This window comes from Hippopotamus amphibius, chromosome 2 (genome assembly GCF_030028045.1).
Source record: "Hippopotamus amphibius kiboko isolate mHipAmp2 chromosome 2, mHipAmp2.hap2, whole genome shotgun sequence".
NCBI lineage: Eukaryota > Metazoa > Chordata > Mammalia > Artiodactyla > Hippopotamidae > Hippopotamus > Hippopotamus amphibius.
In genome coordinates, this window is record NC_080187.1 from 137,612,742 (window position 1) to 137,683,449 (window position 70,708).

Below are 70,708 nucleotides of genomic sequence, written 5' to 3' on the forward strand. Positions count from 1 at the left end.
GGCGCCCAGCCCATAAAATACCTGTTGCTGTGGTAAGAAGCCCTCCAGAGGACATGCGCTCCGCTCGCTGACACAATGAGGAAGAGATAAAAGACTGGCCGAGTCACTGTGGGGATCCCCCTCCATCCCCGCCAGGTTTCTTGCTGAGTTGCAGCCACTTCTTTGCCATGGGGGCCCTTCAGGAAGATGGTTGGTCACCTGCTTCTCCAAACTGGAGTCGAAACAACTCTCCAAAGCCTATAGGGACTCCTCTCCAGGCCAGCCCTTTCTCCCACAGCCCAAGCAAGTGTGTCCTTCTCAAGTCCCTAAAGTGAGAAACTGCCGTGAGCCTCAGTTTACTCATCTGCAAAATAGGGTTGAAAGGTTAAGTGAGATTATGCATGTAAAGCTCACTGAATACTGGCCATTATTATCTGGAACTTCTTTACCCGCATTAAGTCTGTCTTGAAGAATTGCTTCCACTAAAGAGTGTTGGGTGTGTGGGATGGAGCAGGAACGGAGGGAGCCTACTCTCCAGCCCGCTTTTCCCATTTTCCCTTCACACGCTCTGAAGTCTGACCTCTGGTCACCTTTGTAAACCTTTCCCCCAAAATTATATTAGGAAGAAGGACACTGGGCTTCCCTGGTGGTGCAGTAGTTAGGAATCCACCTGCCCATGCAGGGGAGACGGGCTCGAGCCCTGGTCTGGGAAGATTCCCACATGCCTATGAGCAACTAAGCCCGTGCGCCACAACTATTGAGCCTGCGCTCTAGAGCCCGCAAGCCACAACTACTGAGCCGCAACTGAGAAGCCCGCGCACCGAAACAAAGCGTAGTCCTTGCTCTCTGCAACTACAGAAAGCCCACATGCAGCAACGAAGACCCAATGCAGCCAATATATAAGAGATAAAATAAATAAATAAATTTAGAAAAGGAAAAAAGAAAAACAACTAAAACGCAAAAAAAACCAAACAAACAAAAAACACCAAAATGAAAAAAAGGATATTCACTTCATTATCCATTTTAGGCAACAAAATAGTTCAGATTAAAATATATACTACAGGTTAAAAAATGATACAATTAGTACGTGTTTATTGTAGAGACTAGAAAATTCTGGTAAGGAGAAGAAGAAAATACAAATGCCCCATGACCAACTGCACACTTAGGGAGAGTTGCTGTTAATGTGTTGGTATATTTCCTTCCGATCTTCTTTCTGGAGTGTCTTTCCATTTTAAGTCTCTGTTAGTCCCAGAGAGCAGAGAATGTTGATCTTCTGAAGGGTTAGGTTACTTGCCTGAGACCCATTTACTCAGGGCTGACATCTGTGAAACCAGGAATAGGTGAGAGCTGCCCCATGGTTGTTCCTACCCAGAACTCAAAGGAATCTAGACAGTTAACTAGGTAGCTAGTTTTGTTCCTCAGCTGCTGCCCCTGGGGTGGTCCCAAGCAGGATATTGGAAACTCTCTCCCTTGGGTATTGGTGAGACTTGAAGGTTGGGAAAATAATTTATAGTTAAGTATTTTCAGTTATTTCAGTGTTCCTTCTTCATTGCTCTGATGTCTTAATAGTTAATGTTTGCTGAGCATGTACCATTTCTTTGATGTCGTGTTAAAGCATGTTACAGGTATTAACTCATTTAGTCCTGGAAATACTCTCATGTGATATGTTCCCTTATTATTTGTGTTTTATTGCTGAAATAAATATGGAGGAATAAGAGGTTTAAGCAAGGTCACACAGCTAGAAAATGGTGTACTGGGACTAAATTACTTCTCTTGTGTTTGCTGTATATATATAAGTACCTCTCATTTCTCCATGTATTTATCTATCCTCTCTCTCTCTCTCTCCTCTCTCTCTCTCCTAGTTTGATCTGAATTATTTCTGAAGAATTTTCATCTGAGTATGAAGTGGCCATTTGTCATTTTTAAAAATAAAGAAATTTATGTATGTATGTATGTATTTATTTATTTATTATTTTTGGCTGTGTTGGGTCTTATTTTAATTTAAATTAATTTTATTTTTTTTATTGGAATATAATTGCTTTACACTCTTGTATCAGTTTTTGAGGTACACCAAAGTCAATCAGCTGTATTTATACACATATCCCCATAGTCCCTCCCTCCCTTGACCCCCCCCCCCCCACCCTCCCTGTCCCGGCCCTCTAAATCATCATCCATCCTCAAGTTGAACTCCCTTTGTTATACAGCAACTTCCCGCTAGCTACCAATTTTACAGTTGGTAGTATATATATGTCTGTGCTACTCTGTCACTTCATCCCAGCTTCCCCTTCACCCCCCCGCCCCGTGTTGGGTCTTCATTGCTGCGCCTGGGCTTTTTCTAGTTGTGGTGAGCAGAGGCTACTCTTTGTTGCTGTTCGCAGGCTCTTCATTGCAGTGGCTTCTCTTCTGTGGAGCACGGGCTCTAGGCACGCAGGCTGAGTAGTTGTGGTGCATGGGCATAGTTGCTCTGTGGCATGTGGGATCTTCCCAGACCAGGGATCGAACCCGTGTCCCCCTGCATTGGCCAGAGGATTCTTATCCACTGCGCCACCAGGGAAGTCCCCATTTGTCATTTTTGGCTATCCTATCCTTCTTATTTTGGTGAATTACTCCCTCAATGGTGTGTGAGCCTTGGTGAAGGAGGACCCCACCTCTCATGTGGAGCAGAAGGGGGTGAGATATGCCCTCTTCCCCTTTTTGAACAACCGGGACAATGACATGTGACTTAGGGCAGCCAATCTGATGAACCAGCCCTGGACTTTGAATTTCAAGTGAGTGATGCAATTCAAGGGCAGCTTAGAAGTTCACTCTTCTAGCTGTGGTGAGGGTGGTGGCATCTATGTCCAGTCACAGAGGAGGCAGTGGTGATGGTGGGACCTGCAGAACGTCTGCTGGGCAGTGCCACTGGCTACTAGCTTCCCAACAAGCTCCTTCCTGGGTCTGATTTTGGCTTTGGTTCTAGAAATCCAGCCAGACTCAGTTCCCTGTCTCTTGCCCGTTGGAATGGGAGGGGTAGCCTGCGTAGCATCCGTATCTTCCCTTCCTCTTCTCTAACAGAAACTTCTCTCTCCTTTTATTTTCCTCAGGGTGCTATCCTACCCCTACTTCCAAGGCAGTCCCATCCAATCAGTTCATGACATTCCCCTGATGGGCTACAACTCAAGATGGACCAATCGGACTGAGAGGAGGGTTTCTAGTTCAAGATTAGAAGAAGGGTTTTACTTTCTCACTCGCTGTATATGAACAAGAAGGCTGGTTACCCCAGTTGCCACTGCAGTGACAACTGCAGCGATCACTGCAACCCTCCTCAGGTTGAAGCCAGTGCTGTGGGCAACAGAGCAGAGAGATGGAAAAACCCAGGGTCCCAGACATCATGTAGCTGCTGAATCAACCAGACTTGGAACCTCCCCACCTGGGTCTTCCTTTATATGAGAGAAGAGATTTCTTTTTTGTTTAAGCTCAAGTTGGGTTTGACTGTTTCTCATAATGGAAAATATCCTAATCGATTTGCTTCCTTTTTTGCCCCAAGCAAGATTCTCTAAGCTCAACATCTCTCAAACAATCTTTTGGTCTCAGGTCTCTTTTTGATTTCCAGTCGATGAAGGACCTCAAAGAGCTTTTGTTCTCTGGGTTATACCTATTGATATTTACTGCTAATACTGATTAGAAATTTAAAATAAAAACACCTTAAAATATTAATTTAATTAGAAACAGAATAATAAAGATATTAACATGTTAACATCTATACACTGTTATGAAAATAATTCTATTTTCTAAAAAAATAGAAGAGTGGCATTGTTTTAATCTTTTTTTGGGCAAACCTCTTTCATGTCTGACTTAATGGAAAATAGCTGAAAAAACTCATACAAATGAATCCGTATTCAAAACATAAACATACTCACAGATATAGAAAACAAGCTTATGTTTACCACAGGGGAAAGGGAACTTGCGGAAGGACAAGTTAGGAATATGGGATTAACAGATAAAAACTACTGTACATAAAATAGATCAGCAACAAGGATTTACTCTACAGCACAAGGAATTATACCCAATATCCCATAGTAAACTATAATGGAATATAATCTGCAAAAAAACTGAATCACTATGCTGTACACCTGAAACTAACACAATGTTGTAAATCAACTATAATTCAATAATAAACTTCTATATAAAAAAAAATAGCTGGATTCTCACTTCCAAACTTTTGCATTCCTTCTGCTGCGATTTGTTGTTAAGGTGGAAAAATATGAAGGAAACCCAGCCTCACCCAGATATGCACTGGAAAAGGGAGGAGAATTTTACTAGCCTTTCCAGATAGTATGGATATACTTCTTTAATTTCACACCAAAATTTGCGAGCAATAGTTTCTTAAAGATTAGTTGCACTGTGAAATCTGGAAACACATCAATGAACTTTTGTACTCTGTTTCATCAAAATCCATTGGTCTGTCTTGCACTTTGAAGGGATCTTTTACCCAAGCATGATTTTGTAACATTGTATATTGGCCATGCAGAAAAATTGGCTTGCTGATTTAAGCAGATCTTTCAAAATGTGACATATTTCGGTACATAATATCAAAATCGCCACACTTTTTAGTATCACCAGCAAGCTCATCAGAAAAATTGTTGAAGTATTGGCAAGCAGTCCAGTTCACAGCAGAAAGCCTCCTAATTGACAAGTTTTCTTAAATTCAGCTTTGAGCTTGAAGGTTTGAATTTTATCATTGGCTACAATACTGTCAGTTGCCACACTTAAAGTGACAGGCTCATTCTTGTTCATTTTTGAGAAAATGCCTGCCAAAGACCAGCTCTGAAGTTTGTCAGGCACTCTTTTGATTAACAATGGTGTTCCATGAAAAAAAGTAGCTAGTTCAGTTTGTGACTCTAAGAATCAACACGTGTTTTTTCTCCAGACAGTCATCAGGGCTCAGTGTGCAGCAGAAGTGATTTACACATACTTCTCATTTCACCACATCTAACAGTAAAATGTTCTGTTCTCAAGGGTCAAGATTTAATCATTTCATGGCTCTATCAAGGACACTATAAAATGAAACTTGCTCTTTTTTTTTTTTCTTTCCTGCATGGTCATGAAGAATACAGTTACTATGGGACTTCCCTGGTGGCGCAGTGGTTAAGAATCCACCTGCCAATGCAGGGGACATGGGTTCAAGCCCTGGTTCAGGAAGCTCCCACATGCCATGAAGCAACTAAGCCTTGTGTGCCACAACTACTAAGCCTGCGCTCTAGAGCCCGTGAGCCACAACTACTGAGCCTATGTGCCACAACTACTGAAGCCCATGCATCTAGAGCCCATGCTTTGCAGCAAAAGAAGCCACTACAATGAGAAGCCTGTGCACCTGAACGAAGAATGGTCCCTGTTCGCCGCAACTAGAGAAAGCCTGCATGCAGCAACAAAGACCTAACGCAGCCAATAAATAAATAAATAAATAAATAAATAAAAACAATACAATACAATACAATTACTATGAGCATAGCTTGTCTTGATTCATGCTAAGGCACCATCAGTTTTCATTACGATTACTTTTGCACCATCAGTGAAAAAGACAAATAACATCTTAATGTTATTATGAAATTAGTTTTGACTTTGCAGGTTCCCTGGAAGGGTCTCAGGGACCCCAGGAGTCCCCAGACCACACTTTTAAAACGTCTGCTTTAGTTTACAGTTGATTCTAGAAGCAACCCAGTATGTTTCTGATAAACTCCCTTTTCCTGAAATCAGCCCCAGTCGGTTTCTACTGCCTGTCACCAGTGTTCCATGTTAAAATGTCATTGTTTATGGTTGGTTGACTCAAGTGTTTAAGGAACTTTAATTTAGGACAATTTATAAGTAAGTCCTTTGTTGTGATGATTTGCACAGCAAATAATCAGGAAGAAGGAAAGATTCTAAAATTTCACTTTACTAAAATAATCTAACATTTATGTACATTCTTGACATTGAGTCAAGGTTAAACAATCAAGGACTTCCTAGGTGGCGCAGTGGGTAAGAATCCGCCTGCCAATGCAGGGGACACAGGTTCGATCCCTGCCCCAGGAAGATACCACATGCCGCGGAGCAACTAAGCCCGTGTGCCACAGCTGTTGAGCCTGTGCTCTAGAGCCCGTGAGCCACAACTATTGAGCCCATGTGCCGCAACTACTGAAGCCCACGCACCTGGAGCCTGTGCTCTGCAACAAGAGAGGCCACCACAATGAGAAGCCTGTGCACCACAATGAAGAGTAGCCCCCGCTCGCCGCAGCTAGAGAAAGCCCGTGTGCAGCAACGAAGACCCAACACAGCCAATAAAATAAACAAATAAATTAATTAAAAAAAAAATCAAGCAAGTCTACCCCAGTCTGTGAATTGCAGCAAAAGAAAGATAAGGGTACTAATGTTTTCTCCCTGCTTAGGCATGCTTCCAGTGACCTTCCTGAGCTAAGTATTATTATCCTCACTTTAGACATTAAAGGCTTGGATTCTGTGGTTAAGTCTTTGGCCAAGGCCACTCGGTGGTCAAACCTCTCATCCTGGCTAGAGGCTCCAAAGCCCAGGACTTCTTTACTCTACCAAGCAGGAATTTCTGATGAGGACAAAAATATAAGCCTGTGATGTCTGAGGTTTATGCTTTAGAGGGCAGTGCTGCAAAATCATGGGTGTCAGCAGTGGTTCTTTAAGAAATTTTTTTTCTAAATTCTATCATGATGATATGATAAAATACTGGGTTTCTACCAATGCAACATTTTTGACAAACCATGAAGTGGTATTTTCGAGTTGGAAGAGACCTAAAGCATGTGATCTGTCCAAATTTCTCACCACTGGGGCATGGTGGGCTATTCAACATGCATTTCCAATAGTACCTCCTGGGTGATGATTTCTGATAACGTGATTATTGGTCATCCCACCAAGTCAACACGTATCACCTTATAAGTGGCAGGCAGCTTCTTAGATGCCACAATAATCCCTGCTTCCTGATATTCACACCCTTATATACTCCCCTCCCCTTGTGATGAGATCTGTAACTTGCTTCTGACCAACAGAATATAGCAAAACTGTTGGGATGTCACTTCTGTGGTTAGGCTTCCTAAGACAGTGACATCTATCTTGCTAACAGAGTCTCTCTATTGCCTTCTAGACTTGCACATTTTGATGAGGCAAGCTGCCATGTTGGAAAGGCCCACATGATAAGGAATGGTAGGCAGCCTCTGGCCAACAGCCAGTGGGGAACTGAGGCTTTCAGTCCAATAACCCATGAAGAGCTGAATCTGGCCAACAACCACTGTTTGAGTTTGGAAGCAGATCCTTCCCCACTTGAAACTTCAGATGAGACCCCAGCCCCAGCTGACACCTTGACTGCACCTTTGTGAGAGACACTGAAGCAGAGGACCCTGCTAAGCTATGCTCAGATTCCTAAACCAGAGAAACTCTGATAGAAACTCTGATATATGTGTGTGTTTTAAGCTCTGAAGTTTGGGGATAATTTGTTAGGCAGCAATAGCTAACTAATACACTGTACTATCTTTTATTTATCTGTTGCTTTTTTTAGTAGGACCAGTAGTGAGCTAAGGTCACTGAGTACTTGTCCTTTGTGTGTACCTGTTTATCTGTCCCTGGAGAGCTTCCTGCCAGGATCCATCCTCATGTTAAAAGGTGGAAGCTGAGGCCTGCAGTATAGTTCCTAGTGATCCAGGAAAGCCCTCTGTGCCCTGCATCAATTCCCACCTTTGGGCCTCATGCTAGAACATCCCTAACTGTCTTTCTCCACTTAAGTATCACTTAAGAAACTGGAGGCAGCAAGCCAATTACTCCCTGGGATCTGAAACTTCCCCCTGGGAGGAAGACTATCCCACAGCAAAGGTATGAATGCAGAAAAGCACACCCTAATCCAGTTCATGGCAGAGGTGCCAAATGTCTGCAGAATCGAAGCATGAGATAAGAACCTCCTTTAGAAAAAAGAAGTTAATTGGGAAGATGCTGAACTACGCAGCACTGCAGAGGGCATCAGGCAGCCCACTTCGTTCATTCTGGAGGCTTCAGTTTCCGCATCTGTAGAATGCATGTTTACCCCCAGTGCCACGGTTTTTGATTCTTAGTCTGACACAATTCGGGCTGCTGTGAGCTGGCTCTCTGGCTCCTATATAAACTATTAAAGGAGGGTGACGGAAATACCTGTCTCCTAAGGGGGCTGTAGGATTAAATGAAAGAGAGAAAATGTGACAGTGCAGCACAGCGCCTGGCTACTGTTACTTCTCCGAGGGGGTCGCAGGGCCCGGGGGCACCGGGGCGGCCGCGAGCGCAGCGTCGCCCGCACCGGGCCTGGTGGCCTGCCCCGCCCACATGGGGCCGCGGCCCGTCGAATGACTCGGTGCAACGTGTTGGTGGCGGCAGCCGCGGCGGCGGGCGGCGCGGACTCTTCCGGGCGCCGCAGCTTCCTGCCAAGCACCGCGCAGCCGCCCGGCTCCGCCGCGCGAACGCCCGGGGCAGGCCTCGGCGTCGGTGCGGGACCCGGGACGCCGCCGCGCGCGCCCAGCCCGGCCCCGCGCCGCCCGCCCGCACCATGCGCGCCGCGCCGCCTCCCGCGCTGCTCCTGCAACCGCCACTGCTGCTCGCGCTCCTGGCCGCGCCCGCCGCCGGCGCCCGCACAGCCGAGCCCGCCGCCCCGCCGCCGCCCGGCCCGGGGCCCGGCAACGCCACCGGGATGCGCTCCGGGGAGGCGGCGGGCGGCGGCGGCGGCAGTTCCAACAGCAGCGGCGACGCCCTGGTGACCCGCATCTCCAGCCTGCTCCACGACCTGCCCACCCTGAAGGCGGCCGTGATCGTGGCGTGCGCCTTCACCGCCTTCCTCATCGCCTGCCTGCTGCTGCGCGTCTTCAGGTGGGTCCGCCGCCCCTTTGCAGCCCCCGCGGGCCACCCTGTACCGCCACCCTGCTGTCACCGCGCGCCCGCCGCACCCGCGCGCACGGCTGCTCCGGCCCGGCGCCTGGGTGCGCTGCTGCTAGCCTGGGACTCCTGGCCTTGCCCTGCGGGGGTGCGCTCGGCTGGTTTTCCTTGCTACATACTTTAGGAATAGTCTCCCCTTTGAATTCCTTTTAACTCTCCACTAATGCTTAACGTTGACAGGAGCACTCCGAATTCAGACCACCTTCCAGGGAATTTATTCTTATACCCATTTCACAGATGAGGAAAATTTTTCCGGAGAGGAAAGGTGGCTTATACAAGTAAACTCAGTGGTGGAAGTTAGATTTGAACCTCGATCCACCTGACTTGAACCTTACCCACCTTGCTACCCCTCCCTCTATTTCCTCTGAGGGCTCCTCCAGCACCACCTGCTTTTTTTCTTTTCATTTGTTCTGCTACCAAAAGAAGCAGTGTCTAGCGTTTGGGGGATGCCCCCTGGAGCTTTGCGCCAGGAATTGGAGCTGGGCCCTAGGATGTCTGGCGACCCTTGGTGGCCTCAGTGACTTTCTGCCTACCTCCCTGACTGAATGCACTGCCGCCATGAAGATTTCTAGGGGCACGAGGGATCTTGGAGAGGCTTTTGCAGGTTGCTCAAGTTCAGGGAGAAAATGGGAAATTAGGAAGGATGGCTGAGGTCTCTGGAGTAGGGAGATGGAGAGGGCTACAGGGGATGCAGGGAGGGATGCATTTCCCCCTAATGCCTGGGAAATTCTGGTTTTGCAGGAAACGAACCAAATGTGTCCTGTTACTCAGGCGGACCTCCGGGAAACCTGGGCATGTGTGTGTCAGTTATTCACAGCCGGATCCCTCCTCTTCCAAGTGTACACAGTGTGCTTGGGTGTTTGATCAGCTGTTGGAGGTTTGGGGCCAGGGGCTTGCGAGCATTTTCAGAGCAGGAGCAGAAGCCAGATCTGGAAAGGCAGGGTTGGGAGCTCTCCCTTGAGGTTTGCTGTTGGTTGCTGTGTGCCTTTGAGTCAAGGTGTTTCTTTGTGGCTCCACAGGATTCAATGGCAATGGTCCTGAGAAAATAGAGAAGGGGGAACAGTGGGCCCACATGCCCCCACCGTCCCCTGCCCTGGCTCCGGCTACATTGTTCTTCACAGTGCTGAGCAGCGGGCATCCAATTGCCCCCCTCTGTGCCCATCTTTCCCACTGCCCTTCATCCTTTGCTTACAAACCTCAGTGGCTCCCTGTAGCCACTACCTGGGTGTGGCATTCGGGACCCTTACAAACTAGCCCCAGTGCACCTGCGGCCATCAGTCAGCCCTTACGGACCTCCTGTCACTTCTCTCCTTACACTCCATGCTGCTGGCTTGTGCTCTTCCGCTCCTGGGCCAGTTCCCGCTGCACAGTTGCCCTGCCTGCACGCAGCCACCAGGGCCCAGCTCCCAGGCTCCTTCCCCTGGGTAGTTCTCCTGGACATCTGAGCTAGGCGGTCATTTCCTTTTCTGCCCTCCCCCAGCCCTAGCTTGTGCATCCTCCGTTCGGCCCTTCTTGCTCCGTGCCTGTGGCTCCCGCACTCAGCAGACAGTCCTGGAGGGTGGACGTGCCCAGTCTCCGTGCCCAAGGATGGCCTGGCCTTCAGTGGACTCACCGTAGTCCCTTCCTGCCTTCCCAGTTGTTCAGTTGTGTTGAACGTTGATGCCTGGAGCAGCTCAAAGCCTGGAGCTTTGAAATATTTCGCTCAAAATAGACCGCCCAGCTCACAAGGTGGTGTACTTTTTAAGAAGTTATGTGTGCTATTTTGCCAGTCTGCTCCTTATTACCCAGGAGTGGGGGAGAAACGCAAGCAGCGTGTGGCCAGATGTGAGGGCGCATGTTTGAGCAGGAGAGCCGGTACTCAGGGCTGGAAAGGATGGGTCCTTGTTGGCCTGTGAGCTGAGTGTTGGAGGAAGGTTCCGTCGTCACAGGAGAGGCCGGTTATGGACGCGACCTGCCTTCTCTTCCCAGGAAGGCCTTCTTGTTGGGCGACTTTCCAGGGGGACAGCTGGCACCCCAGTTCTGATGGGGACGGGAACTTACAGCATTTTACAGCCAGGAAGGGCCTTGATGGTACACAGTCCCCTCATGCTCCTTTGCAGAGGAGAAAGTTGCATCCCAGGGAGTGGAGTAAGTCATCCAGTAGATTCGAGAACACTGCAAGTCTGTGACCTGTGCTGTGACCTTTCCACGGGCCTCTGCAGGCTTGCTTTATCAGGCCTCCTGAAAGCCTGCTGCCCTGGCTGGGCGTCCTCCTTACCTGCTCCCGCTTGCAGCTGCTTAGCATGCAGTCACCACGTCCTGGCCATTCTGCCCCCCAAGCCTCCCCGAGACTGTCTCACCTGGGCCACAACCCACGGGAGCTTCCCTACCTGCCCGCGCTTCTGCCTGACTTGCCTCCCTCCCTTATCTCCGGAGTCACAGCAGTATCCTTCAAGCTGGTGTTCCTGCGGCCAGCCTTGTCCCCTCCCTCGTTCACCCTCCCTCTTCTGGTCTCATCCTTCTTCTGCCCACCCATCCCGCCATGTACAGGCTTCTTAGTGTGGGGGCAAGCTGGCTCTGTGTGTCCGGGGCCCCGCCTCCCTCTCAAGGCCCCCTCTCGGCTTTGCCTGCTGCTCCAGCCCTGCTGGACCTCCAGGCGTTCTCCAGAGGCATCTTGTAGCCTTAGCCCTGCATGTCCCTCTGACCCTCTGCTTGGAGTCTCCTCCACTACCAAGAAGACTGCATGGCCAGCTCATTGCTGTTTGCCTGCCTGTGTGTCATCTCCTCTGAGAAGCCTCCCAGCCAGGACCTCTCAGGGCTCCCGGAGCACACGCGAGTTTTGAATTTTCTACTTGGAGTCAGGCGTGTCACTGAACTTTACCAGGCAGAAGGGTCCCGAGAGCTGGACTGTCCCTTAATCGTTTGGGCCTCCCTGACGCCTGCTGTGGCTCCAGGCACAAGCTGGCATCTAATAAAGATATCGTTAGCAAATGAATGAACCCCTAAGTATTTTGCTCTGCTGATGCTCAAAATGTCCTCTGTGATGAGCTGCATGGCTAATGCTGGGCACCTGTGAGGTAGGGATTTATTTGGATGGTGGCCGCCATTTCTTTAACGATGGATATGGAGAAGGGAGGAAGGTAAGGGAGGAAGAATGTAGTATTTTTTTTTTTTTTTGGCACATGGGCTTAGTTGCTCCACGGCATGCGGGATCTTCCTGGAGCAGGGATCAAACCCATGTCCTCTGCATTGGCAGGCGGATTCTTAACCACTGCGCCACCTAGGAAGCCCAAGAATGTAGTATTATTGCTTATACATGACCCATGGATCTGTTTTCCCTGAAGGAGTGACGTTGCCAGACAACAGAAATAATGTGAATCTAAGGAAACTGTTCAAGTTAGAAGCAAAGAATGTGTATCATGGTGAGAAAGATATATACCTTTAACCAAGCAATTCCGTTTCTAAGGTACACACATTTTCTACTGTGACTTATTCTTTGCTTCTAACTTTACTACTTAGAAGAGGAAGCAAAGATGCATGGGCAATGAAGTCCAGAGCAATTCTGTTTAATAGTGAAAAGGTCTAAGTAACCCAGGTATCTGACAGTTGGGCCTCGGTTAAATAAATTATGGTTTGCAATGGAATACTGTGCAGGTGTGAAAATGATGATGTTGATATAATACTCATTATATATTGTTGAGTGGAACAGGTTATGAAACAGCATGTATAGTATGAGCTTATTAAATAAGCAAATTATATATATATATATGAATGTGCAAAGAAATTTGTGTGTGTGTGTACACATGTAACTGTGGGGAATTCTTTATTATTTATTACATACTTATTTATTATTTATGATATATGTCTATATTGTCTGAATTTCCCTTCAGTGGACATTTATTCATTTTCTTTCTCCCCGTCTGTGCATTCAGCTCCTTGCGGCATCCTTAGATGTGTCTTCCTAGGACCTGTATAAGAGAGTCTGGGGTGGCCCCCTAGGAGTGGGATTCCTGGGTCCCAGGGGTACTTTCACATGATTTCCTTGAGTAGATACCAGTTTACCCTCCCGCTTGCAGTATCTGGGGGTTCTCAGATCCTCCCATCATATCTGACACTTAGTGTTATCTGACTTTCTAATGTTTTCCCATCAGATGGGTATGATTGGGTATCTCATTGCTCACTTTTGCAGATCTCCACCCCTACTGAGGTTGAACGGCTGTCTCCTCCCATACTTACTAATCAATCTGATGTCCCATCAGCAGAATCATTTACAGCTTTTTTCATATATTGGAATCATTAAGGAAAATTCTTTTAAGACTGGAGACGACCTTGGAGGGAAGGAAAGGCAGTTTGGATGCGGAGCACCCTTGAGCCAGGATACCTTCGTGTGTGTGTGTGTGTGTGTGTGTGTGTGTGTGTGAGTGAGTGTGCGCGCGCGCGCGCCTGGCTCACTGTAGGGCCAGCACTCCCCCCACTCCCCCAGGGGGGTCTGGAAGGAAGTCAACAAAGAAGCTGTGTTTAGGAAATAGAAAACTCCTCCAATTTTTGGATGCTGGAAAGCATCTCATGAGGTTGCATGGATTCAGGGATAACACGCATAAGCTAGTTCAGTACCTTCCCCCCCTCCCCCGCCCGCCGTGCTCGCTGAGGTCTGACTTTACCCTTTGAGATCTGAGGAGGGGGGATCTGACTTTATCCTCTGGTGTCTTACGAACAAGGTGGAGACAGGTCAGAAAGTGCTGCCTGAAACCACGACTTTCCTTTCCTCCTGGGGATCCTCTCCATGTCGTGGCGAGTGTCCCAGCTCTACTGCCCAGGCCACATTTCTCCCAGATCTCTGTTGGCTGCGTGCCCAGCCACTGATTTCAAAAGCTCTGTAAAATTGTCTTATCTGAAAGGAGGTTTTGTTTTGGTGCTTCCTGGGGGACGAGGAGGAAGACAAATGCTAGGTGATCTGACATTGCCCAGCTGTCACACTTGGATCAGTGGCAGAGGTGCATGCTGTCGTGTCCTGAAGTCGCTGGGACCGAAGGAGCTTAGTTAATTACTAAGCCAGGTCTTCAAAAAGGAACAGAATGTTCCTGCTTCTCCTGGATTCCCCAGATCTCTTTAAGAGAAAATATAGAAGCTTAATATTTTCAGAATTTGGGGAAAGTGTCCTCAAATGTTTTTAGTTTTTGCTCATTAGTATATTGATATTATTTTAATAAATTGAAGCTTTGGGCAGAGCCCTGGTTAGAAAGTTAAGCCTCTTTTTATGACTTTGAGATTGTGGTGCTTGTATAGCACCAGGAGGTCATTTAAAAAAAAATTTGTTGAAGTATAGTTGATTTACAATGTAGTGTTTAATTTCTCTTGTACAGCAAAGTGATTCAGTTATACATATATATATATATTCTTCTTCATATGCTTTTCCCTTATGGTTTATCATGGGATATTGAATACAATTCCCTGTGCTGTACAGTAGGAACTTGTTGTTTATCAGGAGGTCTTTTTTTTTTTTTTTTGGTCATGTCGCATTAGTTCCCCAACCAGGGATCGAACCTGCGCTCCCTGCAGTGGAAGTGTGGAGTCTTAACCACTGGACCACCAGGGAAATCCTCAGGAGGTCATTTTTGATTGCTTGACCAAGATTTTGAATTGGGGGAGAAGCTATCGTTGTGAAACCTTTTTATCTTCATTCAATTTTTACATTTCAAGTGAATTTTCTTTTTTCTTTGTTTTCCAGTTTCATTGAGATAAAATTGACAGACAGCACTGTTTCGGTCTCAGTGGACAGCATAAGAACTTGATTTACGTATATTGTGAAATGATGAGCAAAGTAAATGTAGATAACATCCATCATCTCACATAGATACCAAAAAAAGGAAAAAAATCACTTTTTTCCTGGTAATGAGAACTTTTGGGGTCTATTCTCTTAGCAGCTTTCCCGTCTGTCACACAGCAGGTTAGCTGTAGTCACATGCCCACTCCACCCCCAGCAAGTTTGTACTTTCGTCCAATTCCCATGGATGCTTAATTTTCTACACCACAGTGAAGTAAGTGTTAAGTAAATCTAACCCAGCAAAAATCCAGGTTAAAAAAAAAAGAGGGTAGAGAGTATGCCCTTGATTTAGTTTTTCACCAAGTTAAAAAAGAAGTCACAGCATGTGGGAAGAATAGGGTCCCTCCAGTGGTTCTTGCCTGGGGCGGATTCTGCCTGTTTTCGGGTCATTTGGCAATTTCTGGGGATGTTTTTGATTGTCATGACTTGGGGAGGGGGATGCTACTGGCATCTTGTGGGTAGAGGCCGGAGATGCTGCTGGATATCCTACAGTACCCAGGACAGAGCTCCTCAACAAAGAATGATCCAGCCCAAAATATCAGTACTGCAGATGACGGCCTCTTGGTTGCCTATGTGAGCAGTTTACTGAACCTTTCTGGGCATCTGCTTCCCAGCTCTAATTAAAGTACCTGCTGCCCAGGGCTGTTGGGATGTTTGGAGTGAGATTGGGTCAGTCAAGTCCCTGGCTCCCCTTTAAGCAGCCAAGTGTCCTATTGTATTTAAAATAAACGGTTCTGGAAACAGATGTAATTTACACCCAACCTTTGGTCTTGCTTTTGCTTGTAAATGAGGATTCAGCCATATGGCCAAGATCGTCAGGCAGGTGCATGTGCTTCTGAGCCTTTCAAAAATGAAATTGGTGACTCGTTTTTATTGTGTGAGCCTCCCTGGACACCTAGGACCCCCTGTAGGATGCCTCCCACTACTTAACTCCCCTGGGGAAGGAGGTGCCTCATGACTGCCCTCATTACAGGCTTGTGAGGACCCAGGACCTGTCACTGATTCCTTCTGTCAAATTGGAAAGGGAGGAAGATCCCTCTTTAATTTAACCCTGAGCCTTCTGGCTTATCTGGCTTTGCCTGTAAACTCTCATGCCCATGTACTCATTGAGTTTGGGGGCTTTGCAAACACAGGCCCTTCTTGAGATATGGGGCACATCTAGGGGTGCGTGGGGGTCTCCAGTGTCAGTGTCTGTGTGATCCCGTAAGGAGAGTGTCATTGGAGACAAACCCCTTCCAGATTTAAGCAGACAAGGCTTCATGGGTTGTGTCTGGAATTTTAGTTTTATGGCTGATGTTTTGGTTCTAACTGTTTACAAAGGGAAGTTCTGGGACCATGAATTTAGAATCATGTTGTCATGGTTTCACTTTAAAAATCTGTATTTAATCTCAGGTGATCTGCCAAGAATCCAGACTTGAGATTTATTTTCCTGAGGGTGCAGGGAGAAGGCAACCGCCTCATTGGCAGGTGCGGACAGAGAGCCTGCGCAGGGCTCTTCAGGCCTGGGAGGGCTGCAGGGCCTTGTAACATCTTGGGTGTGGGGTTTCTTTGCACTCAGAGCTCCACTGATCTCCCTCCTTCTCCCCATTGTACAGATGAGGAAACTGAGGCCCGGACACGGGAAGGGTTTGTTGACGTCACCCAGTGAGTTTATAGGAAAAGTAGGACTCTAGCCCAGGTGTTCTGATGCTCAGCCTGGCCTTTTCTGGGCCTCCAAGATGTGGTGGGCTGGGTTTTAGCCTGGTCAGTTGGGTCTCCCCAACGCTCAGCCAGGGACCCAGGAGAAAGCATGGCTAAGTGGTTGCAGAGATCTTCCCAGCGTGTTTGATGAGACCCACTGGAAGCCTAGAAGGTGCTGAGGGAAAACAGCCGAGGTGAAGGAGTTTGCAGTTCAGTCTGGGAGGTAGGATGATGCCTTTGTATGATTCTACTTGGCAGGTGAGTCTGTAGGGGAGTCATGTGTCAAAAGCAACACTTGATAAGTTGCAAAAGGATTATCAAAGCCCCAGGGACTTTGGCAGGGGACATAGCGGTCAGGGAAGGCACTCAGGCAGGAGGAGGAGGATTAGGACCTGATGGGGTGGCAGAAGAAGAGGTTCTTTCAGGCCAGCCGGCCGAGCAGGTTTTGCAGTGGGCAGCGTTTGTGAAAATGACCACTTAGAAATCATGGTGACAATAATAATAATAGCAACTAATATTTATTAAGCCCTTACTGTATACCAGGCTCTGTGCTAAACATTTTATGTGTTTCCTCATTCCTATGAGGAGTGTACTGTCGGAATCCCATTTTACAGCTGAGTAAATCAAGGTGCAGAGTGATGAAGTGTGTAGCTTAAGGCCGTGTGGCTGGTGAAGGGCAGGAGTCTGATTTCTGATCCAACCCCCCACCCCGCCCCGCCTTTTACTGTCAGAGCTGGAGTTTGGAAGACAAGAATCCCAGCCCGAGGACTGAGGGATTTGTAGTGGGACAGAGGAGCAAATGGAGGATTTGAATACATGAGTGACATGATGAAAGGGCTGCTTTAGTAATGCTGACCCCTTTTAGGTGGTTGATAAGTATTTGCAGAGTGAATGGATGAATAGTGACTTGGCTGCCTTGGGGACTCAGGATAGCAGGAGAGACCAGTGGAAGGTGCTGGAAAGACCAGAAGGGAAAGCTGGATGTTCCAGTGGGTGAAGAGGAAGGTGTCAGGATGATCGGAAGGGCCTGGAGAGGGGGGTATGGTGAAGGGGATGGTCAGGCAGGGGAGAAGCCTTGGTGAGAAAGAGGGTGACAGAAGCACCACGGAAATGCCAGCCGCACAGCTGGATATCTCGGCTTGAGGTGGAGAGGTTGGGGGTTCTGTTGAGAAGTGACTGTCCCTGAAGTGGGGACTGTCCCTGGATTGGGGACTGTCCCTGAATTGGGGTTGGTGGCAGCAAGAACTGACGTTCCCACATCTCCCATACCACGTTGCAAGGACAAGTGGATGCTGAAAGGGTCCCTTACGATGTGTGTCCGGAAGCACAGTGACCCCAGAATTTCCAAGCTGTGGTTGTGTCCCCTGGGTCCACCAGAGAGTCCCTCTTGGTCATCTTGAACCCACAGAGCTGCCCCTAGGGCCTCCTTCCTTGCTTTCAGCCTCACCTGGCACCTCACATATGGGCGAAGTGGACCCAACCCTTTGCAAACACACTTGGGAGCTGGAGGAACAGGTCTTGGTGCATTTGCTGTTGCCGCATTTCACGGGGCTCCTCAAACAGGTCAAACCCAGGGCGTTCTTATTTTTTCTTGGAGGAATGAGAGTTAGATCTGTCCCTCAGGGATTGAGGGCAGGAAGGAGAAACAAGGGTGGGGAGCAGGTTGGAGGCGTAATCCTGAAGAGTTATGAAGAAGCAGCTGTGGAGCTGCTTGGGGTTATCTGGCAGGTGTTGCATGTGGTCCTGTGTGAAATGGAAGCCTGGGGCACACCGTGTGTTGGGTGCTGGAGGCAGGTGCTGGGCTCAGTCAACAACGGTGTCACTTTGTTAATCCCGAGGGGACGGTGCCCAAGGGAGGAGGGGAGCTGCCAGGCTGTATCGGTAACGGCCAGCACCTCCTCATCGTGACTGCACTGCTGGTGAGCAAATCCAAGACCTCAGTTGACTGTATCAGTCTATCTCTCTGGGCCCATGATTCTAGCTGAATTATTGTGTCACTCATGCGTGGCACCCAGGACCAAATAAACCATGGCCAGGAAATTAAGTCAGAGGCTGCAGACTGATGGCCCACAGATACATTTTTTGTTTTGTTTTGATCTGAACAGTGTTTTTTTTTTTTTTAAATTAAAGTACAGTTGATTTTTTAAAATTTCTTTCTTCCTTTCTTTCTTTTATTGGCTGCATTGGGTCTTCATTGCTGCACACGGGCTTTCTCTAGTTGCGGCGAGCCGGGGGCTACTCTTCATTGTGGTGCACGGGCTTCTCATTGCGGTGGCCTCTCTTGTTGCAGAGCACGAGCACAGGCTCTAGGCATGTGGGCTTCAGTAGTTGTGGCACATGGGCTCAGTAGTTGTGGCTCACGGGCTCTAGAGCGCAGGCTCAATAGTTGTGGCGCACGGGCTTAGTTGCTGCATGGCATGTGGTATCTTCCTGGGGCAGGGATCGAACCCGTGTCCCCTGCATTGGCAGGCGGATTCTTACCCACTGCACCACTTAGGAAGTCCAAAAGTACAGTTGATTTACAATATTTCACATGTACAGCAAAGTGACTCAGTTATACATACATACATACATATATATATTCTTTTTCAGATTCTTTTCCATTACAGGTTATGACAAGATATTGAATATGGTTCCCTGTGCTCTGCAGTAGGTCCTTGTTGTTTACCTATTTTATATGTAGTAGTGTGTATCTGGTAGTCCCCAATTCCCAATTTATCCCTCCCCACCTTTCCCCCTTGGGTAACCGTAAGTTTGTTTTCTATATCTGTGAGTCTATTTCTGTTTTGTAAATAAGTTCATTTGTGTCATTGTTTTTAGATTCCACATATATGCACAGTGTTTTTAACAACTGGGATAACTGAGAACACTTAAAATTGGGAGTCTTCACATCAAAATCTGGATCTGCTTTTCTCAGCAGATGGGAATACTGGAAACGCAGAGCCTCTGTAGTGAGTGGGAGTGATGGGGGGGCAGGGGGAGCTGGGTAGCCGCCGTCCCGCCTCCTGAGGTTTGAGGGTGCCAATCCTTGTGTCTCCTCGACTCCGAGACAGAGCGTTCGCTGCCATTTGTCACTGTGTTTGTTCTAATGTGTGCATCACACCAGGCTCACGTCACTGCATTCCTGTGCCTTTCGGGCTCTGGGGCGTTTGAGTGACCGTGCTTGGCTGGGTGCTGGTACCGTAGCAGAGGGCCTGGCGTGGTGGGGGGTGGGGGGCGGCCCCAGGGCGGGGGTCGGGCATGGCAGCGCTGCTCGTGTGTCTGGAAGACTCTGGAACACCTTTATTCAGGAGGGCTTGGCCAGAGCCCTGTTAGGGCTGGGCTGCCTGAGATCCTGAAGCTCTCGCTGCACTAGAGGAGAATGCTTTTGTCTCATGTAACCCTGAGTCTCAAGGTGCCCGTCTGGAGCGGGGCCAGATGAGATGCAGATGGCACTGGTGTTGGGCTTGTTTAAACTGCCTTTAAAAGGAAGGTGATGGGCAGAGCGCAGGGGCCGTGCCCAAGGCAGGAAAGGGAGGAGGCTGGTGCTCAGGAATTGTACCCTGGTCACCAGCCTTGGGTTTGCCACTGAGCCCGGGGCCGATCCCAGGTCATCGCCCCTTCTCGGGAGGTGTGGTGCTGTTGTCACTGCCTCTCCCGCACCTGCTTCCCTACGTGGTGGGGCTGCAGAGTGGGTTTGGGGCCGTATTCTTCCTCCAGGCTTTCTTGGTTCTCTAGGGATGGCTCAGTTATGTCATGGCCTGAGGGGGAAGATGCAGGGTAGAGATCGGAGGTTGAAAACAGGACAGGCCTCTGTCCTCAGAGCATCGGAAGCTTCGGCCGGGAGTGAAGGAGGGCAGCTGACTCACAGCAGCTCTTTGGTTCGGTCTCTCCCCTACACATGCCGTTTTCATCTTCTTTATTAATTTTCCAAATGTCAAAGGTAACGTGCTCTTTGGGACGAGTAGTGTGGTTTCAGCAGAAAGCTGGTCCTTGAGCCACAGAACTACTTTTGTGGGCTTCACAGTGAAAACAGCTCAGGTGGAGGAAAGGCCCAGGGGTGCTGGGTTTGGCTCCTAATGTACAGGTGAGGACGAGACGGGCAGCCTCTGGGTGGGATGGGGGCGGCAGGGAGGGGTGGGTCCTGGGCCTCTCCATGAAAAGGGTCTCCTGCCCAAGAGGCAGGCCTGACACATACTTGGTCCGTTAAAATCTTTATCTTAATTACTTTCTTTGAATTTAATTTATTTACTTGCTTATTTGTTTTAAAAATAGCTCATAATATATACGGAATCTGAAAAAACCAGTGCTGATGAACCTAGAGGCAGGGCGAGAATAAAGATGTCGACGTAGAGAATGGACTTGAGGACATGGAGAGGAGGGGAAGCTGGGATGAAGTGAGAGAGTAGCATTGACTATATGCACGATCAAATGTAAAATAGATAGCTAGTGAGAAGCTGCTGCATAGCACAGGGAGATCAACTCGATGATGGGTGATGACCTAGAGGGGTGGGAGGGAGGCTCACGAGGGAGGGGATATGGAGATATATGTATAAATACAGGTGATTCACTTTGTTGTGCAGTGGAAACTGGCACAACATTGTAAAGCAATTATACTCCAGTAAAGATCCGAAGAAGAAAAAAAAAAGACCAATGGAAAAAAAATAGCTTATATATTCACATGGTTTGAAATTCACGAGGAGCCAGAATGTATGGTGAGCAGTCTTCTTCTTAGCCCTGCCCCTCGGCCACCCAGCTTCCTTCTCCGGATGCTGTCAATTTCTTGTGACTCTTTCCAGAGAGATTTTATACATACAGAAACGAACGAATGTGATAGATACACGCACATACCTATGTAGCTATCTTTCCCTGTTTTTAATGACAGCTTTATAAGTTGTAATTCACATGCCGTGCAGTTCACCCATGTAAAGTGTCCAAATCATGGTTTTTAGTAGATTCACAGAGCTGTGCACCATCACCCCGATCATTGATAGAAGATTGTTGTCGTTCCAGAAAGAAACGTGAGCTCCTATCAGTCTCCCCCTAACCCCCGCCACCGTGAGGTCTGCCACCAGAACCCCAGCTGCACCTGGCAAGTGGTCGATGTGGATACGAAGTTCATGTTCAGGGTGAGGGACTTGCCTGGAGGCTCACAGCCAGAGGAGTTGCAGGGCTGAGGTCGCACCTCTAGACGTGCAGTGTGTGGATCTGACGGCTGCACCCCCACATTGAACTTCTGACAGCAAACGAACCCATCTGGCTTTGCATTTCTTTGTGTCTGTTTGCAGGCGAGGGTGGGGAAAGCAGGGCCCTCTCCACGTGAGTCCCCTGGGCTCCGGCTGCGCTCCCCAGCCCCTGTGTGTCCCTGAGCCCTGCGCCAGGGCGCATTGGGAAACCGGCTTCTGACCAGCTGTTGAGCGGGCCTTTGAGTAAACAAACCCTCTGGCTTTAGGATTACATTTCAGAGTAAGAGAATTTGAACTTCTCCTGTGTCTAGTTAGAAATGTGTGTTTTGGCTCCAGTGGAAAGGTCCTTTGTCTCTTCTAGAACTTCTCTGGTCCTGCTGGGTCTTGCTTTTTTTTTTTTTTTTTTTAGTTTCTATTAATTTATTAAACATTCTATTGAATACTGACAATTTACATAATACTCACTGAAAAATATGGATGGATGATTCAGTACTTTTTGTCATAGCACTTTTGAATCACTGTCATAGCATCCTTAAAACCAGAGTGGACAGAGTATAACAAATGAAGCCCAGACACTTTGACATGAGAAACAAAATCTTCTCCACGTTGGGAAGCACACCGTGGGGATTTCCTTAAAGCCACCGTTTGTTGCCTCTTGGTGGAGGCCACCTGGTTTAATGGGACCTTGTACCAGAAAAGAAAAATTACGGCCAAGGGGGCCGTGCTGTTGGGGATGGGCCAGCAGTATCTTTTCCCTTCCTTGTTCCCTGAATGGCCTCCTTCTTGGGTGGGGAGCGCTGTGACGGTTGTGGCCAGCTGCCCTCCTGCGTGCGTCCCCCCATCACCCCCCCCACCCCGCCCCACGTAGGTGAGGAAGCAGGTCTGTAAGTAGAAACACCAAGCTAGGAACCCACGTCTGGCTCTAACCCGGAGCTTTGTCTGGAACCAGATGCTTCTTTCTCAAGCTGGGTCCTCAAGGCTGAACTCCTGCCCCCTGGGGACCCTCGGGTGACTTCAGATTCTCCGCAGCCCTGTAGCCTTTGCCTTTTCCTCAGGCTGGGATGCGGCTGAACAGACACTTTCACCATATTGTCGCCGAGATGCTTCACATGTGTGGTTCTTTGTTTCTAGAAACAGAAACAGGGGAGAGTCCTAGGGTTTTACAGGGTTTGATGAAACGGGCAGATGATACTTCCCCGTGAAAGGTTTGCTGTTGAAACGTGGGGGAGTCCCGGGGTGTTTACCATGACAGCCATCCTTTGAGAACCTGTGACGGTCAGGGTTCCTTCGTGTGTGTGACAGAAAGCCCTGACCAGACTGGCTTTGGGGACGAAGAGAGCAGTGTTGTTGGTGCTGAGGAGGGTTGGCTTCATGGTAGATTTGGAGCCTGGTCTCTCTCCCTCCAGTCTGTCCTCTACCATGTGGGCTTTATTTTCCGTTTCGAGAAGATGGCAAGGCGGCTCTCACCTGGGTGATTCACTGCCCCCTTCCTGCCCGCCTAGCAAAGGTCACCGCCTCCGAATATCACGTACTCCCCCAGCCTCCCAGCCATGGCCCGGCGGTTGCCTGATTTTGATGCAGGCTTAAGTCCCAGGTCCACTCCTGGAGCTGGGGGCGTGGCCAGTGGATACAGATGCCCAAAGGAGGGAGGAGATGGAGGCTGGCCTGCCCCAAACCAACATGTGTCTCGAGGGAGTCACCATTAGAAAGAGTTTATGAGACGTCTGCCCAGATCAGTTTGAAATAGGAACCTGTGAGCTGTGTTAAGCGACAAGTTCCAGAAAACTTATACCAAAGGCAAAGAATTTCTTGGTGTTAGAGTTACGTAGAGACAGAGTCTAGTGGGGGCAGGGAGCGAGCTTGCAGTGGGAGTGAGTGGGGGGACCTGGCGCCTTGCCTCTTGGCCAGCACGAGGTGGTTCAGGGTGACCCTCCAGGGAGGTTCGTGCTGGGGCAACCCTTGGTCCTCGATCGTGGGGATGACGACTTCTCTGAGCCTCAGGGTCCTCATCTGTCATACAGAGATAACAATGCTGCCTTATAGGGTGATTTATATGTTTTGTACGCGACCTTACATGGCAGTTGCTTAGCTGGCACCCAGAAGGAGCTCAGCTCGTAGGGGCTGTTATTGATCAGATAAGATGCGTTAGAGCAGGGATCCCCACCCCCAGGCCGGGGACTGGTATCGCTCTGCGGTATCGCCCTGTTAGGAACTGGGCTGCACAGCAGGAGGTGAACGGCGGGCGGGCGAGCGCAGCTTCATCTGCGGCTCCCCGCTGCTCTCATGACTGCCTAAACCATCACTTGCATGACTGCCCGAACCAGCCCCCAAGCCCCCCATTCCCTGGAAAAATTGTCTTCCACGAAACTGGTCCCTGGTGCCAAACGGGTTGGGGACCGGTGAGTTAGAGCATCCGCACTCAGAAGAGACAGCAGGACTCAGCGAGGTTCTATAGGTTTTGAGTGATTCTGTTTCCCTTTCTCTCGTGTCTTCCTCCCCAAGGCAGGGTGGCTCTGTTCTCTGACCGCAGGACAGCGAGGCTCGGGAGTCTGAGGGTCTGCGGGAAGCACTGATCGACTCTGTTCATGCATTTCCCTGCTTCTGACTCACACACAGCTAGTAAAGGAAGGGCTCATCTTTTAATTTGAGAAATACATGAGGCCCCTCCATCCCACCCCACCCGACTGCAGTCGTACCTTGTGGTTTCCCTCCAGCGAGGCCGGTCAGCTTCTGCCACGGATGAGGCTGAGTCTCTTTCAGCTTCTCACAAGTCCCGGTGTTCCCTTATTAACATGCCCAGTGGTGAAACAGCAGAAAGTACTCCTCTTTTGTGAAGGGTGCAAAGGGTTGCTAATGACCTGTTGGATTAGGCAGGGTTTTCCAGAGAAATGGAACCGAGAGAGAGACAGACAGACAGACTGTGTGTGTGTGTGTGTGTGTGTGTGTGTGTGTGTGTGTGTGTGTGTGTGTGTGCGCGCGCGCGCGCGCGCACACATACAGGCTAGAAATCCAAGAAGAGCTAAGATTTCAGGTTGAATCTGAAGGCTGGAGGGAAAAAGAATGATATCCCAGCTCAAAGGCAGTCAGGCAGGAAGAATTCTCTCTTATCTGTGGGAGTTCAGTCTTTCTTGTCTGTTCAGGCCTTCAGCTGATTGGGCGAGGCCCACCGTGTTGGGGAGGGCCATCTGCTTTACTCAGTCTACCAGTTCCAGTTTTCATCTCAACCAGAACACTCTCATAGACACATCCAGAAATAATGCTTGAGCAGACGTCTGGGTACCCTGCGGCTCAGTCAAGTTGACACATAAAATTAACCGTCTCCCCTTTGGTGTAATCTTGAGGTTTACGCTTACCTTCTGGGTGACCTGGTTGGAACGGCTGGGTTAAAGCAAGTAGGCCGTGGTGTTCTAGAGGCTGGGGTGTGTTCTGGCTTCTCTCATGGGTGGGTGTTCAGGGTCTCGTTTTAAGCTCAGTAGGTTAATCTTCTCATCACAAGACTCCGTAAACAATCAGGAAGAAGGCAGGTGACTTTACAGGTGACGGGGATCCAATGCTGTGAAGCAGGGCTGAAGTCAGAGCCTCCAGAACCTTCTCCCAGGGTCAGCGGTCAGTGCTGCTCCAGAACCAATGACTGACTGAGGTTTCACGTTCCGAGTGCAGGATGAGGTTTACAAATCAGACTTTTGCATTTTCTAAGCCTCGTGATATTTGAAAAACAGTTACAAAAACAACAGTGACTCTTCGTCCAGGAACCGTCTGGGTGCCAGTCTCTTTGGGCATCTACAGGAGCTTTCTCAAGCCTTCGGGTCCACAGGACGAATCCTGTTCCAGCGTTCCAGGTGCTTGTCCAGATGTGTGTTGGGAGTGGCAGCCCTGGCACTGGGCACAGTTCACAGAAGGGCAAGTCCGGCTCCTTTGCAAAGCCAGGTGCTTCCTCTGAACAGCTGTGACCCGTCAGGGCAGAGATAGGAGACTTCCTGAGAAAGGTGTGGTGTGTAGATCTGGAGCTTGACCCTAGTTTCGAGGGCTGGAGGGTGGGTGGTTTTCCTTGTGGCTTTGTCTTGGGTTGTTTGTGGCATTTGGAGCCACTTCTGAGCTTAAATTTCCCCATCCAGTATTGGAGGTTGAATTGGTCAGGCATTAGAAGTCATGTGGGGCAGAACACAAAGATCTATTTTACTCCTTTGTGGGGAGGTGGAGAGAAAACAAGAATCTGTTGATGGTGAGGATATGGACCAGCAGTGTTTATCATGTCAGCATGTACGCTCCTGTGCAAAGCCTGCTCCCAGAATACTGTTGTCCCGCGGCCACTCGGGAGATGACTGGCTGTGCCCCTCTTACCTCTTAACCACCTGGGTTGGCGTTTGCACCGTGCTGCAGCGTGTTTGAAATCCAACCAGTTTCACACACACCCCTCTGTGATGTGTGTGATGTGATGAAAGCAGGAAGGACAAAATTGCTTTGTAATGAGGCTAGGGGATTATTAGGCTTTACAGCTGATTTTCCAAAGTCTCAACCCAGAGGACCACGAGGAGCAGATACTATAGGTTGTATAGGTTGCTTTATGCCAAAGGTACAGATAAATTTATATATATATATATTTTTCTATGTAAATAATCCTTTCACAAATCAGGCTTTTGATAAATAATACTACGTAAGGAAAGAGTAAGCTGCTATTGCTAAGAAATTCTTATTGGAAGGTGAACTTCTGTTTTCAGTGTCTTGCAAACTTCTTGAGGCATTTCTGTGTGCTGCGGACAAAGAGACCCGCACGTGTCTTTGATGTGGTCTCCATCTGGGTACAGCTTATAGTCTGCAGGAAACATGTTCAGAGAATATGATTCTTCAGTGCCCCATTTATGATTTGGGGGAGTTTGGCTGGTTTCTCATGGACAGTTTTAAATATTTTTTAAAAAGGAGGGACATCAGAGAATACAAGGCATTTGAGGAAAAGTTCAAAATAGTGGAGAAATGAATGCATAGAGCATCAGTAGTCATAGTAACATTATTGTTCCCTGTGACGTCATCAACTTTCAGCCATGCCCTGAGCAATGTCATGTGCTGCGTGCAGAGGGTCTGACACTGGAGATGGAAAGGCCTGCTTGACACTTTCCCTGTGGCCCCCAGTGACCGTCTGCTGTCCCAGAGGTAAAAGCATAGGGTTATAACTCCCTCTGCTCATACATCCTTGTGATGGACACAATACTCATTTGTACAGGTCCTTGTCATACGAGAGACGCTGTAGCGCATTAAATTCCTGTTTGTTGATGATTTTCACGAACAGTCGTTTTTGCCGAGAGCCTGCCGTGTGTAGGTTTGTGAAATGCCTCCTCTCACTTAATCCTCCCTTGCCTGTGAGGGACAGATGCCATTCTCATCCCATTTGATTTATGAGGAAACTGAGGCCTAGGGAGATTGACCAACTTGCCTGTGAGCACACAGGTAGAAAGAGCCCAAGCCTGGTTGCTACTGCACCTGGCTGGCCCGTGGGGCCGTGTACACGGCCCCGGGCTCTGCCGCCTGTGCTTGGAGCAGTGACCTGACGACTCAGCAGGGCTGGGCTGAGGGTGAGGGGCCAGGGGGTGAAGGGATGAGGTGCATCGTGCCTGCACCAGGGCAGGGCTGAGTTCCATCCATTTTGATCTTCTGGTCATCGTGGGTGTTCTTTGCATTGATTTTGCCTTTTTAAAATCTTGCATTTGGGCATCATACATCTTGCTCCCTGGGGTTTGATGGTGCTCAGGGCAGGTATAATCATCTTCACTTTGTGGCTGAGGACCACGAGGGTTGCTGAGGTCAGGAACCCGCCCGAGGTCTGCTGGCCGGAAGTGGAGGAGCTGGGATATTTGTCAGATCTCCTGGGAGCCGGGCTGGGGGCAGCAGCGTGGCCTACCTCCGTGGGCATCACCGAGTTCTCAGGAATGTGCTTCCCCTCTTCCAGGTCGGGGAAGAGGTTGAAGAAGACCCGCAAGTATGACATCATCACCACTCCAGCTGAGCAAGTGGAAATGGCCCCGTTGAACGAAGAGGATGACGAAGATGAGGACTCCACAGTATTTGACATCAAATACAGGTACCTGGTGGGGACCATGTCTTCCTCCTGGGCTCACCGGCTTGGGGAGGTGGGGCGGTTCATCTTTGAAGACTTTGCATGGCCGGGCGTGTATTCTTGTTCTTTGGTTTAATTAGTCTTTGAGCTTGGGGCATTCTGCTTATGGTGTGTGTGGGGAGGAACTGCTTTGATCCCTTTTGGGAACACACAGCACCCGGAAAGCCAGCAGGGCAGTGCTTGCAGAGAAATGCTCATTCTCAACTCTTTCTGGATACGAACACTTGAGAGCGAAAGGAGGGCTGAATTTCAGACAACGGGCTTGTCATGCACTGGCTGTGGGAGATCTGGTCCAAGCAACCACATGTACCACATGCCATGCACACACGTGCCCTCTTCTCTTTCAGCCTTGCTTAGTTGGTAATGGAGAGTGTGGGCTGGGGGTTACTCCTTGCACGGAATTTACTGCTGAATTCCAAAGGCAGGTGTATTTCTTTAAGGTAACCTGTAGGAAAGCCAAAATGACTTTGTGACTTCAGAATTGTAGTGTGGGTTTTGGCTCCTTTTGGGAGGTACTACTTTGGGTATGTGAGATTCTCAGTGTAAGAGCTGGGGGTGAGTGTAGCTTCGAGATGAGGGCTTGGAGGCCCAGAGAGGGCCCATGGGTTGCCCAAGGTGCCAGTTATCAGTGGCAAAGATGAGACACAAATCCAGGCTGGATCCAATCCGGAGGTTCCCCCCTCCTCTCCAGGGTTCTCCAGAGGAACAGAATCAATAGGATATACACATACAGAGAGAGATCTATTTTAAAGGTCCAAGTCAGAAGGCCTGAGAACTAGGAGGGCCAATGGTGTAAGTCCCAGTGCGAGTGCAGGAGAAGACCAACGTCTTGGCTCCAGCACAGTCAGGCAGAGAGAGCGAGTCCTCCGTACCCCGCCTTTTGTGCTCTTCAGGCCTCCAGTGGGCTGGCTGAGGCTCACCCATGGTGGGGAGGGTGATCTGTTTACCCAGACAGTTGTTAATCGCAGCCAGAACACCCTCCCAGTTGCACCGAGGCTAACGTTTGACCAAATATCTGGGCACCGTGTCATTCAGTCACGTTGACCCCTGAGAGTCACATCACACACAGTTTCCTGTACCTGAGAAGGCAGGTCTTCCATACCTTTCCTGACATTCCTGTCTTTTCCCAGCACAGCCTTGGGTATTCTTGGCTATAAATGAGTTAGATTCAAGAAAATACTGTTCAGGATTTCTATTAGAATGGCATTGACTCTGTAGATCGACTTAAAGAGAATCAGCCCTCTATGCTCCGTGAAATAGGTTAGAGAAAGACAAATGCTATATGATATCACTTATATGTAGAATTAAAACAATACAACAAACTAGCGAATATAACAAAACAAAAAGAAGCAGGGACTTCCCTGGTGTGGCGAAGGGGTTAAGAATCCGCTTGCCAATGCAGGTGTCGCGGCTTCAGTCCCTGGTCCAGGAAAATCCCACGTGCTGTGGAGCAACTAAGCCCTTGCACCGCAACTACTGAGCCTGTGCTCTAGAGCCTGTGAGCCACAACTGCTGAGCGCATGCACTGCAACTACTGAAGCCTATGCGCCTAGAGCCCGTGCTCCGCAACAAGAGAAGCCACCGCACTGAGAAGCCCACGCACCACAGTGAAGAGTAGCCCCCGCTCACTGCAACTAGAGAAAGCCCGTGTGCAGCAACAAAGACCCAACACAGCCAATCAATCAATCAATCAATCAATCCATTTTTTTTTAAAAAAAAGAAGCAGACTCACAGATATAGAGAACAAACTAGTAGTTACCAGTGACGAGAGGGAAGGGGGGGAGGGGCTAGATGGGGTAGTGGATTAAGAACTACAGACTATTGGGTATAAAATAAGCTACAGGGCTATATTGTACAACACGGGGAATAGAGATAGTATTTTATAATGACTGTAAATGGAGTATAACCTTAAAAAGTTTGAATCACTATATTGTACACCTGTAACTTACATAGTATCGCATATCGACTGTACTTCAATCAAAAAAAAGAAAGAAAATCAGCCCCTTTATGTTGACACTTCCCATCCCTGAACATGGAATGACTTGCCATTGATTTATGTATTTTTAAAAAATCTTTCAAAAATGTCCACATAAATGTATTATAAATTTTTACTAGATATATTCCCAGGTGTTTTACATTTATATATATATATACACACACACATACACACACACACATTTTTTATTTTAAAATACTATTTTATTTATACTCATGTCTGAAAAAAATGGCTGTTTTATTATATTTACATACATATGGATATTGGAAACAGAGTCTGTTAACAGGTCACACTTAAATTTTATGAAGCACTCACAACATCAAGACATGGATTGGTTATAGACAGAGTGGAGGAACAAACCATTAGCTGTAATTTGCATTTTAGGTAAAGAGCAGCTCCCCTTGAGAAGAATCAAAACAATTACTAATTTGCATCCATGCTGCAAAGTACTATGTACAGAAGAAAGTGACTGTACTGATTTTATTGCTAAACCATTTTATCTGTCTCACGTTCAAGGTACAGAAATAAAACAAAATGTGAAGACAGCAATGTCCTCGTTCTGAATCCCAATGAAATGGCTTGGCTGCGTCCCGCAGGGCTGGGGTTATTGTACTATAGGGAGCCCTCGGTGGCTTCAGTGGATCAGTGGTTGGTTTTGATTCCGAGCCACAGAATGGAATCCCATCCCTGTATGGTGTCTGAGCTGACCCCACGGGGCTGTGAGAGACGGAGCCATTTTTGTGGTAGCCTCAGACCTGACTACATGAGAAAAGACTCTAAGCAAAGACATATAACAGTCTGTTCAGAAAGTCCAACTGTAGGCTCTTTCTTGAGTATAAGCTGGAAAGGGGGCCCCTCTACAGTGTCAGGATGCAAGAATTATTGTGGTCTAAAGCCTGCTGGGTGGAAGTCATGTCTGGTGTCACAAAGAGGAGGAACGTATTGAAACCACTGTCGGATGAAGAACCTTCCATGGTGAGTCTCAGTTCTTCAATCACGGAGCGAGTTCCTTCCCTAGGAACAGTTAGCGCTGCATTAGCGTTGCTCCTGGCTGTGGAACTCACCGTCAAAGGCAAATGATTTCAACATTAAGACTTTTTTTTTCAGTTTTGTTGAGATACAATTGACATACAGCCCTGTATGAGTTGAAGGTGTGCGGTGTAATGACATATGTATGTTGTGAAATCATCACCACAGTAAGTTTAGTTGGCCTTTAGCACCTCATAATTACAAAAAGATTTTTTTTCCTTGTGATGAGAGCTTATAGGATCTACCCTCTTAGCAGTGTTCAGATCTGCCACACAGCAGTGTTACCTTTATTCATCATGTCGTACATCACATCCCCGGGACGCACTCATCGCATAACTGGAAGTTTGTACCTTTTGACCGCCTTCACCCAGTTCCCACATGCCCAACCCCCTGCCTCTGATAACCGCAAATCTGATCTCTGTTTCTGAGTTTGGCTTTTCTAGATTCCACAGATAAGTGAGGTCACACAGTTATTTGTCCTTCTCAGTCCAACTTATTTCACTTAACAGGATTCCCTTCTGTTTTATACTGTGTGTGTGTGTGTGTGTGTGTGTGTGCGCCACATTTTCTTTCTTTATTCACCTGTCGTTGGACACCTGGGCTGTTTCCACGTCCAGACTGTTGTAAATAATGCCTCTGTGAACCTTGGGGTGCAGATCTCTCTTCAACATAGAGATTTTATTTCCAAAGGCAAATGATTACACGGAACCTCCTGGTAGGTGTAAAGGTAGCAGGTAACACTTTTGCTGTTTGAGGGTCTGAATTTGCTCCCTGGTCAGTTGCAGTGCTCTGAAGCATTTTCCTTGGCCATTGTGATAACAGGCGCTCCATCTCTATCTGACACAGCAGTAGCACGGGGCCCCTTTCACACATGGTAATTTTTTAATACAGGAGTCACTTAAGGGTCCCCCAGGCACCTCTGTGCCTCTCCTCCACCCTGATTCTGGGCAGAAACTCAGGACTCAGCAAGTCCATTCATATTAGTCTTTCATCCCTGATCATCCACTATAATGACCCCTGTGTCCCACAGGATCAATCTTCACACCTGGGTTTCTGCTTCTGGGGCTGCTGGCTTCCCTCTGCTGTCACTTTGGGGACAGCTTCAAAGACAGGTTCCTCTGCAAGCTGCTGCCACACGATTCATGACCTCAATCTGATCTCTTGTTCAAAATATCATGTTTTACTTTCTGTTCATAGTGTCTAGAAATGCAGTTAATTTTTTTAAAATAGTGATTAAAAAAATCGAGCAACCTCATTAAACTCTTAGGAATTCTGATAGTGTAAATGTGGATTCCCTTCTGTGTAGATATGTCACTTGAAACTAATAAGACTGCCTCCCTTCCCCCCAAGTCTTTCAACATTTTATCTTTTTTTTTGAAGTCTTTTTATACTCACTCTTGGCCTTTAAGTCATTGTTAAATAGAAGTGATGATGATAGGCTTCCTGTCTTGATCTTAAAGGGTGTGCTTTCAATATTGACACTAAGAGCAGTGTTTGCTATAGGGTTTTATAGATTTTCCCCCCCCAGGAAGCTTCCCCCTATTCCTAGTTTGCTAATGTCAAATTTTATTAAATTCTTTTTCCAGCTCTATTTGAGAATATTATACTTTTTCCTTTAATCTGTTAAGGTGGCAAACTTATATTCATTGATTTTTTTTCCTATTATTAAACCAACTTTGCATTCCTGAGATAAAACAAGCTTGGTCATGGTCATGTTATCTTTTATTCACATTGCTACATTCAGTTTGCTGATGTTTTGCTTAGGACTTTCTTGTTTCTCTTAGTGACTGAGATTGGTCTGCCATTTTCCTGTTTTGTAATATCCTTGTCAGGCTTTGGTAGACGTTTTCCTAGCTTCATAAAACAAGTTAGGGTGATTTCTTATTTTCCTTCTCTCTGGAATACTTAGTATCAGATTGGAATTATTTGTTTCCTTAATGTTTAGTAGAATGTGTTAAAACTGGTTGGGGCCTGATGCTTTGTTTGAAGGTTGGAAAAAACTATTGATGTCCAATACTTTGAATAGTCATAGGACTATTTAGTCTTTGTCTATATCTTCTTGGGTCAGTTTTGATGGGTTGTAATTTTTCTCGGATTTTGGCCATGTCATCTAAGTTTTCAAATGTATTGTCCTAAAGTTATTCACAACATGCTCTTTTAATCATCTTTTCATTCTCTGTTACATGTGTAGTCATAGTCCCCTTTTCATTCTCTTTTTTTTTAAAGATTTATTATTTGTTTATTTTTGGCTGTGTTGAGTCTGTTGCTGTGCACAGGCTTTCTCTAGTTGTGGTGAGTAGGGGCTACTCTTCGTTGTGATGCGCGGGCTTCTCATTGCAGTGGCTTCTCTTGTTGCGGAGCACGGGCTCTAGACTCATGGGCTTCAGTAGTTGCGGCATGTGGACTCAGTAGTTGTGACTCTCAGGCTCTAGAGGGCAGGCTCAGTAGTTGTGGCGCTGTAGTTGCTCTGTGGTATGTGGGATCTTCCCAGACCAGGGCTTGAGCCCGTGTCCCCTGCAATGGCAGGCAGATTCCTAACCACTGAGCCACCAGGGAAGTCCCACTCTTTTCATTCTTAATATTGATTTTGTTTGTCTTTTCTCCTTTTCCTTGATCAGACATTTTGTTGGATGTTTAATTTTATTCATCTGTCCAAAGAGCCAACTTTTGGTTTATTTGATCCTCTCTATCATATTCTTAAGTATTACATTAAGTATTACGTATCATCATTTTCAGTTTCGGTTGATTTCTGCTTTTCTTCCTTAAGCTTTCTTTGAGTGTGTTCTGTTCTTTTTTTTCTAACTTCTTCCATTGGATATTTAGCGCCTTCATTTTCAGCCGCCCTTTCTGGTGTAAGCATTTGTTCTCTAATCTTATCTACTTTGGCTGCCTCCTGCAGGCTTTCCTTATCACTGCCAGGCACTATCCTGCTTCCCTGTTTGTTGTGAAGGACGGACTTCAAGTGGTTCATGTGAGAAGTTGGTGCTGTTTGTGAGGATGTGAGTGAACTTGGGAGTGAGTCGCTGGACACAAGACCACTCTAGTCCTCAGGCCCAAAGACGATCGACCATTTAAAAAGACCAGATCGCAGCTTTTCTTATTACAGATGTAACATGTGGTATGGAAATTACAGATAAGAAAAAAGGAAAATAAAATCACCTTTAATCTCACTACTTAATGATAAGAGAGTGTGCGTGAGCACCTACCTGTGGAATTTTCTTTTTTACAGAAATAGAACCACGTTACACATGCCGCTTTTGAACATTTTTCCACCTGAATGGCATATCACAAACAACTCTTCAGGTCAATACGTTTGAAAGAACAAGAATTTTAAGGCCAATTTTATGTTGGCTTTAGTGTTTTTGAGAACTTCTGTGTCTGCACCTGATAATCGGTTCACAGGTCCTCGTCTTTCCTGTTTAGACATAGTTCAGCTAAAGTTTTTGATTCCCCCTGGGAAACAGACTACATTTAAATCGGATGTGGCTGAATCATGACCTTGGGTGGTTTTATGAGTCAGTACAGAGAGGAAAATCATGTTTTTGGTGCCAGGGCAGTACGGCAGTCACCTGCCTCGTGTTACATGTGCAGCTGTCCAATGACATCTCCTGACGGAGAGCCCGTGAGCATCAGCCAGGCAGGAAGTGGGGTGAAGAGAAGGCAGGCAGGGTAAGGCTTCCGTGGGCCGCCCTCCTCCCAGGTTCCCACGCCACTGGGATGTCACAACGCCTGAGGAAAGGCCTCCGATGTTTAGGGCCAGATGTGGGGAGAGAAAAGAGTCAGTGGAAATGAGTTTCCAGCTCTGTACTTAAAAGTGCTAATTGGAAAAGAAAAAAAAAGTGCTAATTGGAAGAGAGAAATGATGGCTAAATGGAGTACCGAGAGCCCAGGGATTTTGAAATGGTTCCGTGTTTCAAAAGGCGTCTGCATCTTGGCTGCGTGTGTTTTGAGCTTGGTTGACCTAGCGTGCAGTTGTGGTTGATACTGTGGGCCTCCGGGCCTCCCTGGTTTATCACCGGAGGCTTCTGTGACACCCTCCAGGCGTCCCCTGGGGAGAGGCAGATGCCGCGCTTCCAGCTGTTTGTCTGGTCGGCGGCACCAGAAGCCGCGAGAAGCGCAGCCCAAAGGTGCGCTGCTGGGAGGACAGGCGGCTCCTGCCAGTCCTGGTCCCTGCTGGGAGGGAGGGCTCAGTTCCTCCGCTTCCTAGGTCTGGAAAAGATGTGGCCCGTGGGGGTGCAGATGTGCGTTCCAGAAACGCCTGCCTCCCACCCTCTTGTGGATAGGGCTTCCGGAGGGAATATAATTAGAAACGGGTGAGATGTCCCCGGCACCTCTGGGGGCTGTGCCTGGCATCTTGGCTTTGGAACAAAAGGCGTTCGGTGGCGCTTTACAGCCAGAGGTGCCTGGAGGCTGTGGTGGGAGAGGGAGGAAACAGACGTGCCTTGCTAATTCTAGACTGAGGCCCGGGATCAGGGTCCCCATGGCCACCCTATGGCAGCGACAAAGCTAAGGCCCTGCTAAGCACACTCAGGGCAGTGACTTCTAGAGTCCTGGGGCTCGGGAGGCCCTTCAGCCCACCCCACGCTCCCTCATCTCCTGAGGATAAGGAGTGAGGCTGTTAGGAGCATCAGCGTGGGGCCGGCTGCAGAGGCAACGGACACCCTGAGCTTTGGGGGCCTGGAGGGAATGAGAGGGGACCTGGTGACCTGCAGCCTCCCCCGGGGGGCCGGAGCATCCTCCCTGGACCTGAAACAGCATCAGGGGCCATCCCTGAAGCAGTCTGAATAACTCTCTGCCAGCCCTCTGGCTTGCAGAATGCCAAGCTTATGCGTTATATATAAATGGACATCTCCTGAGGCATTTTTGTTTCTTTGAAAAGCAGTATTGGCATTCTGAGGGCAGTGCTCAGCTAAGAAATCCTGCATCTTAAAACTATTTGAGTTCTATATCTGTGAGGAGGGAGACTGTGTAAACAGGAATTTGTGTGGAGATGAAAATTTACGACTAAGTGAATCTGTTTTTTATTGAAGTCTAGTTGATTTACAATGTCATGTTAGTTTTCATTCTTTTCCCTTGGAGATTATTACAGAATATTGACTATAGGTCCCTGTGCTATATAGTAGGTCCTTGTTGGCTATCTACTTTATATAGAGTGGTGTGTATGTGTTAATCCCACACTCCTAATTTATCCCTCCCCCCTTTCCCCTTTGGTAACCATGTTTGTTTTCTATGTCTGTGCGTCTATTTCTGTTTTGTGTACACGTTCGTTTGTATCATTTTTTTCAGAGTCCACATATAAGTGATATCATGTGGTATTTCTCTTTCTTTTTCTGTCTTCACTTAGTGTGATAATCTCCAGGTCCAGCCATGTTTAAGTGATTCTGACTTAGTTTCCTGCCTACACGGACACGCAGTTTATAGTGCCGTGTAGGAATCAGGCCAAAAAGAAGTGGGGGGTGGGGGAAGGAAAACAGCACAGGAAACCCCAACTAGCAGTGCTTTTGTAACAGCTGGCCACGGTAGTTAGTCGTCCTTCTCCGTGTTCGGTGTCCTGGGATGAAAGCTGGAGGACTGCCGAGGGTCCCCCCCGCCCCCGGCACCTTGTGGTGTGGTCCTCACATCTGTCCGTCTCAGGAACACTCACACGCGCGGCCCGGCTTCTTCCCTCTGCTTCTCCATCTTTTGTTCCCCTGTGGCTGCTGTGCCGTCTTCCTGAGGTGTCCTCGTGTGTGCTGCACCAAGGGGTCAGCTGCCAGGGTTCGGGACAGGTGCTCCTGTGTGCAGGGCTCTTTCTGCTGACAGACAAGCTTCTCGTAAAACATGGGAGAGGGCCAGGTTGGGGTGTGTCCCTCTCCTTCTCTGGGATGGCTGTAACCCAGTGTCGCTGCGCAGGACCATTGCAAATCTGAAGGGAATAAGCATGGGTCATGGCACCTAAACGTGTCTTCATGTCACCTGGAGTGGACAGGGAGGGTGGGAGTGGGGTCAGCGTGGACCCCCGCTTCTGATTGATCGTCATGACAAAGCAGGGATGTCAGTAGCAGTTTGCCTGTTCTGGAGGAGGGAAAGGGGGCCCGGAGAGCCCTCTTAGAAATCTCTGCCCGTCACCTTTTACGTGTGCCCTGCTTACTGCGTGCGCAGGGTGGGTAAGCCTGGCCCTGCTCTCCGGGAGCTCGCGCTGAGACAGGGAGACAGACAGGAACACGGCCTCTTACGAGAGGACCTGGTAAGCACCACAGGGAGGAAAGAACAGGGTGCTGTGGGCAGCTGGCGGGGCACATCTCCCTGGCAGCTCTTCCCAGAGGAGGTGATACTTACAGGGGGTTTGGAAGGACTGGGGAGTGAGCCCAGAGCGGATTCATGGGCAGGGAGGAGTGAGGGCAGGTGAGGAAGAAGTCCTGGCACGTTGACAGGTGCCACTTTGAGCGGGTGTAGGGCTAACCAGGTGAGCTGCAGCTGTGAGCTTGTCCCCCCAGGGCCCTCCCCGGGGGAGAACCCCAAAGCTTCATGGCCTCAGGGGAACAGCGGGATGAAATGAAGCAAGCGGGGACTTTAGAGCCCGCCTCCTCACCCCGGTCCCCGTGTCGGTTTTCCCCAGAGCTTCCCGAGTCACAGTCACGCCGGAGAGTCTGAAGGGCAGCCAGCCACACCGCTCAGACTCGAGATCCAGGGCTACTGCGCCCCGAGGTACGGGCACGCGCCCGGAGCAGCTGCCCCCCGTGGGGTGGGCGAGAGGATCTGTTTCCTTTTCCAGGAGCGGCCGCGGAGGTTTCGTTCTGCCGAGGAGGGAGCCTGAGGAAGCGGGTGTGCTTGATGATGGGTGGTGGCTCCCCTCCTCCTGCTCCGTTTCCACCCACGGGCTGCGCGTGTGCGCGTGTGCGCGTGTGTGGGTGTTTATTCCTGGAAGCACGAGGAGTGTCAGCGGCTGCACGGGGGGCATGGGGTGCAGGCGAGGAACCTGGCACAGCACCCCAGGGCGTGCCCTCGGGGCACCCGGAAGACACAGTTCAACACAATGGCAATTTTGAGACGCCCTCGAAGCGGACGTTTCAGCGCATCGGCGCTATGGGAAAGTTCGCATCTCTGGGAATGCTGACGGTCCGCTTTTTCCAGATTCAGCAGGCTCGCTGTCGTCTGCTTATGTTCATATGCACACCTGCTCAGTGGTGGCTCTTGGGAATCGGGTCCGTTGACTCTGGTCAGATTCTTGGCTTTTGAAAGCTTTGCTGCTCTGTCTCCAGTCCCCTGGCCCCTGCCCCTCACGCTCAACATGGACCTTGTAGTGGGATGCAGCGGAAGGCCTGACTGTGGGGTCAAGGCCGCTGGGAGTCTTAACATTAGAGGTCCTCAGGCTGCATCTGTAGAGTGAGGGTGAGTGCCTGGGCTGCATAGATGTCAGTCAGTGGGGGTGAGCCCCCCGCTCCCCAGCCTAGAGGAGGGGGCGCTTGGGTGCCCCAAGAAAGCCAGCCCTCACAGCGTGCATGTGGCAGTGGGGATTTGTCTTTTTCTCCCTCTGATCTGTTGAGTAGGGGACCCTAGTGGTATCCTCGTATTCGAGGATGCCCATGTCTGTTGTGTTTTTTTTTTAATTTGGAAATAATTTCAAACTTAAAAAAAGTTGCAAAACAGTGTAGGGAACACCCAAATACCCTTTACCTAGATTTTCCTATGTTAATGTTTTGCCTCATTTGCCTTATGGCAGCTCTGGGTGTGTGTTCGGATGTTTTTTTTCTGAACCAATCGAGGGTAAGTTACATATATCATGTCCCTTTTCCCTCAGTACTTAAGTGTGTATTTCCTAAAAATGGGATGTCCATATCTTTCAGTAATTAGTTACCTGATATTTATATTTGGGATCATATAACATCATGAAAAGAAGTTGATTATTTTATAAGTTCTATTAAGTCCCCACTATTTTTCCATGTGAGTATATAATGCCTATGTTCAAACATTAATAGATGATGGGGACCTCTCAGATTTTCCCTCCTTTTCTAAGTCCCTGGATGATGTCCTGAATAGATTTAGTTTTTCAACTTTCACTCATTGCACGAATATCTCTCATGCCCCCTTATCATTGTCCGACACTGTGCTTGGTGCTGGGGTTTAAAGGTGAACGAGTGCAGACGAGGGTGTCGCCTGCAGGGAACTCCCAGTGGAAGCAAGAGACAGACATGAATCAGATAATTACATAAACCAGGGATCATAACCCATAAACCAGGGGCAAATCCAGCCCACTGCCTATTTTCATACGGCTCCCGAGCCAAGAATGATTTTTACATTTTTGATAGTTGAAAAAGAATCGAAAGAAGAATAACATTTTGTGACATGTAAAAATTAAATGCAATTCAAACCTGTGTCCACAAATAAAGTTTTATTGGGACACAGCCATGCCAAGCATTTCTAGCAGCAGGGTTGAGCAGTTGCCGCAAAAACTAGAAGACCTGCAAAGTCAAAAATATTTAGTATTCTCTGGACTTCTACAGGGAACGTTTGTCATGCCCTGGTGTAAACACCCACAGAAGTGCTAGAGGGTTACAAGGAGAAGAGAGGTGGTGTACTACGAGTCTGTGTGGGGACCTAGGAAAGGATCCCAAGCTGGGAGCTGAGGGAAGTGAAGGCGTTACCTGGAGGAACGTGTGTGTGTGTGTGTTCCAGGCAGCACGTTCAAAGGTCCTGGGGTTGAGGAGAGTGGAGTTTTCAAGGACTGAAAAGACGGCTTGTGTGGTGGGGACAGAGATGGGGGTGAGAGAGCAGGAGGCACTGCTGGAGGGGCACGGAGAGGGGTGTCAGCTGCCCTGCTAGGACGACAGCGTGGCCTGGAGGATGGACGTGGTTAGGGAGGGGTTACAATGGGTGTGCGGCTCTGCCAGAGGCCACTGACTTGTTCTTCCTCTTCTTTTAGGTAAACCCTGTTCTCCAGCATGTTGGCATCCTGTGGAAAGTTGGTCAGCTGCAGCTGGGGGTGTGAAGGATCTGGAAGCTGTCCCGTCCGAGGTGTTGAAACCAAAACAAACATTATTTATGAAACCCTGGCACAGTTGTGTGTGTGGAACGTCGGCTCCGAGTGTCACTGCAGGAGACACCACCCTCCGGACACCCCTTAAAAATATCACCCTTTCTTTGATCCTCAAGAGGGCTTTTGCCTTGCAAAGGGGCAAGGGGTAGAAACATGCTGATTTTAAAAATAATTTTAAAGCAACTGTCGACAAAAGTAAAAGAGATCAGAAGTTATCAAGAACCTAAAAAGAGGCTAAAGGATATTCAGTGACATATTTAGGGTTTCTGACAGTCTGTACTCCTGGATCTACAATGTTTTAGACATCTGACCCTTCGCGGTCTTTCTGGGCTTGCCTGAGCTCTGGCCTTTTGTTGGTAGTGGCTGCGTGACATTTCAGAGTGCAAGGGCTCAGAGCTGCTCAGCTTGTAGCAGATGTAAACACGTCCTATGGCTCCTTTTCTTTTTTCCAAAGGGTTCGGCAGAATTAGGCAAGGCTAGGTCACAAAGAATTCTGAATATCGGAGAAACCTATACCTGTGTGTGTGCATGTGTGAGCATGTGTGTGTGGTGTATACGTGTGTGTGTGTATGTACATGTGAGATAATTTCTCCATCTCTAAGGAGAAAAGAAAGTGCTTGGCAGCCTTTGGTTAGTAACATCTGTTGTGTGTTTCTCTGCCTGTCACTGTTCTGCATTGTTGGTCTTAGAAATGGAATTTAAAAAAAAATCACTGTGATAATTTAAATGAATGGTGATTTGGTTGGCTGAAAAAAGCCCACTGCCAGGAACTATGTTTGCAGTTGGACCAGGCCAGGCTGGCCTAGGAACCCACCTGGACCCAGGAAGTTACTGCAGGAAGGCCCCTCCTGCAGGTGGGGCTGGGGCTTTGGGTGCTGGTATCTCACAGCTCGAGTGCCGGACACTTGCCGGCTTCTGGAAGCAGGGCCCTGGGCTGACTTCTCAGGATGATAGAGGCCTCCCGTTTCACTGTTTCCCCAGGGTTATTTGCGAATTATCCTTCTGCTAAAGTCTCCTAGCAGTGCCTTTGGGGCCAGGCGACTCTGTTCTCTCTGGAAAGGTGTTTTGTTTTCTTTTGTTTTGTGTTTGATCTCCTCTTTTGTGGCATTCTGCAGGGTTTGCATATTTTCCTGTTTATTGTCTCTTCCACTGCTGGGGATGAAAACTCTAATATCTTGCCCTGCTCGCCCCTATTTTCAGATTTTTCAGTTTCCTGAGAAGGGGCTGTCCTGCTTTGGGGTCCCCTGTTTCCCAAGACCCACTGGGCATGGGTGCTCAGCAGCCCTGGCCCATCAGGCTGGCACTTCAGCCTCTGGGGAAAGGAGGATGCCCGGGGCAGCCACTCTGAGGACAGTGGCCTGCTGCTCCTCAGCTGCCTTCTGTGATCTTGCTGCTTTTGTTGACTTTCCTTCTCCCTTTCTCCGCCCTGTGTGCCAGAGGGGTGGGCCTGCCTTCTCTCTCCCCTCCACCGTGTGCTCATGCGCCAGGGTGGTGACTAACCAGGACGGGCCACCTAGCAGCTGTGCGCCCTCGGGACCTTTGAACTGGAACTGCGGTTCCCACTTGCCTTCCCTACAGCCGTGGGTGGACCTTCTGCCGAGAAGCTGGATTCCTCTGCGCGACGCACGAACACGGGCCTCTGTCTGCCAGGTGCTCGCCCCACCGAGGATGACCTTCCAGATGCCAGGGCTTCGGCACGCAGGCTCTTAAATAAAAATTCCTTCTGGGGTGAAGCATGTGTGGATCGGTTTGGTTGTTTTCTGAGACAGAGGCCAGCAAGCTGCCTTCTCCTGATAGGGGATGGGGGCCCAAGGGTTGGAGGAGGGCAGAGTTGGGGCCCAGGGGGAGGTCCCTGGTCCCCAGGGGTTTAGGAAAAACCCCAGGGGCAAGGCATACTCGCTGGTGGAGGGGTGGCAAGGTGAGGCAGGCTGGCCTGGAGTTGCCCAGCTGGGCCACCTCCTGGCTGGGTCCCTTTGACTGAGATCCTGAAATCCCCATGTGGGTGTGCGTGAGTGTGAGCTGAATGAGAGCAGGTGCCCGTGGTGGGTGCTGGATGACGGGATGTCACTGTGTGGCACACCCGGCAGGGGTTCAGGGAGCCACCAGCCACAGTGTGGGGCTGGTTGGGTAACAGAGGTGAATGGGACGGGCACGCTTCTGTCTTCTCAGGCTGCCGGAACAGGAGGGAGAGGAGGTTTGCCCCTGGAGCCCATCACGGCCATCCTCTGTTGATTACAGTGTCTGCCACTGTAGAGCATTGCTACTATTTTTTGCGCTTTTAATCGGTTCCAGATGCTGTCTTATGTGCTCAGGCTCTGGAGCCTGACTCGAATCTACCATTTGCCACCGGCGGGACCTTGGGCCTGGCTCTTAACCTCTCTGTGAGCCCCCCTTCTCACCTGTAGTAACACCCACCTCGTCCGGGCACTGTGAAGTGAATGCGTTTAATATCTGTAAAGTACTTACACCACCGCCAGGCACCTGGCAGCACTCTCAAGTAGCTTCAGTGAACTTTTCTGCTTCATGAGTGAGCACACCAAGGCTTTGGTAACAGCCTGGCTTGGATCTGAAGCCCTGGGTGCTCTTGCCATCCGGTGGCGGGGGTCGGATCAAGCTCGGGGGGCCGGGTCCCACCCGGGCCCCTCTGCCTGTAGGTCCTGCCACAGCGACAAAGTTCTGTGGGATTCCAGAGGCTCAGAGAGAACTGGGGAGGGGTGCGGCCAGGGGTCCCCCCGTCATGGGCAAGGCGTTTGTGGTGACCGGTGCTGGGGAGCGTGGGGTCCTGGGCAGAGGGGGGAAGGGAGGGTGGGGTGGGGAGAGGAGGCTTCAGGGGGCCTTCCTTTGCCTGCATGATCCAGCTCCTCTGCGAAGACAAGTTCTGTTTCTTAAAAGCAGAGGGAGTTGGGCCTCGGGGACGCAAAGTTGGGCTGGAAGGAATATCAGACCTGGGTGGGATGGCTTCCTCCCTCCGATGCCTCCCTCTTTTTGTTCTTTTCATGGGCACTTCAGAGGGGCCAACTTTCAGGTGAAATGGGCCCACTGTCCAAAGGGATCCCACAGCCCCGGCGTTCCTGCCTTCCTCGCTCGGTGAAGATTAGATGTTCCTTAACTGGGGGCACCCTGATTCCGAAGACCCGGTTCCCATTCTTTTACGAGCGTCCGGGGCCTTGTCCGGTCACGTGTCCAGTGTGGACTTTGGAAGGTGTGACCGCTGTAGAGACACGGTCTAGTCCGGGGTCTAAAATAGGACTGGAAGTTATGAGAAAACATTTCAAGCTGATTTAAATAGCAGAATTTTGATTAAAAGTGGATTTATTATAAAAGCGATGTTTTCACGGGTGACATTTTGGAAGACAGATAGTTAATTATAAAGGATTTAAAACCAGTTATCCAGATAATAATAACCCTTAACAGCATTTTGGTGTTTTCCCTCCCTCCCTTCCTTCCGTCACTTATCTGCATTTATCATTTGCAAACATTTATTGAATGCCCACTCATGTCGGGCTCTGTGTTAATTGGAAGGCTTGAGAAGTTGAGTCTGGGGGGAGACCAGACACGTGACCTAGAGGGATGATAGAGCCTAAAGGGCTGTGACAGGGATGCAGGGGCCTCGGAAGCCTTGACAAGGGAGGGGCCAGCTCTGCTTACACTACGAGTGACCTCTGGACTTCTATGTGAGGGCCTTTTCATGTTTTTCTCTACACATTTGGGTCATATAACCTGATTTTCTCACTTACCATGATGAGTGTTTCCTGGTGTCCACAAATATTTAGGACGGTTTTAAAGAGAGCCTTAGCATTTTATTTTATAGAATTGCATCACTGACAGACCCTGTCTCTGACCTGTACTGGCCAAAGCAAAGGACAAGTGCAAGTGCAAGGAGTGAGGCCCCTGGGGTCTGAAGCAGACCCCAAGGAGAGCTCAGACGACAGCTAGTTTCCTTTCCTCCTTCTCCTCCTCTCCTTTAGGCCCCTTTCGATATTTCAGCCTGAAGCCTGGGGAAGGATGAAGTCGGCCTGAGCATAGAGCCCAGCTCACCATGGTCCGGCATCACCTCCACTCGTGGCCAGGCCCGGCTGTCACCACCCTGGCTGAGCAGCTCAGTGACCATCCTCACGTCCCTGAGTGGGGCGCCTGTCCAGGGAGGGCAGAGTGCGCAGGGGCTCCTGACCCGCGGTAGACCCATCAGAGCCCCACCAGTGTCGCCTCAGCACGAGCCCTGATGTGCGGTGGTCCTGACATGCGGAGGGGGTCAGAAGCGCTGGTCTCCCCGAGCCCTATCCTTGAAGCAGCTGTCGTGTGAGGTTTGGATTCAGTTTTACTTGTTCTCAGGTGTCCATCCGCTGGTCCCTGCACCACTGACTTGGGATGCCGCCTTGGTCATGCACTAAGTTCTATATCACAGTTTTATGTTCAAAGCTTTTGCATCTTACCTCTATGGTATTCATCCTTGGGACGGGGTCCTAGGACCTGGAAAGAGGCAACCCGATGCCCGCACCCCAGGATGGAGCACTGCCGAGCAGGAGGATGCCGGGACGTGAAGGCTGGGGGTTCAGGCTGCGGGTTCAGGCTGCAGGGTGCCGGGGGTTCAGGCTGCAGGGTGCCGGGGGTTCACGGAGTCCAGCAGCGTCATTCTACACTTGAGGAAACGTGGGCTCCCAGAGTTTATGGGAATTCCAACTGTTTCCTCCACAGGAGGGTCAATTCCCTCTGAGCCTGGAGCATCTGCACCCAGAACCCTAAGCAAGACTCAGCAGGATGCCGCCGGCTTCCTCTTTCTCCGGTTCTTCTACACCTGTGCCTCATGGCTTTCCTGCCCGCCTTGGGGGGATGCCGAGGGGTGTGTTGGGGGGTACCCCTCCTCCACTGGAGAGGGGCAGAGAGTGGATTCAGACCCACCTATAAAAACCCCTTAGATTCACAATGCGGTGCCACCCAGGGAGACCACCGTCAGGTGCTTCCCAAAGCAGTAAGCTCAGTGACTAAAGTGCCCAGGAGTCTGAAAGCCTTGAACTTCACCAAGGGGGACCTAAAAGCACCACAAGTGGCGACCCCAGCATGCTGGCCATGGCCACCCCCGGCTTCTGCTGCTGGGGCTTTAGCAGTCTGGAGGCCCCACCAGGGCACACCCAACTGGGGGCAGGAGGAGGTGCCAGGGTCCCAGTGGGCCCCACTGTGAGGTGGACGGAGGCCAAGGCCCTGAAGATGCATGAGAACTCACCACGGGAGCCCAGAAAGAGTCAGCAGGCCTGTGGCCCAAGACCCTGCATTTCCAACAAGCTCCCAGGAGAGGCTGCATCTTGTAGAGCAAGATTGCAGGCTGACTTTTCCCTGCACGCTGCTTTGCCACCACTCCGTGGCTTTCTGAATTCTGGCCCCGGCGGTTTAGGCCAGGGCCCGGCATCGCACTGGACCTGCCCTGCTCCTGCAACAGCCCTTAGTTACTGTGGTGCCTCCTGGGTGTCCTGGTCCGAGGGTCACCCGTGCTGAGCCGTCCCAGTTACTGGAGGCCAGAAGGCCGGGGTGAGGATGTCACTTGCGCCCAGGAGGAGAGCGGGGTCTTGGTGGGGTGACAGTTTCCTCCCCACACCCAAGAGAACCACCCTGTTTGGAGGGTCAGGGTTTCCAGGATCTTGGGTACCCGGGAAGATGGCCCTGATGTCTGAGGAAGGGTCAGATAGTCTGAGAGGATGGTTGGTTTTCAACCCACATGGCTATTCGGCTCTTCCTGGTGAACAGGAAAAAAAGTTCAAAAAGTACTACAGAGTTTCTTCTCCTTCTCAGCAACCAACAGGTGAAAAAGCTCCAGTTCAGGAAGAGAGGGTTTCGGTCATGAGGAAACCAGACGCCCCCTGCAGGGGCCACTTGGTACTGCAGGCCAGGTTTTCCAAGGGGAAATCTTGCAGTGGCCTCCGTGCCAGCTGGGGCACTAGTGCCCTCCATGTGTGACAGGGGCAGGTCCCAGGCAAAACGAGCCACGGGTGGGATTGCTAGGAATCGGTTGGGCATGGAAAGGCCAGAGCTTGGGGAAGTGATACTGGTGAGAGTTAAAAGATGATGTTGCAAGACTCTAGGATTTGTGGTGTGAAAGTTTGGTTTGGGGCGAGAGTAAGACGGGATATGGTGTAATGATAGGGTTTTAGGCCACATTCGGTCACTATCTATCCAGGGGAATGAGGACCACGGAGAGGATGAATACAGCAACGTATTTGGAAACTAGGCAAGCAGCGATGCAGATTAGCTGAAGGAAGATATCGACACAGCAGAGAGAAAGTGCTCCAGAACCTTCAGTGACAATGTAGAAAATGCTACAAGTTCACACTTTGCAAGTAGAGGTGAGGAATCATGAAACCAGTGCCAGAGGATGGTAGACAGGTGGGCGGGGGATTTAAAATGCCCCGAAGAAATGCCCATGGGATACACCAAATATGTTAAAAGTGTGTGGGGGTCTAAAATGGTGTAAGAGAAAAAATAAAGAGGTAGACAGGTGGCTGTTTACCTGTCTGAGCGGGGTCGGGAGGACCGCAGGGTGATGGCCCCTTGGCCTGACTCCCAGGAGAAGCGGGCAAGGAGGACCCGTGGCAGGCGGGAGTGACCTGGCTCAGAAACCTTGTGAGTGCCATGAACTGGGGGGGAGGGGGCGTGAGTGGTACTGAGTGGACACTTTGGGGTGGCACGGATCTCCACCCAGTGAGACAGAGATAGCTCTCTTTGCGAAGGGCACGGTGGCACGCATGCCGCCTTTGTGCACTTGAGAAGACGGAGGGGGAGGAACTTGACAGCAAGTTCGCACACGAGAAAAGCAGCGTGAGCATCGAGAGGCTCCCCCCTCTCTCCCCGCAGATGAGCTCATCTGCTGCATTTGCCGCTGGCGTGCCCCCAGGCCCCCCTGTCTCTCTCCAGGGTCCCCTGGGCTTTCCCCACCCAACTCCTCCCAGGCCCTGACGTCATCCACACCATTTCTGATTCCGTGCCTGTCCTCCTCCTCTCCCCTCCCTGCCCCCACCTGGCTGCTCACGGGTCCTGGTCACTTCTCCGGCCGTGGTAGGTCTCAGGACTTCCTTCACGCGCACAGCCCCTGCTCCTGTCCTAGTCCTCCCCTCTGGAGCCTAAACTGCAGGGTTTCCTAACTGGTCTCGCGGCCCCTAGGCGCCCCCCTGCTCTACCCACCTTCAGGGGCTGGGGTGGGGGTTGACGCAGGGGCTCCTTTGGTCAATAAACCTTCAGTGGCTCCCCATTGCCAACAGATTAAAAGTCCAAACTCTTTAACTCAGCTTGGGAGGCTCTCGGCAGCCCGCTCCCGGCCCCTCCTGCCTCCGCCTCCTCCTCCCATTGCCTGCCCAGCCCTTTTGTGTGTGTCCAGGCAGCCTCCTCAACCATCCCTGGGAGGGCCACACGCCCTCCCTTTCCAGCCCAGATCCAGTTCAAGCTCCACGTTTACGTGGGGATGCTGCCCGCCAGGAGGGCCGTGGCGACCCTCTGCAGAGGTGTGTATTCCCCGGGGTGGCCAGGCCCTGTTGGGACTGAAGATCTAGGGAGCTCAGCATCAACCCCCCTCTGCGTGCTCTCTTTGGAGGCCCGAGGGCTTGTGACCGCGGGATCATCTCGGCCTTCTGGTTTCTTTCTTCTCTACATCTTCTCTCTCTGTTTACCAGGTCACCCTGGGTGTAAGGTGCCATCCGAACTCGATCACATAAAATATTTGGGGGCAGGGTTTTGACTTTCTGGGGGAACAGGGGGCTGTTCTGGGAGGGCTAACCGTGTGTACCGCAGGCACACCTGCACACACTTTCACAAGGGGGCTTTGGATATTCCTGCTTTTAAACATTCGTTCTGTCCTTTTTGATGCTGTAACGTCCCCTTGGCCCCAGGTCAGCGTCCAGCCTCATGCTCTTGCCAACGCTGTGTTCGCCCACCCTCTCTTGCCTCTGTGTACTCCTCCCATCCCTTCCCCTCAAACAAAAAATAATCTAAATCCCCCTGCTTGTTACTTGCAGTTCATTCACCCGCTTCTCAGAGCCTTGGGATGGTCCAGTTCAGGCTCTCGGGACCTCACCTCCTGCCAGAAGCCCTGAACACACTCTCCCCGACCTGCCCTGCCCCAAGCAAACGGCACTCTTTCTCTCAGAAGGTGCCGTTATTCAGACGTTCCCCAGGTACTTGTTGACATAACTGCAAGGTCCTCAGAGCGCTCACTGGCCCAGCCTTCCCCATGATACTCCAGCTGCCGGATGACCATGGATTGTTAACTGTTTTTTTTTTTTTTTTTTGTGCCAAGTCTGGGCACTTGGGTGGAGGGACAGTGATCACTTTTAGTAGTGACAATGACGGTAGTATGAGGGCCTGGCGGTGAGTGACTTTGGAAGTGTTTTTAGAGCGAAAAATAGTTAACCAGCATTTTACTGTAAGAGTACTCTGAAAGCCCCTGGTGATCCAGACACCTGAAAAGTCTTGTACAAAAGGAGGAGACAAAAGAAGAGGAAAATGAGGTGAGCTAAAGGGAGGGGCTCCCAGTATTTGTAAAGGAAGGGGAAGTCCATCACTGCAGCAAAAGCAGCGGTGAATCTCTGAAGCTGACTGTCTCTGGGCTTCATAGGAAATGCTGTGATTTCATTCATTCACCCTACTCTGTGCCAGACACTGTTCTAGGAACTGGGAACACCCTAGTGGACAAAACAGACTTAGCTTCGGTTTCCGTGGAATTTATACTAAGCAAACATCAAGCCAATAAAAATCCTGCCATGCTGCTGAGAGTGCTAAGGGATGATGGGTGGTGGTCAGCCCTGAATAGAATTTGAAGGGACAGGAAGGGACTCAGGCTGGATGAGGGAGGACCCAGAGTGAGGCTCAGGTGAAATGGTGCCAGGTGGGATGTGTCCTGAAACCATCATAGGGGCTCTTTTCCTATCAAAGAGGCTGGAGCTGGTTTCCTAGCGTCAGACACCCGCTCTGGGACAGGGCTACCTGATTCCCAAGACACCCTTATGACTCCTTGCAAAAAAAATGTAGGTGAAGAGGGTGATGGGTTTTAATGGTTCTAAGTGGGATTCTTAAATTTCACTTGGCAAAAGAGGCCTCCAACAACAATACAGTTGATTTTGTAGAGACCCTGCATCTGGATCCAGTTTCATCCCAGAGAAGGGCACAGTGAGGGCTTGTTGCAGCATGGCGAGGGGTCAGGTTTGTGTCTGCCCCCAGCTCAGACGTCTCAGCATCCCTGCCAGGTGACTCCTATGAGTCGTTTTAAGGAGGGTGACCTGCCAGGAGTTCCTGGTGAGGAAGGAGTTATGGGATGGCTCTTTCTTTGTAGGAAAAGTTAGAGGCCTAGGGTGATGCTCTCTTCTTCCAGAGGAGACTTTTCTCTGCTTCTGGCACTCCTGGACGGAACCACCATAATCCAAGTTCACAGCCGGAGGTCCCCTGAATCAATTCGATGACAGGAAGCTGAGCTGCAAGTCCACGGGGGGCTGGCTCCTTCTGGTTCACCTTTGCTCTGAGAGCGTTGCCCTTCAGGGTCAGGGTAAATGAAGGAGGTAGGGGAGGCATTGCTAGGGTCCCCAACTTTGGTGGCTTTTGTCTACAAACCCATTGGAAGCACAGCTCAGTTTCTGAGATTTATCTGAATCCACCGGTGCCCTCAGGCAAAAGCAGCTTTGAGAGCTGGGTTTACTGTTCTGGGTTCTCTATGACTCTGCCCAGCAAACTCCCCACTATCTTGTTATCTCTTTGATGCCTTTAAGAAGATTGTTCATTTTATAGTATTCTTTTTTTTTTTTAAATAACTGTCTTCAGGAGATGGTTTCAAAGGCCTAGTGGGGCCATTTCCACTTAGGGAAGTCTTAGTTACTACTTTGGTACCTCCTTGCCATGAGGCTTCTTGCCCGCTTCAGAGATGCCCACCCTGGAAAGACAGCATCTACCAGAGCTGGGGTGGGGGAAGGGCAGAGGGAGGCAGGCTGGGCCCTGGGGCAGGGGCGGAGCCTGGCGCATCTGGGCCTTTGGGGCAGGAAGAACGTAGAGGGACAGCCTCAAGTCAGAGGCCTGCCCTCCTTTCCAGGAGGGTTTGAAGGGTCCAGCAGCTGGGCCACCCAAGGAAGCCTCTAGAACTGGCACCTTCGTTCACCAAGTCTGTGTTTCTCTCAGGGACTCTGGGGTTAGGAACAGCCCAGAAGGAAAGAAGAGGAGTCAGGAGTGCTGGAGGGGCCTGCAGAGCTCAGAAGGTCAGAGGAGGGATCAAATTGCCTGCAGCTATAAAGAGCCCACATATTTTTAGGGGACTCCCACCTAAGCCTTTGGTAGGGTATTCTGTGTTTTGTTTTGTTTTGTTTTTACCCCTGAACTTAGGCAATGTTATAAAAAGAGAGGCCCAAGTGGAAATTAAATTACATTTACATTTCTTCAAATTCACTCCAATTATTTTCCCATATACTTATATGTGTATTCTGTCGTCTATCTGTCATCTATCTATCTATCTATCTATCTATCTATCTATCTATCATCTATCATCTATCTATCTATCATCTATCTATGTTGTGGTCAGCTTATGCCTTCTGACCCATGGCCTGCTTCTGCCATGTCTCACAGGCACCTGTGCCAAAGATCCCTTCTTTGGCAGCGAATACATTGCATTTAGGTCTCTCTTGTTAATATCAGATGATGAGAAAGAGAGAAGCAATGAGAATTCTGAGTCTGGAGGGTCCAGAAGGCTGCCGGGTCCTCAGGAGGCTTGAATTGAGCCCGGGGAGACATTGGGACAAAAGTCGAGGACAGGAATTTTTTCTCTTTGGACTCAAATGCTGCACACTCTGCAATGTAAGTCATCACCACAAAAATCCACACTTTTTGCAAATTTATAAAGTCCTTTGTAAGCTTCCTTTGGTTGAATCTGAGGTTTCTGCCATGTCTTGGTCCTACAGCATTGCTGAGGGCACGGATGGGTTTCCTGAGGAACGTACTGTCGTTTATCTGAACATTCTCCTCTCCTGGGACATTTATGTGCCTTCCAAGTGTTCATTGTTATAATTAATGCTTTCAAAAATCTCCTTTTGCAAGCATTTTATGATTGTCTTCTCTTATCATTTCTAAGGATAGATTCCTGAGAAATGGGATCTTGGGGCAAGCGTTTTTGGTTATATTGTATACCATTGCTCTTGTATTTTCTACAGAGTTCAGCTTATACTCCAGGAAGCCACAGATGATAACATGAGTCTCACCCAGGCACCCCTGTTAATGTGCCTTGTCTTGATTCCATACTTCCTAACCCTATTGTCAACCCCAAGTGTGTCCTGGAGACAGCTCAGGAGGAGAGAGGAGTCAGGATTGTTGGAGGGTCTTGCAGACCACAGAGGGTTAGAGAGAAAGTGCGGATACCAGGGAGGTATACCTACAGCCCACTCTGATGGTCCCTGGGATGGAGCCTTTCTCTCTCTTTTTTTTAACGATTACCTTGGCCTTGGAGTTTATCAGTTTTAGATACCAAGGAAAACCAGGCTTCTGAGCTTGCAAAGCCAGGGTGGAAACCCTCCCCCTCCTCTGGTCCTCCCATGGCCTCTAGGGAGAAGGATGCCCTTTGGTAGTGAGCCAGCTGGCCTTTCTGGTAACCATGCCTTTGGCAGCTCAGCTCTCAGTGACATCCCTCAACTACATAGTTGCACAGCTCTGGATTTATTCATTCATTCATTCATTCATTTCACAAATATTCACTGCGCACTTACTGTGTGTGAAGTCCTGTTTTGAGCATGGGGGACGCACCAGCCTATAAAGCGTATCAAACAAGGCCTGCCGGGCTAGACTTCATAGTCTCAGGAACGTTTTCCTGCATGGGGATAACGTTAGGAATCTTTCACTCGTTTAAGCCCTCGGAATAGGATTTCCCTCTCCCTCGGCTACACAATCCCCCCCTCCTCCTGGGCGGACTTCTCCTGAACAAGGTTGGCTCCCTCCAGGACTCGTATTGGCCAGCGGCTTAGGCTGCAAGGAGTTTCCTTCGCTTCTATCACTAGCCTTTGGGGGCTGACTAGTTTCCTTTGTCAAGTGTATACCCGAGGAGTGGGGCAAGTTGCAGGGAAACCAGAGCTCAGTGTTGGCACCTGCAGGCTTTCATCGGGGTGGGGGAAGAATGTGGGGCTTGTGGGGCGAGGAGGTGGGCTGAGGGCCAGCCAGATGCAGCTGTGGCATATTCCCTGGACAGCCCAGATGTCAGCTAAGAGAGCTACAGCAGAAGTCCATGCCGCTGAATGTTAGGACCTGAGACCGTGACGTCGCTGGGGTTTAGATGTCTATCTTCAGAAGGCCACAGCCATTGAAAACAAGACTTGATCCAGTCGTATCTTCTGGATGCATTCATTTGCATTTTCTTTCCATTCCATGGATTAAGAAAGGGGATGGATCACATATTTGCATGATTGCAATTTAGCACATCTCACAATGTGTAAGTGACTGAGCTCCCCGCTAAGACCTGCCTGTCACCAGCAGGGCTGCCGTGTAGGATTGGTGAGGGGTTGGGGTCTGCTGGATGGGCCCCTCCTGCCTGTCCTGGGCGGAGGGCCGCCGCGTCATCTGCAGCCTGTGTGTTCCCATGACCACCAGTGCTCCAGGCCACAGGTCAAGAGCAGGCCGAAGTACGCCTGTGTTTTCCTGCCACTTTCTGGAAAGGGGCTTCTCACCGTCCCGACTTCAGACTGCTGCTTGAAGTAGCACGTGTGAAACACAGCCCCTTCCCCACTCTCCCCAGACAGACCAATCCCACCAGACATGTCAGCCACACACGGTCCTCAGAGGTCCTCAGACACGTCACCCGCGCTGCCCTCCCACACCCACCCACTGATAACTATTTCTGCTCCCCCAGTCCTGTCCTGCGAGGAGGGGAAGTCCTCCTCCGTAGGTCTAAGCGTGCATAGTCCAACCCCTAATGGCGCTCAGCGAGGTAAAGGGCTGTCCATGCACTGAGCTGCCCCCACCCCCCAGGAGGTAGTGGAGGAGAACTTTCGGGGGTGGGGAGGGAGAAGACAGCCGGTGCGTTCTCACCAGACCATCTTCTCAGGGGTTCACAGTAGTCCCCTGTGACTAGTCACCTGCTACCTCTGGCTGTGAGCCCCACTGGCAGCTGTTCTGTCTCAAGTGACACGGAGACGCGGCTCCGATGAGGGGGTTGCTGGGGCTGCGTCCTGCCCCCCTCCGTCGACAGCTTCCTGGGAGTACAGAGGCGCCCCCTCAGGCCTGGTGAAGCTCCTGAGTCCCAGGGTTAGAGGTGGACAGGTGAGGCCGGGGGGGTTTCGTGCCTTCCTTGAGGCAAGATGTCCTCTTCTAGATAAGACGGCTGTTGGTGCATCTTCGCCATGGGCCCCCACCCCAGGTATGGGTATATTTGGGGATATTTTAATGGGGCCTGGGGAGAGGATAGCCATCGGGTTCCATGGCGTGCAACACGCTGACACATGCGTTACGTGTGTCCTAAAGCATCTGGAAGCATCCTAGAGAGCTCAGAGGGCGTCTTAGCAGCTGACCAAGGGCAAGTGTCTCTCTCCAGCCCAGGCATCCCCTTGCTTTCCTACTGGTCATGAATGATGCTGTGCTGACAACAGTAGTTTTCTTCCGACGACACAATTCTCCTCCAAAGGAGCATACTAAGGGTAGAGGGAAAGCACCTTCCAGAACTTCTTGGTTTTTCTCTTTTACACGTGCCACATTAGCACCATGTCAGTGTTCTCCAGGGCTTGCAGAAGGAGCTCGGCAGGCAGGAATCGGTGGGGTCTCTGTATTTGATTGCTTTTTTTGGAGCCCAGTAAAGGGTACCATTGTTTCTAGGAGGTCCCTTGAAACATACATATGGCTCACAGGGTCAAGATCAGCATGAGGCTGGGCATCCTGAACCCCTGCTCTGGCCCCTGCATCCCCAAACTCAGCAAATGCCTGTTAACGGCTTCATTCAGAATCAAACAAGGTGTGCCCCGAGCCGGGGAGCAGCTGGGTCAAGCAGGGCAGAGGGCAGAGTCCTACAATAAACTGTTGATACTTATCTATTATATGGCAGCTGCACTGGGGCAGGGGCTGGCTGCTTCCTCCCTTCTGTACCCAGTTCCCTTTCCAGGAGTTGGTCTACCTGGGAGGCTCTCAGGAGATGTTTGTGAAATTGGAAAATAATCCCCAATTAGATGCTTCCTTAGAACAGGTTTCCAAATCTGCCTTCAAATTCAAATGGAGATACACCAAATGAAGTTTCAATCCCCTGAAAGATGTTAGGGAAAGTTTTTGAATGTGTAACCCTTCATTTAAATCACCTCCTAGTTGCCTCTCTCCCTAGGTTGTCAATACCCATATTTATTTGTAAGTAATCGGGTATCTAGTCACTTAGTGGACAGATAAAGGAAAATTCAGGTCTTTGAGATTATGTGAGGGTAGGCCAAACTGCTATAACAAATAGACCCAAAATATAATGGCTCAAACACAATAGACGTTTCTTTCTTTCTCACATAATAGTCCAGGCCAGTAGTTCCACACTATTGGAACTGGGGGAGGAAGCTCTGCTGTATAGGTCCCCGAGGAACCCAGGCTGAGAGCGGCTCTGCCACACTCGACAAGTGGCTTCCCAGGCTGCCATTGCTGTCAACATCATTCCAGGCATGTGACGTGGGAAAATGTGGAGGAGAACACTTGCAGGATGCCATGGGCTGCCTGGAAGTGGCATACACCCCTTCCGTTCACTTTGGAGAGAACGTCGCCACCTGGACACACCTAACACTGTGACTGGAAAATGGGGTAGTAGCTGGGCAGTCATATATGTATCAGTCTTGGAAACGGGGGCTGAATCTGGGTGGGTGTAGAGAGATTTACAGATTTTGGATTTGGAAGAGCTCTTAGGTGTCTCCTTGTCCAACAGCCAGCCCCATACAAGCACCAGTCTTGCTGCTGGAAGTGCTCAGTGCCGCCATTACATACCTAAGCTGACTTTCTGATCTAGGGCTCTGAGGACCACTGAGCATCAGACCATGGAAGAAAACAGAAAGGGTCTCGTCTTTCAAGCACATTTTTTGTCACTTGGCAAACATAATGACACAGAGGAGGGAGAAAATAAATCCAGAGAAGCTACTCGCATGGGGGGAGCCCATTCTTTGTGGCCCTGGGAGACTGAGATTGTGCCATCCCCATGCTTTAGTTATCCCAGGGCTCCCAGAAATGTGCTATGTCACTGATGATGCCATAGGACCCCTGGAGACTGCAGCGGCTTGAATTGTAACTGCTGCTTCCGGATGGCTGTGGCTGTCACTTCTAGAAGGATAACTATTTTTTTGTGATTCTGGAGGAAAGGCAACATCAACCCCCCAGATGACTTTACAAGGCTTCCTTGCATCCCGATTGCCTGCCTCATGAAGAGTCCTTTAGGGTGGCTGACCTCACTTACTCATGTTCCTCCTCCCCACTCCCCTCCCCTGTACCATTAACTTTCTTACATACATCCTCCAGTTCTGGCCTTGGGGGTGTCTTTGCTCTTGGATTTGCACATCCCTACCACTGCCCTTGAGCCCGCATTGCAGCTCCCTGTGCTCCCAACTCCCACTCCCTGTACTCCTAACTTGACCACTTGTGGGCACTTATACGTTGCTTGGATTGTTGTGTATGTTGTTTCAACATTCATTGTGTCTTCCAAGTGACATTATAGGCTCCTTGAGTGTTGGAATTTGTCTCATCTTTGGTGGCTTCCTTGGGCTTGACTGTGGTGTAGTGAGCATTCTGTAAACACTGTGGGTGAGGGTGGTCTGTAAGAACTTGGAAGGGTCTGCCATGACTTGGGCTGGAGACGTAAATGAGTTCAGTTCTTGGATGGCAGGGATTGATCAAGTCCCTCTATTGGGCCAGTCCCTGGTGGCCAGGAGCCAGAGGGGAGACTTGGCAAGAGGAGAGAACAAAACGGAGGGGCTCCCAACTTCACTCGGCAAACTCAGTTCTGGAGGGACCAGACCCTAGTGTGAAGCTCCCTGGAGCTTGGGGCTGTCTGGGCAATTCCAGGGTGATGGCAATCTGAGGGATGTTACTGGAAACACGTGGCTCAGTGGATAGGACAACAGCTTCCCAGAGATGGGGAGGCAAGGCAAAGCAAGTGTGATGAGAATGGGCCGCAGCCAGGAAAGCAGGGCTTTTGCAGGGGCTTCACCCACCCTTCCTGCTTCATCCCCCCAGGGACCATTCAGACAATGCTTCTTGCCCTGAGGAAGCAGAGGGTGCGACAGGGAGGTGGAATCATTTGCTGCTTGTGTCCGAAGTGGAAGGGTGTGGGGGGGGAGGGGAGCTCAGTCTCATCCTCTTCCAGCTGGAATTTAAAGGCATCCCAGGTGCCCCTCAATTCCATTCATTTAGGAAGTGGGTGACAAGCTCAGCTCTATTTGAGGCTCAGGGTCTGGGAGCCCGGGATTCCTTGAGTGATTGTCTTGTGGAGTCAATAGTGTTTCTTCAGCAGGGAAGAGCAAGACCCTGCTTGGCCATACCTCCAAGCAGCGTCCCTTGAAAATTCCTTCTTCTCCGAGGGTTTTTCCCACAGGCCCTGGCCCTCCACCCCCACAGGGAGTCATGAGATTTTTGCCTCCTCAACCTAAAAAGTGACAGGAAGTATGCAGGGGTGAGTGCTGGAGAAATACGAGATTCTGGAATGACATCTGTACAATGGACTCTCTGCTGAGACAACTCCTCTGGCGCCTTTTCTACAGTCCTGATTCCAGGAGCAAAATTTCCAGTGTCTCATCCGCCTTCCCTGGCAGCTCTGCCAGGGCACCAGGTGTTTCCTGTGAAACACAATGGAGAAGTGGGGAAGGAGGGGAGCCCCAGCACCAATCCCTTCTAATTCTGGTCATTTCTGACACCTGAGATGAGGCTGTCACAGTGCCCGGGAGCACAAGGGACAATGCCCGTCTCCTAGGGCAGCACCTCTTGAACTGCCAGCTGCCACCCGATAGTGAGTTGCGAAATAATTTGGTAGGTATTAGACAATGTTGAAATAACCATAGAAAACATCAGAGTGCACTGCACATAGTAGAATCAGTACTATTTTGTGAAACTTATGTTTCTTCTTTATGTGCGCCAATGGGTGTTTCCTACGGGTGCCACATAAGATGTATTTCTTACTGTAGTACTGGTTAAAAAAAAAAAATCTGAATGACTCTCCCAGAGCATCTCAGTTGATCCTGATTACTGCTGGGGTTACACACAGTAAGAGTGAAACCCAGAATGAGGAGGGAAAAAGGGTTCCAAAGAAAGGGGTGAACCTTTTCATCTGCTTCCTGGACTAGCTGTGAAACACCTGCCCTGCCCCCGGAGAGTCTGAGGTCCTTTCTGGGCCTGGGGGACCACCATGAACCTTGTGTCCCCACCTCTTCTTGGAGCAGGCCTTGCCAAGAATACCTGGGGAGGAGGGGCTGCCCTTTGGGAATTTAACGAAAGGGGATTCAGCAGTTAGCTGTGAGAGTGTAAATGACATGTCCGGGACTTTCCTTTACCCCTCGAATCCCTGTGAATTTCTGAGATGCACAGACTGGAAGAAGAGAGCCCTGCTGTGGCTTGGAAGGAAGGGGAGAGCCGAGGTTGGGCTGCCGCCTCCCATCTCCCTGCTCCCACCCCCCCTCCTTTTGAGCACCCCTCCCCTACTCCTCCCAGGAGAGGGAGATTGGAAAAGACAGCCTTTGGGGGTATCTGGGACCCTTTTCCTGGTAGGTGAGACCCACAGTGGCCCAGGGAGACCCTATGAAGGGGTTGGGGGTGGGAACAGTCTTGGGGGTGAGAGGAGTCTTCCAGAACAGGAGCTCATGGTTTATGTCTAAGGGTGACCTGTGTGGCTTACTAAAAGATATAGGAGTGAAAAAATAAAAGCAAGGAAGAGGGGACAGAGACGGGGCCTCAGGGGTCCTCAAGGTCAAAAAGGAAAATGAGAGGGGCCTCATTGGCAAGGGAGGGTCCCTTAGCATAGGTATTCTGGCGGGGACCGGGGCTTTCCTATCATTTTCCCAAACCCCACCATCTCCAGAAGAGCGGTTGTCATAATTCGCCCAAGCTACAGCCTACTCCATGGCTAAGAAACACTACCCGAGGTCACTTCCATGACTGTGTTCTTCCTCCAAGTCTTTGAGGTTGGGGCTGGGAATTTATTTTCTGTTCCCATTTCCTTTCTTTTTTCGTTTGCTCATTTTTGACCTAGAAGAGGTCTCTGCAGGGCCAGTGTTTACAAGTGGAAATGTCCTCAGCCCCCTTCCTCTTAGATTCCTCCCAGGTCTTGGAGCAGGAGGGGGCCTGATGGGGGTGATGGGTCCCTGCCCCACTTGGCCGTGTGAGGGACAGTGAGGCTTGCTTGTATTGAGAAGCGCTCTCCCAGAGATGAGTATCTTTACTGGCTCTGTGGATCCTGACCTCCCACCTTCACAATGTTTCTTGGGGTTTCCACATATCCTAGAATGCAACAACATCTCTGCATCCTAGAACATGAGGGTGTTCAGCGTCACATTCTTGGAGGGTGTGAGCACCACACAATCTACACTCACAGACGCCTTCCCTAGCGTCCGCTTTCAAATCTGAAACACAGACTAAGCAGAAGAGAAGAAAAACCAATCCCAAGAACTAGCTTCTTCAAGGGAAGCCCGGCGTCCCTGGATCGGAAGGTGGGGATGGTGCTGCCCCGTTTGCGTTTGCCCTGGGGCCCAGGGCTGCCCAGGCTCTCTTCCAGATGCGTGCCATCCCGTGGGTAGGAGCACACGTGACCATTGAGACTCGAATGGCTTCTAGCTGCTGAGGGGTCTCAGCGCTTTCTCCGGGTGAACAGTTTAGCTGGGGGATTTCGGGGGATGTTAAAGAGAAAGTGGCGTCAGTCAACTGGCCACGCCAACAACCTTCAGTGGTTTCCACTGGCTAGTTAGTGTAGCACTCGGGGACTCTTTGCTGGTCTGACTTGGACCTCTCTCTTACTATTTCCTGTTCCTTTCTTTTCGAAGCCCTCATTCCTACTGGCGGTTCAGATCATGCTCAGTGCAAACCAGTTCCTCCCTGTGGCCATCGACACACCACTGGTCTCAATGTCACCCTCTCCGTCCAGCCTGGGCAGGGGTACTCTTGCCTTTCACAGTGGTTTCCGGACGTTATACCAGGCTCCGGATCTGTTGAACCCTCTTGTTTTGACTTCACTTTTGAATCTGTTTTTGTTTTTGTTTTTAAAGCAACTTCTTCTGGTTATGAAAGAATTTATACTTTCGGCAGAAAATATGAAAAAGGCTAAAAAGTACAAAGGGAAAAAAAGTCATTCATCATTCCATCCTTGGAGATAGTCACCCTGTACATCGGGATGCATTTGCTGCCTGTCTTTTGTCCGTGTATGTATCCGTTATATGTGATGGTTTGTAAAAGTGATACCATGCTGTCAGTGTAGTTTCTCACTCTACCTGGCTAAATTTATAACACGGGTATTTTCCCAGTCAGGGCTCTTCCCAGACCTGATATTTACTGACCACACAATAGTCTATGGAATGAGGGAGTATCATAATTCCATTATTCAGAAGTTTCCAAGGAGTGCTCATTTACACTCCCATCAGCCGTGTTTGAAAGTGCTGGTGTCACTTCATCTGCCAGTTTGGTGTCTGAGAAACACACAGCCAGATGGAAATCTGGGGAGGAGGATGCTAGTGAAGGGGAAAGGGTGGAGGGAACAGGGCAGGCAGAAGAGCCGTCAGGCCTGGCAGCTTTTAAGGTGAGAGAGGAGAGCACTGGGTAGGAGGCGCTTGGACTGCTGCAGGATTTTAAGAACGTTTTGGACAGGGATGGAACATCCCCAACCCAAGTTTCTGAGCGTCAGGCAGGAATGGGCTGTTACAAGGACCCTCCTCACTCTCTGGCTTTGGTTAGGGGCATCTGTGGTGAGGAGGGGCGGCAGCTGGAGCTGTCAGTCAGCTCTGCTTCCCTGGGGCAGGTTCTCTTAGGATGGAGTGGCACCCTCCTCCCACCCCTGACCGCCCCATTTCACCTCATCAGCTGTGAATATAATCAAAATACGTAACGATTAACGGCAAACAATGGTCTCGTTTCGCTGATTTGCCTTTTTCTGATTAACCTTGAGAGCAAACATGTATCATGGATCTAGTTACACACGTGTTTCTTCTAAAATCTGTATGCCTGGCTTCTCAGTTCGCCCGTGGTTGTTTTCCTCATTAACCTACAGAAGTATTTGCTGGATTAAACCTATTGTTCATTTCCCTCACATATATTCAACGACTTTATTGTTTCTCTTACGTTTTATGTAGGATGTGTTTGATGTTGTTTTAAATGAACTCATCCTTCTGTTGCGGTCACCACTTTCCTTTGCTTCGTGCTCAGAAATCTTTTGCTCATCCTGGCCTCCGTTAAACATACTCCAGCATTTTCTTCTAGATGTTTTGGATTCTTTTTTATTCCTTTAACTTAATACACTGGGATTTTATTTTGGGGTATGGTATGAGCGAGGGATAAAATTTGATTTCTCCCCCCCAAAAGCTGCCTTTTCCAATTGAACTTTTAGATAAATCAACCATGAACTATTGCTTTTTAAAAAATTGAGTGTAGTTGATTTACAATGTTGTGTTAGTTTCTGGTATACAGCAAGGCACACACATATGTGCGTGTATATATATATAAAATCACAATCCCTTTTCAGAGTCTTTTCCATAATAGGTTATTACAAGTACGTTCCCCGTGTGCATACAGTAGTCCTTGCTGTTTACATATCTTATATATGGTAGTATCTGTTAATCCCAGACTCCTAATTTATCCCCCCAACGGCTGCTTTTCTGTGATTCCTTTCTCAGATTTAAGTTTTTAAAAAATGTGTCATAGATTCAGGACTGTCTGGTTCTACTTCATTGATTGGTTTGCATAGTCTTACATCAGCACCACACTATTTTAATTACTTTATTAATAATAATGTAGTTAAATCTCTCTCTTAGGGAAAGTACTTCCTTGATCTCTTGATACCCTTTAAACAGTTCTTAGCTATTCTCATCTTTTTTTTTTCCTTCCAGATGAGTTTTAGAATCTTTCACCAAGTTACAAAAAAATCCCACTGGAATTTAATTAGGATTGTATTTCACCTAAAAATCACTTTGGCAAGGATTAACGGCATCAATATAGCCAATGTTTCAATCCAAGTTTATGTCTTTCAATTAACTTTTTCATTAATCTCTGTAAAAAGTTTGTGTTTTTAATATGTTTTACACGTTTCTCATTCGTGTTTATACATTTTTTGAATATCCTTATGAATGCAGTTTCCCCCTGATATATTCTGTTATTTGTTGGAATACAGAAAAGGTATTAATTTGGGGGATTTTGGTATACTTATCTTACCACTTCCTTAATATTTTAAGAATTCTCCAACTGATGGTCTTCTATTACCTTGATGCATATCATACTGTAGCCTACAGATATCAAACATTTTGGTCTTCCTTTCTATTGTAGAGTTTGAAAACAAGTTGCCATGTTGTCTTGTTGGCTTGAGGGTTAAATTTTCAAGTTATAGGGTTGAATTTATTTTGAAACTTCAGATAACTTTAAAGGACAGCATGTGATTTAGGGGTTTGTTAAAATGAGGACGGTGTGAACAAGGCAGTTCTGGAGTGCCAAATGAGCTGGCCTATATTTCACAGAATAGTCCCCATCCTTTTCTCAACCGGATGGTAGCCCATCCCTGATGAACCCCATGAGTGTGGGTACTTCACAATGCTGGTTAACATGCAGTACAACCAGAATGGCTTTGAAATCTTCTGGGAAAGCTGAGCATCCTAACAAGTCCATGGGTTGGACGAGCGTGGCATTAAGAAAGCACACACAGGCTGGCAGGAACAAGGTCGCCCTCCACACAAGCCGACTGACAAAAGCACCCCTGAACAAACACTTGAAACTTTTCAGGGTCCTAGTCATCGTGCCTTTCCATCAGGTGTCCTAGGACACGTTTCCCAGCTGTTGGTTCATGAACTCTGAGAGGCCTGTGGAGGAATTAAAGGAGGTAAACGTCTAATTTAAAAAACTGTGTGTATTTTTAAACAATTTCCCTTGAAGGCAAAGTGTGGATGCTCTGTGCATGTGTTGGTTGTATATGGAGGAAGTTCAGGGAGACTCTGAGCATCTTCAGGAGTCTAGTCATTGAGGGGCTGAGCTCTCACTTGATCACTGCCAGCTGCCAAGATGCTTTCTGACCAACAGAGTTTTAACTCTTTTCCTTAGTCGTTTGGTATTTGCTTTAGACCCACAATGGTAGTTTAAATTGGGAAGCAAAGGGAAACCTGATGTTGAATTACAAGTCAACATGGAGCCTAAGCTTGGGAATAATTCTACAGATGTGCTGCAGGGTGATCCTTTGCCAGGTCTCTAGGTTGCCTTCATCTCATCAAAATCCTTAGTTTGAAGAACATTCTGAAGTACTCTTACATCAAGAGGTCTCTGATACCTCAAAAACCACTGTTCAAGAGGAAAATGAGGGACTTCCCTGGTGGCGCAGTGGTTGAGAATCTGCCTGCCAATGCAGGGGACACGAGTCTGAGCCCTGCTCTGGGAAGATCCCACATGCCGCGGAGCAACTAAGCCCAAGCACCACAACTACTGAGCTCACACTCTGCAGCAAGAGAAGCCACTGCAATGAGAAGCCCGCGCACTGCAGTAAAGTGTAGCCCCTGCTTGCTGCAGCTAGAGAGAGACTGTACGCAGCCATGAAGACCCAATGTAGCCAATAAATAAATCTATTAAAAAAAAAGAGGAAAATGAACATGCATTTCAAGGAGGCGGGAATAAATGCCTTCTTTTGCTGTAATGTGTAATATGTGCATGATCATTCTCTCTTACCATTTAAAAACAAAACATAAAAATTATGAACGTGTGCCAGTATTTTTAGTGTGAAAATCACACAGTTAAAAAAAATCATATCTTTCTAAAGCTTTGATCTATTTTTGAAGCTGTGATATGTAGTTAAATTTCAATCTTAGGTTTTAATTTTTGATTTCAGCAAACCACACGCCGTATATGTTTATTCACATTTGTTAACTGTGCATTTTCGTCTGGCTTGAATCATTCTGAACAGGTGTAACCAGATGCCCCCTTAGCCTAGAGACACATTTCTGAAATCACTTAATTGAATTAAGAAGCTCAATTAACTTTGAGCAATGTAGTCTCCTGTATCCTTCAAGAAAGACATATTTTCAAAATGTCAACCCAGTAAATAAAAGTACGGGGATATAGCCAAGTTGTGGGGGCAGAATTTGTAATAGCTGATGGGCGTATAGGGCCAATTGCCTATTAATGGCAATGAAATCATGTTATGTGCATGGAGGAGAGGTCAACTATTCCTGTGCCTATACAGTGAAGGACTTGAATCTGCTTCATCTAAAAGTGGTTTCAAGTCACAAATGTGAAAGGCTATAAGGCTACCTTCTTTTTTTTTTAAGGACTTTTATTGAGATATAATTGACATACAATAAACTGCATATATTTAAAGTGTACAATTTGATACTTTTTTATTAGTAATATATACATGGCAATCCTAACCTCCCAATTCATCCCACCCCTAACCCCCTTCCCCCCCTTTTCCTTCCCTCTCCCCCCTCCCCCCTTTCCCCTCTCCCCCCACCTCCCAATTCATCCCACCCCTAATCTCCCCTCCCCTCCCACTCCCCCTGCCCTCCCCCTGCCCTCCCCTCCCACTCCCCCTGCCCTCCCCCTACCCTCCCCTCCCCCTCCCCCCTCCCCCCTCCCCCTCCCCCTCCCTCCCCCCTCCCCTCCCCCTCCCCCCTCCCCCCACCCCTTTTCCCCCCTCCCCCACCCCTTTTCCCCCCTCGGTGTCCATGTTTGTTCTCTACGTCTGTGTCTCTATTTCTGTATAAGGCTACATTCTCATGTACCTGTACTAGAGATTCTTATCTGATAGATAATGGTTTTGATACTAAAGTACTGACTTACTACGTGCCATCAGTGCAGGGATCTGAATTGGTCTCATTTACCACATTTCAAAGTGTTTCTTATCAATGGAGTCAAAACTCAATACAAGCTATAGCCAAGATTTTCCCTTGAGATGATAAACAAGTAAGTCAACTTGGCTCTAGACCATCTTGCTTAAATCCCTTTATCTTTTGTATCACAGTAGCTGAAGACAGCAATACCTGGATTTAATTAAGAATGAAACGTTTACTAAAACTTAAAAAATTAAGACTTATAAAAGCAAAGCATGAAAGTAACTGCTTATGCTAAAAAGCGTCAAATGACCTGAAATGATACATAATAAAAAGTGAATGCTTGAATTTCCCTGCTCCCCCCACCCTTCCCTCTTCCCATCACAGCTCCCTTCCCTGGATCTGGTGAGCGAATTCTGGTTCTCCATCAAGGATTTGTTTTATCTGAGATTTTTGTTTATGACAAAGAGAAATTTATAATAATTTGATGAGATTGGATATGGTCTTTGACCAGAAAAATTATTTTTTGACTGGGGGCTGGCCTTCAACAGTTGTTATAAAACCAGTCACAAGGAGTTAGTTAGAAGCAGCAGTGGCTTGATAGGCAGTAAGGTAAGAAATCTCTCCTTGAGATGTTTACTGGAGAGAGCTGTTGAAGGTCTGCTACAAAGCAACATGTGGCCAGTACAGTTTGGCATATTTAGGTTTCTAATCATCCCAATTAAATATCACAAAAGTTTAAAGAAGAGTGATAAATGGGGCCAAATGTGATACAATTTATGCTGCGGCCCCAGAGTACAAATGAGATTAGGTTTTTTTGTTTCTTTTTGGTTTTGTTTTTTTTTAGACTTACTCCACAGTACCACGTGGACCACTATCAGTCCTATTTATGGGTAAGTGGGTCAAGGGATTTTCTGTTTAGATTATGTCTTTTTCTAGAAAAACAGCCCATGGGAAAGTATTCTCTTTTCCAGCTCTAAACAGGGAAGGCCCATTGCCTATGCTAGAAAAATCTCAGAATTTAGGTTTTGATAGTTAACGCTTTAGTGGAATATACAGAATAAACAAAAGATCGCCAAAAGGTGACCATATTCCCCAAGTAGACAGAATGGGCCACGCATACAGAAGGAATGTTAATGCAGCTGGCTCAACTTGTTTTTAATTGAGAGAAGCGAATCTTTCCCCTCTAAAAACCCACTTGAGCATCCCTGTTAGTTATGCAGAAACAGTGAGAGAAAGCTGTCATGTTTTATGGATTTTTGCTGTTATAGAACCTTCCGTGACTTGCCCTGAGTCTCCTGAATGCAAAGCTAATTAGGCAAGGAGGTGGAGTATTTGCATAGGAGCTAGGTCTTCTGGGAAAGACTCCAACCCCTAATTCCTGACATTCAAAGTCCTGCACTCTTTGGGGGTAGATGAGGGTGGGCCAAACTCAAGCATAAAATATTACGTTGAGAAAAGACTGCTGACCCAGGCTCACTATAAGCAAGTCGCAAAGAGAGTGTGAGCTGCGGAAAGGATGGGATTCTAGCACAGTGTGTGGTGGGTGGAAGCATCCCTTGACCCAGCCACTCAGGCACACTGGATAATAGTGACTGAGTGTGAGTGGTATGTGTGTGTGTGTGTGTGTGCACACGCACGCGTGCTCAAAGGTGGAGCATCCTAGAGTGAACTTAACATCTAGGAAGTGGGACCATCTTCCCTTTAAGAAGCCTGCAGTCTGCTCTGAGACCAACCAGCCCAAGTCCAGGGAGCTGTGCAGGGTCAGTGTTCAACAGTGACACCATGCGGCAGTGAGACCCAACAGCATGAGAGAACTAGTCAGGCTCCACTTCCCTTTCCCAGTGACATTTGCAAGAGCCAATGCAGTCCGCTTGTAGGATCCCATCAGCCAGAGAAGGGCAGACCAAAGTGATACTTGTTGAATCAATTCCTGGAAGCCAAGCTTTCTGGTCAACCCAGGTGCTTCTCAAGGAGTCTTCCCAGAGAAAGGGTCTTGAACAAGAATTGAAGACGGCCTTCAGATGAATATTAGCTACGGCGTGCATCCTGAGAGGTGAACTGACTGGGGTCCAGACAGGCTGCACAACAGATTCAGCTATGGGTTATCTGGGGGCAAACGCACATTTAGATCTGCCCCAGGGCACGTCGCCTTCCTGCTGGAAATTAACCTATGAGAAACAGAGGTGGGTCTGCTTTTGGCCGTGCAGGTAAATTTACCACAGGTAAATGGTATTAGACTTGCATATTGGACACGGTGATGGAATCAAACTCTCTGGAGGAATTTCTGAGCACCCCGTCCCTGGCAAGGAGGGACTGGAAGCAGACCCAAGCCAGCAGGGCCTCTCCAGGGGGGAAGGCACCAGGGGCAGCTACAAAGTGCTTTAAGTTTCCATTTCTAGAACCAGGCTCAAAATCATTTGGGCCTTTCTGAAAACAAGTGCTAGGAATGTGGAACAGAGAAGGGTTAAAAAAACAAAAATAGCAACCCAACCTTCCTGCATGTACAAGGCTGTTGGTTGCTTTTGTTGTGTGGCTGCTGTGTTTCTGTGTGTTTAGCCTGGTGCCCGTGGAAGAAGGTGGATGGGGAGGTCTTGCTCGGGGCCCTGGGAGCCCCAGGAACCATGCAGACCCTACAGGCCACTTCTTGTTGGCGTCTACATTAGAGTTACCTGCAGGGGAGCCCTTTTATCTCGCGTTTCAGAAAGGAATTGGAAGAAACCATCATCAGACGACTAGTAAAGCTGCTGAGTCGTCAAGTTCAGCTCGGGGAAGAGGGAACTCGAGTTCCCTAGAGCCCCTTTCTCCACCTTAATCTGCACACTTCTCAGATCGCCCTGGGCATTTACCTGCCAGCACTGAGAATGGTCAGTATGAACTTGAGTGATTATTTGATTGTACCTGTCTCATCCCTCTAGGTGACTGGCTTCCTGAGGGCAGAGATCCTGTCGGCCCGCTCATCACATTATCCTAGGGAAGGCTGAAATGTCCACAGACGATTTGGAGAAGGTCTGTCTCCAGGAGTAGGGAGGGGACGTGGTGTCTGGGGGCTGTCGGAAGCCACTTTGTTTAGGGTCGGGGGAGCTGCTTAGTCAGGGGTGGGGTGTGCCCTCAACGGCAGCTTCAGAGATACATGAAAGGACCCCTCCCCCCACCACGCTGGCCAACCCACGTCTGTGCTACTTTTAGACTGTAGTACTTCTAGGCTTTTCTTGTCAAGATTGACTGGGGCAGGTGGATGGAGGGGAAGGAAGGTGGGGCATCCTGGCCCCAGGAGGGTTAGGGCAGATGGGGGCAACAATTGCCATGGCTTAAACATGTCACCTAAACAGGTGGGTTTGGCCTCTGGTTGGGAGGAAAGCGGGCTGAGGAGGAGAAGGGCAAAGAAAAAAGGAGAAACTGGTACTCCCTTGGAAGGTCCTGGGGTGAGGGCTGGCACCAATAGGTGGGCCGTTTCTGCCACCAATTCTCAGGAATACCCCAGCTTTCCCAGGGCCACCAGCCCCATCAGTAACACACCCAGGGAAGAGCCGTGCAGACAAGATTGCCCCCTCTTCTGGTGCCCGTGGCCCATCAGGAAGTGAGCCTGGGGCACGAATCCCCTGAAGTCAGTTCCAGGAAGAAAGAATCAGTGTACCTCAGCCAAATTTATAAAAGTGTCTTAATATGAAAAGACCCCAAACACCTGTTAACCAGGAAACAAGGAAGGCACCAAAGCATAAAGTAAAAGCAAAATGGGTCTCGGTGCTTTTGAGTTGAATCAGGAGGAACATTGCTGCCTTCTCCCCACTGCTGGATGCAGGAGTCCAGCAACCCATGCTAATGTGGGAGGAGGCAGGGCTCGGGTCCACCAGTAAAGTATGCATAATTTAGATTGTTGCTTGTTTGTTTCTCCTACCGAGCTCTGAGCGCGTGGAGAAGGGGTCATTTGTTTATTTTTGTCCGCTGGGCAGGTACCTGGTACCCATGGGAAGCATTGAATCAATGCTTAGGAAATGAAAGTGCTTTCAAAATGGCAGTCCTTCTAGTGCTGTCACCTGGTTTCTATTCAGGCAGATACTGGGCCAATGATCACGACATAGTCACTGGGCCGCTGTGTTGACTCCTTCTTGCGTCCTTGATACATAGGAGGCAGGAAAAATTTGAGTTGAGTTGGTGACGAAAGAGCGATGGAGTTTCTGAAAATGATGGGTTGCCAGGGTTGCAGGGGCACTTCCAGTTCCCCGAGTCCAAAGACCTCATGTTATAGCTGAGGCCGCTGTGGCCTGGAGGGCCCTGTGCATGTCCTTTGCTTGGCACCAGTCTTTCTGAGACTGGGTCCAGCATGCATCCAGGGCTACCCTGAGCGGCGGTCCCTGAGATCGGTAGGTCACAGCCTGTGATGGCTTGGGCTGCTGCCTTGTGTGCAGTGCGGCCAAAGAGGATTTGAGCTGCGGGGCCCTGAGCAAAAGGGACTTGAGCCCCAGCATCGGCAGGGGCAGCTGTCTTTGGTGGCATCAGGACTGCCACCAAGACCAAGGAACAGAGGGAAAGACACAGGAGGGCTCACTCCACAACACCGGGCCCTCCAAAGAACCACCACTGGACTGGGGAGGCAGGAAAAATTGAGCTGGGTTGGTGGGGCTGGACTTCTCCCCTCTGATCATTGTTTGGAGCCGCTGCTCCCCACCCCACCTTTGCTGCCTGCCGCACAGGCTGCTCCTCCGTCTAGGTGGTACCAGGGACCAGGATGCTGGGAGAGGCATCCTAACGGCTGACCACAGATGCCATTCCAGAGGCAGAGGCCAAGGGCCCTAGGATGCTCGGACAATGCCACAAAGGGGAGGAGGGCAGGACCTCCCATATCCCCTGAGTGTGAATAGAAATGGTACCTCAGGGGAAGTAGCCAGATGCAGGCGCCAAGAGCACGCTGGCCCGGATGTCTGGTCTGAGGTAGACTTGACTTTGTGCATCGCGAGGAACAGGCGTAGATAGATGATCAGACTGTGGGGAAGTAGGATTGCCCTTATTCCTGGGTGTTAACACTTTTCTGTGGGGATCCCCATCCCTCCCGGCAACCTACTGGGCAAGAAGGGAGGCCCAAACCACAAGACACGGAACGGCTGGGGCTTTTGCCCACTCCACTGGGCCAACAGAAACACAAGAGGCACTACTGTTCCCCAAGGACACGTCAGTTGAGGGGCCCAGGGGTGCTCCTGGCAGCACACCGGCTGTCCTCTGTGAACTGTCAGGTCCCGCCACGCTGAGGGTGTGGCCCCACCTCTGCTTGGGCTGCCTCGTCGGTAGGGCAGTTGGTTGCAAATCTGTCAGCTGAGAAAGGCCAGTCTTGCTTGAGGCAGAATGACACCCAGGTCCAGGGAACACGTTCTTGAATGCCTGAAGGGATGGGGTGGTAGGGGACAGCCCAGAGGGAGGACATGAGTACATTCGTCAGCCTTGTCCCCCGGTGCATCAAGGATGTAGCTCTTCCATATAACCCCACCGCCCAGCACTCCTGCAGAGAAACTCTTTGGACTGTGCTCTCCAATGACGGCGGATGCCCCCTTGTCCAATGGCGTCCGGTTCTCCCAAACCGGACGTCCTCTTTGACCCCAAGACAATTAGTTAACAAGTGGTGTCGATTCCCACTCCCCAACCCTTTCACGGCAATGCCCGCCCGCTCAGGCACACCCCATCTCCAGACGACTCCACAGCCTGGCTGCCCATCGTGGAATTTCTGCACTGGTTCCCCATTGGTCTCCCAGTCTCCAGGCTCAACCCTTCCAGACCTCTCCAGGCACCACTGACAAGTGATGCTCCCCTGACACCGCTGACCATCCGTTTCTTCCTGGTTCACAAAACCTTCAACATCTTCCCATCCCCCACAGGTGAATGCCCACACTCTCACTTGGGGTGAGGGTCCGGACCCTCCGTGTCCCTCCCTCCTCTCCTGCAGACGCCTTCCATCCTCGGCCAGACGTTTCCCCAGTTGTTCCCGAGCACTTGGCTCACACCCCCGTCTCCCTTCCCCGTTAAGGGCCTTGACTTTCGCTCAGATTCCAGCCTGCATCCCCCTCTGCGGGTGCCCAGCGCTCTCTAGGAATCTTATAAATTGATTAGTTTCCGCCTGCTGCCTCCTGTGGTGCCTGTATTTGTCTATATTTCTCTCCAAGGACACTGTGAATTCCTTGAGGGCGTGGATTGTGTTTTGTGGTTCTCTGAAGCCCCAGCCTTGAGCAAAGGCTGTGCTCGCCCTGCTGGCTGGGGGCTTTAAGATGTTCCCACGATCCCCCAGGGCCAGGTCTAGGGCAATTGCAACCTTCAGTAGGAGAGAGGAAGCCGTCGTCTCAATACTAATGTCAAGGATGGCCTGGAAGAAACCTGGGCTGAGATGAAGTGAGCAGAGAGAAAGGGAGAGAGGAAAACAGTTGAGGGGTGGCTCCTTGTGTTCTTGAGGGAGAAGGGGAAACGCTCTGTACCCACTGACAGGGAATCCCAACCCTGCTCCAGCCCCTGAGCAGCCTGAGCAGAAATTGCTGTCGCTGGGCCCAGTGTCCACTGCACCCACTCAGGCTCCCCAGACATGCGGGGTGGGGGTGGGGTGGGGCAGACAACCTGGGTGCAGGTCCTCAGAGAAGCTGCTGGGGCTGGAAGTGGTGTCACAAACACAACAAGGACCACTTGTTTCAGGGGACCACTCCTTTCAGGGGGGTGAATGTCTCAGATGCAGAGGGACCTCACCCCCCAGGGAGGGATGGAGGAAGAACGTGAGTGCAGGTGTCAGCTGGCAGCAGAGGAGCTCCTGGCTGGGTAGCCAAGGCCACGGCGGGGAGGGTGGGGGCACGGGGGAGGGGCCAGAAGACTGCAGATTTCTTCTGGGAAAACGAAGAGACTCAGTCAAGTGACTCCCAGGGTCTCAGAGTGAGTCAAACCACGCAGCAATGCTGGTCCAGGACCGCTATGAGGACTCCCACCTGGGGGGACACCGGCGCATCTACCCTGGGCCTGACACCAAGAAGTACGCGCCCTTCGTCAAGCACCATGTGTCCCTCTTCCGGGAGACTGCTGCCTCCAAGGCCAGAAAGGAG

General features: G+C 49.5%; 1 protein-coding gene across 4 annotated transcripts; it reads left to right on the forward strand.

The window, feature by feature from the left end:
- Positions 1-8,517: 8,517 nt before the first annotated feature.
- On the forward strand, positions 8,518-41,406 carry FAM174B (family with sequence similarity 174 member B). Of its 4 annotated transcripts, none has more exons than XR_009051427.1 (4): positions 8,518-8,844; positions 27,500-27,631; positions 39,595-39,686; positions 41,287-41,406. XR_009051427.1 is itself a non-coding variant. In XM_057723051.1 (3 exons), exons 1-3 carry the CDS (start codon positions 8,528-8,530, stop codon positions 39,596-39,598), a joined length of 453 nt encoding a protein of 150 aa, XP_057579034.1. In that variant the 5' UTR covers positions 8,518-8,527; the 3' UTR covers positions 39,599-41,406. The 4 variants fall into 4 exon arrangements, 2 of the variants coding, with proteins under 2 accessions (XP_057579034.1, XP_057579033.1); XR_009051426.1 differs by having other exon boundaries at positions 39,595-40,768; positions 41,287-41,298; XM_057723051.1 differs by having other exon boundaries at positions 39,595-41,406.
- Positions 41,407-70,708: the final 29,302 nt, after the last annotated feature.

Coding starts and splice junctions, on each gene's coding strand:
- FAM174B (XM_057723050.1), top strand. CDS start 8,528: ATGCGCGCCGCGCCGCCTCCCGCGCTGCTCCTGCAACCGCCACTGCTG. Junction 8,845..27,499: donor CTGCTGCTGCGCGTCTTCAG/GTGGGTCCGCCG, acceptor CCCCTCTTCCAG/GTCGGGGAAGAGGTTGAAGA. Junction 27,632..29,069: donor GTATTTGACATCAAATACAG/GTACCTGGTGGG, acceptor TTGCCAATGCAG/GTGTCGCGGCTTCAGTCCCT.